The 72,089-nt window shown below is 41.6% G+C and overlaps 2 protein-coding genes and 1 pseudogene across 4 annotated transcripts; all 3 read left to right on the top strand.

Moving 5' to 3' along the window:
• The first annotated feature begins 16,483 nt into the window (after positions 1-16,483).
• Positions 16,484-33,400, top strand: LOC124041535 (annotated as a pseudogene).
• Positions 33,401-42,318: 8,918 nt separating this feature from the next.
• On the top strand, positions 42,319-64,386 carry LOC124041534 (endophilin-A2-like). 2 transcript variants are annotated; one of them, XM_046359234.1, is made up of 8 exons: positions 42,319-42,400; positions 52,357-52,425; positions 52,533-52,749; positions 52,944-53,077; positions 53,185-53,343; positions 60,681-60,784; positions 60,959-61,089; positions 61,692-64,386. In XM_046359234.1, exons 2-8 carry the CDS (start codon positions 52,357-52,359, stop codon positions 61,874-61,876), a joined length of 999 nt encoding a protein of 332 aa, XP_046215190.1. In that variant the 5' UTR covers positions 42,319-42,400; the 3' UTR covers positions 61,877-64,386. The 2 variants fall into 2 exon arrangements, with proteins under 2 accessions (XP_046215190.1, XP_046215189.1); XM_046359233.1 differs by having other exon boundaries at positions 42,371-42,578.
• Positions 64,387-64,769: 383 nt separating this feature from the next.
• On the top strand, positions 64,770-69,258 carry stap2a (signal transducing adaptor family member 2a). 2 transcript variants are annotated; one of them, XM_046359231.1, is made up of 11 exons: positions 64,770-65,014; positions 65,938-66,009; positions 66,208-66,327; positions 66,407-66,463; positions 66,560-66,714; positions 66,811-66,942; positions 67,062-67,131; positions 67,229-67,331; positions 67,472-67,567; positions 67,656-67,790; positions 67,876-69,258. In XM_046359231.1, exons 1-11 carry the CDS (start codon positions 64,916-64,918, stop codon positions 67,929-67,931), a joined length of 1,095 nt encoding a protein of 364 aa, XP_046215187.1. In that variant the 5' UTR covers positions 64,770-64,915; the 3' UTR covers positions 67,932-69,258. The 2 variants fall into 2 exon arrangements, with proteins under 2 accessions (XP_046215187.1, XP_046215188.1); XM_046359232.1 differs by lacking the exon at positions 64,770-65,014 and adding an exon at positions 65,195-65,346.
• Positions 69,259-72,089: the final 2,831 nt, after the last annotated feature.

Here is a 72,089-nt window from a genome sequence, read left to right as displayed (position 1 = left end):
GGAGTAAATAGATGAGGTAGTCAACCAAAATCTGGTCAAACACTATCATTGCTTGTTCTAATATTTCTTAATTCCTTTATTTTAATAGTTTGTAATTTGCATGTATTATTATGCGTTGTTACAGTATGTATTGTTGCACTGTTACAACTAGGAACATAAGCATGTTGCTACACCTGCTATAACATCTGCAAGATATGTGTAAGCGCCCAATAAAATTGTATTTTATACTTGGATAGAACGAGAGCTTTGCGCAAGAGTGACAAACTCTCCCTGTCCTGGGAAACTCCCTGCAAGGGGAGGCCCCTCTCTCGTCAGTGGTTATCACATTGGATTGTGGAAGCTATTATATTGGCCTATAATAGCTAGGGGTTACAGCCTCCGGAGGGCATGAGGGCTCACTCCACCAGAGGTATGGCTACCTCCTGGGCACTGTTCAAGGGCATTTCCTTACAGGCTTGCTGGGTATCCCTTCATACTTTTATGAGGTTCTACTGGCAGAAGACTTCCTGGTCATATGTCTATACAGTATGTGTTTTAAGTGTGTGTTACATGTGTGTATTGCGTGTGTGCGTTACGTGTGTGTGTAACTTACGTGTGTGTGTGTGTGCGTGTGTGTGTGCGTGCGTGTGCATGTATCAATGCCTGTCTCTAAGTGGTTCAGGATCAAATGGCAGAGCATGCTGACTCACAGCAGATAAACACCACCCTGTTTCCATGGTAACGTCAGCTCACCAAGGCCACATCTTTGCATGTCATATGTTTTTGTATTTGCATCCAGTTTCCATCCATTTCATTTACCACCCAAATACAGATATTATGTTAGAGGTTGTCTTATACATTCAGACTTGTCTTCCATCATACCAACAAGTGATTTCATGTGATTTATAACCGTGTTAGCTGGTCCATCTACTGTATTCAATATTCTTTGACACATCATAAATCCTATTCAAGCATGTGGGTGTGACTGCGAATACACTTTTCATATGAAGAGTTCATTTCCAATATGCTTTATCCACCAATTTTCACATTCGTGTTTTTCATCAGAAATGATTGCTTATGGGTACCTTTGTGTGTGTGTAAAATATTACTGTTCTCAGATTTTTCACTCATAGATCTGTCTTGTAAAACGCTATATATCCATTGTTTAATTGGAAGGAAGTGTTCATATCCTGTATATATATATATATATATATATATATATATATATATATATATATATATATATATATATATATATGACTGTGATATGTGGTTGTCTCCCCCAGCTATCTTAAGATGAATGCACTAAGTCTCTCTGGATAAGAGCATCTGCTAAATTACTGAAATGTTAAAAGCTTGTAACAATGATGCTGGGAGTCAGGCGTAGTGGGTGAGTTTAATAGTAACGAACCTAGAGCGATACAAAACAAGAGCACCGTCTGGACATGAACACAGAACCAACATTGCCTGGAGAGTAATGCTATGGAGTGCTAGATAAAGGGGAAGTAATCGGGACAGTGATGAAGTCCAAGTGAGCCTAATGATGAGGCTCCGGTGTGTATAACGAGGGTTGCCAGATGTGCGTAATGACTGGTTGCCTGGACCGGTGGTTAGTATGACGGCGACGTAGAGCACCAGAGCGGGAGTAGACGTGACAATGTTTTATATGCAGATCTCATATTACTATATTGAATCCTGATTTTATTTTTATTTTACTATTGATGAAACCATCAAGGGATAGATTTGAAGCAAATACATCTGTCATTGAACAACCCCATGCCATTATTAGATAGTGAAAAAACACACCAATCTCTTCCAATAATTTCTTTAAACAATAAAATAGGTAATTTACCAACATTTATGAAAATGCCGTTTTGGAATGAAACACTTCATATGTTCCTTTTGCGTGTACCAACCAGCTTTGTAGAGGTAGAGAGAGAGAGAGAGGTGTAGAGAGAGAGAGAGGTGTAGAGAGAGAGAGAGAGTGTAGAGAGAGAGAGAGGTGTAGAGAGAGAGAGAGGTAGAGAGAGAGAGAGTGTAGAGAGAGAGAGAGTGTAGAGAGAGAGAGAGAGAGAGAGAGAGAGGTGTAGAGAGAGAGAGAGTGTAGTAGAGAGAGAGAGAGGTAGAGAGAGAGAGGTGTAGAGAGAGAGAGAGAGAGAGAGAGAGTGTAGAGAGAGAGAGGTGTAGAGAGAGAGAGAGAGAGAGAGAGAGAGTGTAGAGAGAGAGAGAGAGAGAGAGAGAGTGAGAGAGTGTAGAGAGAGAGAGAGAGGTAGTAGAGAGAGAGAGGTGTAGAGAGAGAGAGAGAGAGAGAGAGAGAGAGAGAGGTGTAGAGAGAGAGAGAGAGAGAGAGAGGTGTAGAGAGAGAGAGAGAGAGAGAGAGGTGTAGAGAGAGAGAGAGAGAGAGAGAGAGAGAGAGAGTGTAGAGAGAGAGAGAGAGAGAGAGAGAGGTGTAGAGAGAGAGAGAGAGAGAGGTGTAGAGAGAGAGAGAGAGAGGTGTAGAGAGAGAGAGGTGTAGAGAGAGAGTGTAGAGAGAGAGAGGTGTAGAGAGAGAGAGAGAGAGAGTGTAGAGAGAGAGAGAGAGTGAGAGAGAGAGAGAGTGTAGAGAGAGAGAGGTGTAGAGAGAGAGAGGTGTAGAGAGAGAGAGAGTGTAGAGAGAGAGAGGTGTAGAGAGAGAGAGAGGTGAGAGAGAGAGAGGTGTAGAGAGAGAGAGAGAGTGTAGAGAGAGAGAGAGAGAGAGAGAGAGAGAGAGAGAGTGTAGAGAGAGAGAGAGAGAGAGAGAGGTGTAGAGAGAGAGAGAGAGGTGAGAGAGAGAGAGAGAGAGAGAGAGGTGTAGAGAGAGAGAGAGAGAGAGGTGTAGAGAGAGAGAGAGAGAGAGAGGTGTAGAGAGAGAGAGAGAGAGAGAGGTGTAGAGAGAGAGAGAGAGAGAGAGGTGAGAGAGAGAGAGAGAGAGGTAGAGAGAGAGAGAGAGAGTAGAGAGAGAGAGAGAGAGAGAGAGAGAGAGAGAGAGAGAGAGAGAGAGAGAGAGAGAGAGAGAGAGAGAGAGAGAGAGAGAGAGAGAGAGAGAGATGTTCTGTGTGTTGTTGCCTTGTTTACATCTCACTAAACAGTTATAGGCTACCTGCTTGTACGGGGTTCATTATCGTTCAATATATGTTGTTAAACTAGAATATATTGGTAAGCAGAGTCTAGGCCTGTTTCTCAATTGTACAATATACATATTGCTGTCAGATAAGATACATGAAACAGTGGTTGAATTGAATTAAACTGAACAAATTCTGTTTACGTAAAATGTGTCGTTATGGCTAGTTAATGTGTAGTTACATGGCTTTGCATAAAGACCAAGGTCATGTAGCTATTTTCACCTTACAGATTGTGGATGTTGTGGATGGCTGTTCAAGAACAGAAAAGTGTATTTGAACCCAATAATGGTTCAAAAGCTCTGACAAAGACCACGAGGCAGATATTTAAAGCTTATTAAAGGGGAGTGACACTATCAAGAGCAGTGTGCAGGTTCCTTCTTTTTCTCATCTTATTCAACTATTACCATGCACCTGTAAAAAAAATTGCTCAGATGTGCTAATGCCTTTTGAATTGAACCCAGTGATGGTTGAATTCAAGAAGTTTAAGCTGCATATCAATCATTGTTTTTGAAACCAGTGGACAGCCAGTGAAAAAATGCACTCTTGCAAAAGCTGCATAGCGCGGAACCAAGCCCATGGAGTAAATGCTCAAACTTTCACACTTTTGATAGACTTAAAGGGGCAATCTGTAGTTACTACATTCATTTTTGGACTTATAAATTATATACACTACCGTTCAAAAGTTTGGGGTCACTTAGAAATGTCCTTGTTTTTTAAAGAAAAGCACATTTTTTGCCAAGAAACTGAAGATCTCGAACAACGCTGTGTAGTACTCCCTTCACAGAACAGCGCAATCTGGCTCTAACCAGAAAAGAAAGAGGAGTGGGAGGCCCCCAGTGCACAACTGAGCAAGAGGACAAGTACATTAGAGTGTCCACTTTGAGAAACAGATGCCTCACAAGTCCTCAACTGGCAGCTTCATTAAATAGTACCCGCAAAACACCAGTCTCAACGTCAACAGTGAAGAGGCGACTTCGGGATGCTGGCCTTCTAGGCAGAGTTGTAAGGAAAAATAAACATCTCAGACTGGCAAATAAAAATAAATGATTAAGATGGGCAAAAGAACAGAACTCTGCCTAGAACAGCAACTTGTCCAAGCCCCCCCATTTCTCCTTCACCCAAATCCAGATAGTCGATGTTCTGATAGAGCAGCACAATCTGGACCCCTACATATCAGATGGGCTAGACAATCTGGACCCTCTCTTTTGTTGGCGTCAACTTGGGGTCATGATAGGGGCTGCACTAAATGTTTGATGTGTAATAATAATGTATAATAATAATTGATTATGCTTATAATGTATAAGACCCCTCCACATTTATAGGGTCTAGACTACAGATGAGCAATATATATATATTCATTATAAGGTTTAATATTGTTCCAGTGGACATTTACTGCTGAGCCTTTAGATAACACTGAAACTATTGTTTGTATAGCTGTGTATGCATGGGCTTGGTCTCATGAGTAGAAGGTAATGCCGTATGCTGGACTTCGGGCTTAATAAAATAACTTAGGCCCTTTTCTATTTTGCAGAACTCAGGAGAGACATCAGTTGCATTTGTGAAGTTTGATCTTTGACTTCTGGCCAGGCCAGTTTTATTGCAACAACAGCTTTCAGCTGTGCTAACAGAATTGCAAAATGTTTTTCTAATGATCAATTAGTCTTTTAAAATTATAAACTTGGATTAGCTAACACAACATTCCATTGGAACACAGGAGTGATGGTTGCTGATAATGGGCCTCTGTACACCTATGTAGATATTACATTTTTAAAATCTGCCGTTTCCAGCTAGAATAGTCATTTACATTAACAATGCCAAGAGTGTACAAAGCTGTCATCAAGGTAATGGGTGGCTATTTGAAGAATCTCAAATATAAAATATATTTTGATTTGTTTTTTGGTTACTGTATGTCATTTCATAGTTTTGATGTCTTCACTAGTATTCTACAATGTAGAAAATAGTACAAATAAAGAAAAACCCTTGAATAAGTAGTTGTTCTAAAACTTTTGCCCAGTAGTGTATATATATATATATCGATTGATTCTTGAAGAATATAACTTATGCCTCATGAACTGTCACAGTCCAAGAGAACCCAAAATATCAACTTGTTTTTCTCCAACGTTTGTAAATATTGTAATTGTAAGTAAACACTGTATAGCCTCATAACATGGTTAAAACAATCATTTTGAAATCATGGATGGTCAGTCCTTGCATCCATAGCTCCGTTTACATATCAGAGAGTGGTAAACATTTCTCCGTGCCCATCCCTCAGCTTTTTACAAAAACAGGTGGGTAACGGTTTTGTTATTGTCTCTGTTTCATCTGTGGATTTGCCCTTTAAACAGCTGCATATTATCAAGATGTCAAAGTATCACCAACAATAAGGTAAACAACAGGCTTAAATAAAATGCAGCATATGGCATTCATTTTCCACATGTAAATAGCACTTTTCAGTAGAGCATGCCATTCCATAAGCGGCAGCATTTATTTTTAGTCCTTCGTTTTGGGGTTATGCTTAGGTTAAAATATCTGGTTAATCTATTCTTCCATATTTGGAAATTTGGCAAATCTGGGCTGCCGAGTGGCGCAGTGGTCTAAGGCACTGCATCTCAGTGCTAGAAGTATCACTACCAGATCCTGGTTCAATTCCAGGTTGTATCACAACAAATTACTGCATTGTTCTTGTCTATATTGAATACATCATTTAAACATTCACAGTGTAGATTGGAAAGAGTATGTGAACCCCTAGGCTAATGACTTCTCCAAAAGCTAATTGGAGTCAGGAGTCAGCTAACCTGGACTCCAATCAATGAGATGAGATTGGAGATGTTGGTTAGAGCTGCTTTGCCCTATAAAAAACAACAATTGAGTTTGCTATTCACAAGAAGCATTGCCTGATGTGAACCATGCCTCGAACAAAAGAGATCTCAGAAGACCTAAGAATAAGTATTGTTGACTTGCATAAAGCTGGAAAGGGTTACAAAAGTATCTCTAAAAGCCTTCCTCAGTCCAAGACAAATTGTCTATAAATGGAGAACGTTCAGCACTGTTGCTACTCTCCCTATGAGTGGCCGTCCTGCAAAGAGGACTGCAAGAGCACAGCACAGAATGATCAATGAGGTTAAGAAGAATCCTAGAGTGTCAGCTACAGAAATCTCCAGAACATGATAACATCACTGTTGACGAGTCTAAGATACGTAAAGCACTAAACAAGAATGGTGTTCATGGGAGGACACCACGGAGGAAGCCACTGCTGTCCAAAAAAAACATTGCTGCACGTCTGAAGTTTGCAAAAGTGCACCTGGATGTTCGACAGCATAACTGACAAAATTTTCTGTGGACAGATGAAATTATAGTTGAGTTGTTTGGAAGGAACACACAAAACTATGTGTGGAGAGAAAAAGGCACATCACCAACATCGAAACCTTTTATCAAGATATTTAGCAGGAGAATGTTAGGCTATCTGTCCTCCAATTGAAGCTCAACAGAAGGTGGATGATACAACAGGGCAATGACCCAAAACACAGACGTAAATCAACAACAGAATGGCTTCAACAGAAGAAAATACGCCTTCTGGAGTGGCCCAGTCAGAGTCCTGACCTCAACCTGATTCAGATGCTGTGGCATGACCTCAAGTGAGCAGTTCACACCACACTTCCCAATAATATTGCTAAACTTAAACAGTTAAACAGTGTAAAGAGGAATGGTCAAAATTTCCTCTTGACTATGGTGCAGGTCTGATCCGCAACTACAGAACACGTTTGGTTGAGGTTATTGCTGCCAAAGGAAGATGTGAATGCACTGTGAATGTTCACACGGTGTGTTCAATAAAGACATTAAATCGTATAACAGTTTGTGTGTTATTAGTTTAAGCAGACTGTGTTTGTCTATTGTTTTGACCTAGATGAAGATCAGATCAAATTTTATGACCAATTTATGCAGAAATCAAGGAATTTCCAAAAGGGTTCACATACTTTTTCTTGCCACTGTAACCTACCCAACCCTGATAAAGACCATGCAAGTTTATGTAGCTGTATATGTGCAGCTTGGAGGGTGAAAGCGACCATAACAGTAACGATTCATGTGGAATAAGAATTAAGCAATCACTGCAAGGCCTTTGGCTTGAATGGGTTAGCACAATACCAGCTCTCCAGTCCAAGGATCAAAACATTGTCCTTTGTCATAATGTTTGCAATATAAACCATTTTCAGGAGAGTAACAATGGGGGGACACTGTGTTCTTTTCACTGACACACTGTGTGTGTGTGTGTGTGTGTGTGTGTGTGTGTGTGTGTGTGTGTGTGTGTGTGTGTGTGTGTGTGTGTGTGTGTGTGTGTGTGTGTGTGTGTGTGTGTGTGTGTGTGTGTGTGTGTGTGTGTGTGTGTGTGTGTGTGTGTGTGTGTGTGTGTGTGTGTGTGTGTGTGTGTGTGTGTGTGATTGCTGAGAGTTTGTGTTTCTATTGAGCTCAGACTGAACTCAACCCCATCCATCTGATAAATATTTATCATGGAACACTGTCTCTGAGTAAAGAGAGAGAAATTGAGGTAAGAGAAGATGGAGATAGGAAAGAGGAAGAGAGGAGAAGGATGGAAGAGGAGAGGAGAGGATGAAAGGAAAGACAGAAACGATCATGATGTCAGGGATGAATAAGAGAAGAGGATGGAATAATGAATGACGAGGAAAATGAAGAGAGGGACAGGAAGAAGGCAGAGAAGAGGTGGAAGAAGTGAAGAAGGAGATAGAGATGGGGAGGTAGAATAAGAAGCAGTAGCGGTGCATGGGGAAAATCACTGGGGAAACCAATCCAGAAAAAAAGCCATATTACAACCTGTGTTGTGATAATTATGTTGTTTGCTCTATAGCAAAAACCAGCAACTGTAATCTGTTACATTACCAGCAAAAATATTGTACTCAGATTACAGATACTTTTGAAAAACTAGATGATTTCATTGAGGTTTACTTTTACATTCAGAAAGGGTGTTTTTGCGAGAGAAAAAAACAATCTTTGACACTTCTCTATTTTCTCAATGACATTCAAATCAGCATTGGGAAAAAGGTGCAAATTTATGTTTGTTCCACCTGAACGAGTCTGACCACAGCTCAGAGACCACTATGATGACACACCAAATATGTTTGATGGATTGCGGGAACAGAGCAGAAATAGGCTTTTGTAGGCTACAGTCCAAACTATGTCTTCCAATAGTGCGACTGCTGTCGGCATCCAAAGATTATCCAACTTGAATAAACGCTTGGAGGTAAGGATGACAGCAGTGATTTAGTACAGACATCACTTATTATTGATATCTACATAGCGCATTGATGTGAATCACACTGCTGCTCTCTCATTTCACTATTTCCACCTTACAGATTGTGGTTGTTGTGGATGGCTGTTCACAAATCTAAGTGTATTTGAACCAAATAATGGTTGAATTCAAGAAATTTAAGCCGTCTATCAATCATTGTTTTTGAAACCAGTGGACAGCCAGTGAAAACTGCGCTCTTGCAACAGCTGCACATTGCAGATCCAAGCCCATGGAATAAAAGTGTGGCTTTTATTGCTCAATCTTGCTGATAAATTTTAAAAATCCATAGGCCTACTGGACACATGCTCAAACTTATACACCTTTGAAAGACTTAACGTGGCAATCTGTAGTTGCTACATCCATTTTTTTGGATACCCATTGATTCCTGAACAGTATAACTTATAAATGCCTCATGAGTTTAGTTCAACTGTCACACTTCATGAGAACCCAAAATATCAACTTGTTTTACTCCAATGTTTGTAAACATTGTAAATGTAAACAAACACTGTATAGCCTCATAACATGGTTAAAACAATAATTTTGTTATCATGGATGGTCAGTCCTTGCATACATAGCTCTCTCGCTCTATTAGTCTTGAGAGTGGTTACATTTCTCCAGGCCCATCCCTCAGCTTTTTAACCGATACAGAGGCGAGGCAACCATTTTGTTATCGTTTCATCTGTGGATTTGCCCTTTAAACAGCTGCATATTATCAAGATATCAAAGTATCACCAACAAAAAAGGTAAACAATAGGCCTATTGCAAATGCAGCATATGGCATTCATTTTCCACATGTTAATAGCACTTCTCAGTAGTGCTCAAAACATGCATTTCCATGAGTGCAGCATTTATTTTTCAACTCGATTCCATACGCCCAATCAGTCCTCCATGACAACAAAATCATAAACAGCAGAGTAAGGCTGGCTAACAAGTCCTTAGTTTTGGGGTCAGGCTCAGGTAAAACAATTTGGCTAATCTATACTTCCATATTTCCAAGTCCTATTCTTGAAGATCTCAGGGGTATAACATTTATTGAAATGACTGGAATTATGATAGACCTTGGTTATTAAAAGAGAAAATGTAATCGTATTATTATATGTAGTAGAAAGCGATGGGTTAGAAGAATTGTAACGTGCGTTGTTTGAAGGAGACCAAGGCGCAGCGTAATTTGTGGTCATCATATTTATTAAATGAGAACCAGCAACAACATAACAAAGTGAAACCCAAACGAACGGACCATTCCATAAGCTTACAAGGAGCTGTACAAAAACAAGATCCCACAACATAGTGTAACAGTCGTCGTATGAAGGAGAAGAGGAGGACCACGGTGCAGCGTGGTACATGTCCATATTTCTTAAAACGAACACGGGAATAACAAAGAGAAACAAACCGAAAAGAGTTCTGGCTGGTGCAGAACACACAACAGACAACAATCACCCACGAAACACAAACCTGAACCTATAGGGGAGGGTCCAGCCTCTGATTGGGAACCATACTCGGCCAAACACAAAGAAATACAAAACATAGAATGCCCACCCCACATCGCACCCTGACCTCACCAAATAGAGAAATAAAACGGCTCTCTAAGGTCTGGGCATGACACAAATATGGCCAGCCATGTAAACTTTAACATGGACTTATCCTGCAACAGATGTCGTTCAATTGGTAACATACATTTTTTGTCTTCTTCTTAATGCCTCTTAAGGGGAAAGTAATCTAAAAGTAAGTGAATGTAATCAGATGACGCTACTGAGTTTGGGTAATCCCAAAATTATGTTACTGAATACAATTTTGGACAGGTAACTAATAACTGTAGCGGATTACATTTAGAAAATAACCTACCCAAGCCTGCATGAAACAAACAGTTAGTTACATGACCTACAGCAGCATGGTCAAGAAATGTCAACATCTTCTAATCACCTCTGCTTAGTCTAATACAGTGACAACTAAAAGACACCAAAAAAGGTCCAATCAACTCAAGCTAAATATGACATGGCTGTCCATGGTTCTGATTTCTGTCAGTGCGTGCAAGTAGTAAAAACATGTTGACTCACCCTACTTGTAGAGAAATGCCAATGCCATCCTCTTTCATAATGCCTAAATGGTTTCTGACTCAATTTTAGCTAGCTAGCCACTGTAGGACAACAAGATGCAACAATTTTAAAAATGTTTTGTTAATAATGAGGTTTGGCTTGTGATGTGATTGGTCTGACGCCAAATCCAAACTGTCTTCCCCCGACACAATCCTGTCTCAAAGTTCAACGGACAATTCCTTCGACCTCATGGCTTGGTTTTTGCGCTGACATACACTATCAACTGTGGGACCTTGCATAGACAGGTGTGTGCCTGTCCAAATCATGTCCAATCAATTCAATTTACTACAGGTGGACTCCAGTCATGTTGTGGAAACATCTCAAGGATGATCAATGGAAACAGGATGCACCTGAGCTCAAATAATTTGAGTCTCAAAGCAAATGGCCTGAATACTTATGTAAATAAGATATTTCCTGGGATTTATTGAAAAGAAAATCAACAAATCTGTTTTTGCTTTGTCATTTTGGGGTATTGTGTGTAGATCGATGAGGGGGGGAAATCATTTAATCCACTTTAGAATAAAGCTGTAACATAACACAATTTGGAAATGCTTTTCCCGGTGAGATTTATTCAACCTCTTGCGAATTGAAGGAAATGTATGAAACGAAAGAGAAATGATTTTGTATGTCTTTTTGTTTTCTTGGTACATTTTTTGGGGAAGCCTGGCTTCCCTTGGCAGCCATGAATACAAGCCACTGACTTTTAATTATTAGTTGTCTTAGGCTACCTGGCTAAAATACTTGCTTGTTAGCCTAACTTCCTTTCATGGGCAACGATGCGCAAGGCCAGCTAGTTAACATTAGCATACTACAGAGGGTGCACTGCTTTGTTCGCTCAGATGCTTTCTCCAGTGAGATACAGTTTAAGTTGGAAGGTTACATACACTTAGATAGGAGTAATTAAAACTCGCTTTTGAATCACTCTGCAAATTTCTTGTTAGCAAACTATAGTTTTGGCAAGTTGGTTATGACATCTACTTTGTGCATGACACAAGTCATTTTTCCAACAATTGTTTACAGACAGATTATTTTACTTATAATTCACTGTATCACAATTTCAGTTGGTCTGAAGTTTACATACACTAAGTTAACTGTGCCTTTAAACAGCTTGGAAAATTCCCGAAAAGGATGTCATGGCTTTAGAAGCTTCTGATGGCTAATTGACAACGTTTGAGTCAATTGGAGGTGTACCTGTGGATGTATTTCAAGGTCTACCTTCAAACTCAGTGCCTCTTTGCTTGACATCATTGGAAAATCAAAAGAAATCAGCCAAGACCTCAGAAAATAATTGTAGACCTCTACAAGTCTGGTTCATCCTTGGGAGCAATTTCCAAACGTCTGAAGGTACCACGTTCATCTGTACAAACAATAGTACGCAACTATAAACACCATGGGACCACGCAGCTCAGGAAGGAGACGCGTTCTGTCTCCTAGAGATGAACGTACTTTGGTGCGAAACGGCAAATCAATCCCAGAACAACAGCAAAGGACATTGTGAAGATGCTGGAGGAAACAGGTACAAAAGTCCACTATAAAACGAGTCCTATATCAACATAACCTGAAAGGCCGCTCAGCAAGGAAGAAACCATTGCTCTAAAACTGCCATAAAAAGCCAGACTACGGTTTGCAACTGCACATGGGGACAAAGATTGCACTTTTTGGAGAAATGTCCTCTGGTCTGATGAAACAGAAAAAAGAACGGCTTGGCCATAATAACCTTCATTATGTTTGGAAGAAAAAGGCGAGACTTGCAAGCTGAAGAACACCATCCCAACCGTGAAGCATGGGGGTGGTAGCATCATGTTGTAGGGGTGCTTAGCTGCAGGAGGGACTGGTGCACTTCACAAAACAGATGGCATCATGAGGAAGGAAAATTATGTGGTTATATTGAAGCAACATCTCAAGACATCAGTCAGGAAGTTAAAGCGTGGTTGCAAATGGGTCTTCCAAATGGACAATGACCCCAAGCATACTTCCAAAGTTGTGGCAAAATGGCTTAAGGACAACAAAGTCAAGGTATTGGAGTGGCCATCACAAAGCCCTGACCTCAATCCTATAGAAAATGTGTGGGCAGAACTGAAAAAGCGTGTGCGGGCAAGGAGGCCTACAAACCTGACTCAGTTCCACCAGCTCTGTCAGGAGGAATGGGCCAAAATTCATCCAACGTATTGTGTGAAGCTTGTGGAAGGCTACCCAAAATGTTTGACTCAAGTTAAACCATTTAAAGGCAATGCTACCAAACACTAATTGAGTGTATGTAAACTTCTGACCCACTGGGAATGTGATGAAAGAAACAAAAGCATAAATAAATCATTCTCTCTACTAATTACTCTGGCATTGCACATTCTTAAAATTAATTTGTGATCCTAACTGACCTAAAACAGGGAATTTTTACTAGGATTAAATGTCAGGAATTGTGAAAAACTGAGTTTAAATGTATTTGGCTAAGGAGTATGTAAACTTCCGACTTCAACTGTATATTCAGCCTCTTGCAAATTGAAGGAAATATAAGAAACACAGAGGTCATTTGTTTATTTTTTTCATGGTCAATTTTTTGGGGAAGCATGGTTTCCCTTGGCATTCATGAATACATTCCACCGGGAAGAAGAGAAGTAGGAGTAGAGCAGGTTGATGAACGAGAGGAAATTGTTTTCTGTGCTAGCTGACACACTGACCTAGTGGCACAACGAGTTTTACCCGGGCCAGATTACATCCCCACAGCAGAGGGAGGGAGCGAAGGAAAGAGGGATTACAGAATGAGAGAGAAGTGGGAGAGGGATTATACCCCCATGGACGACAGGATCCTGACATATTCTCTGTGGAAATAGTAGTCACCAGTCCTAGTCCTGATAGGCCATTGTCAACGCAAGATTTCATTCCTGATTTAAACTGATCGATCTCTCTCTTTTCTTTCTCTATACAGTATCTAGCTACGCATCACTTATCCATGTATGTAATCTTTGTTTTCCCTGTGTCTGTCCGTCAGTCCGTCTGTCGTTCTGTCTGTCAGTCCGTCTGTCGCTCTGTCTGTCTGCCAAATACATCTCCATCTGTTCTGTTTGGCTTGTTTCGCAGCTGCTGACAACCTTCAAAACAACACTCCTGCCCTCTCTCTCTCTCTTTCTGTCCTTCTCTCTTTCTCTCTTTTCGCTCTCTTTGCATTTTTTCTCTGTGTATTTCAATTAAATTACATTTAAGGCACTTTATTGGCATGGGAAACATGTTTATCTTGCCAAAGCAAGTGAAATAGATAATAAACAAAGTGAAATAAACAATAAAAGATGTACAGTAAACATTCACTCACAAAAGTTCCAAAATAATAAAGATATTTCAAATGTCATATTATGTCTATATACAGTGTACATTTACATTTACATTACATTACATTTAAGTCATTTAGCAGACGCTCTTATCCAGAGCGACTTACAAATTGGTGCATTCACCTTATGACATCCAGTGGAACAGTCACTTTACAATAGTGCATCTAAATCTTAAAGGGGGGGGGGGAATACTTATCCTATCCTAGGTATTCCTTAAAGAGGTGGGGTTTCAGGTGTCTCCAGTGTAATGATGTGCAAATAATTAAAGTTCAAAAGGGTGTTTATTCTTCACTGGTTTCCCTTTTCTTGTGGCAACAGGTCACAAATCTTACTGCTGTGATTGCGCACTGTGGTATTTCACCCAATATATAGAGGAGTTTACCCAAATTTGATTTGCTTTCAAATTCTTTGTGGATCTGTGTAATTTGAGGTAAATATGTGTCTCTAAAATGGTCATACATTTGGCAGGAGGTTAGGAAGTGCAGCTCAGTTTCCACCTCATTTTATGGGCAGTGTGCACATAGCCTGTTTGTGAACAGAGCCCCAGGACCAGCTTGCATAGGGGGCTCTTTTCTAGGTTAATTTATTTGTAGGTGATGGCTTTGTTATGAAAGGTTTGGGAATCACTTCCTTTTAAGTGGTTGTAGAATTGAATGTCTCTTTTCTAGATTTTGATAATTAGCGAGTATCGGCCTAATTCTGCTCTGCATGCATTGTTTGGTGTTTTACGTTGTACACAGAGGACATTTTTGCAGAATTATGCATGCAGATTCTTAATTTGGTGTTTGTCCCGTTTTGTGAATTCTTGGTTGGTGAGCAGACCCCAGACCTCACAACCATAAAGGGCAATGGGTTCTATAACTTATTCAAGTATTTTTATCCAGATCCTAATTGGTATGTTGAATTGTATGTTCTTTTGAATGACATAGACAGCCCTTCTTGCCTTTTCTCTCTGATCGTTCACAGCTTTATGGAAGTTACCTGTGGAGCTGATGGTTTTTGTGTGCTCTAGGGCAACGGTGTCTAGATGGAATTTGTATTTGTGGTTCTGGCAACCTTTTTTGGAACATCATTATTTTTGACTTACTGAGATTGACTGTCAGGGCCCAGGTCTGACAGACTCTGCAGAAGATCTAGGTGCTGCTGTAGGCCCACTTTGGTTGAGGACAGAAGCACCAGATCGGCAAACAGTAAACATTTCACTTCAGATTCTAGTAGGGTGAGGCCGGGTGCTGCAGGCTGTTCTAGTGCCCTTGCCAATTCGTTTATAGATATGTTGAAGAGGGGTGAGGCTTTAGATGCATCCCTGTCTGCCCCTCCCTGTCTGCCCCCCCCCCCGGCCCTGTGGAAAGAAATGTGTGTGTTTTTTTTGCCAATCTTAACCACACACTTGTTGTTTGTGTACATTGATTTTATAATGCAGTATGTTTTTTCCACAAACACCACATTCCATCAATTTGTATAGAAGACCCGCATGCCAAATTGAGTCAAAAGCTTTTTTTAAATCAACAAAGCATGAGAAGACTTTGTTTTGGTCTGTTTGTTTGTCAATTAGGGTATACAGGGTTTTTTCTCTCTCGCTCTCCTTGTCAACAGACTAGAGTAACATATTTGCATGCATGTCTCCCAGCTATGTTGGAGTCCTCTCTCTTTCCCTCCCTTTCTCCCTCCACCCTCTCCCCACTAGCCTGTTCTGTAGTTATGTAAGTCTTCAGGGCAGAGTGTCACCCGGGTTGTCAAGGGAGACAGAAAACAGAGTGGCTATGGAAGAGGGACATGAGAGAGGGAGGATAGAGAGAAAGGATACAGATTAGAGAAAGAAAAGAGAGATTGATGATTATACTATAATTATGTATTAGCAGTCATTTAAATAAATTAAAAGGAGAAGGAAGACATGAGGCATAGACAGGTTGGTTGTTTAGCAACAAAACTAACCCATGCTCAACTATGGAGAAAAACAGATTGGGTTGGCTTAGATTGTTGACAACATGTAAACTATATTTCCTCTCCAAATGTTTATTGAAAACATAAATACATTTGCACAATGAGCACTTGTTGTCTCTCAAATATATCGTTACAGTTGATGGTTAGATAGCTAGTACATTTTTGCTATACTAGCATAGACATTGCAGTCAAAACACATCAAAACAAGACACGGTATCAATAACAAGATATGACGATATAGAGTGGTGTGTGGCTTCCGGCTCCACAAACCTATTGCGCAATCTGCCTTCTCCCGTTTTCATAACTAAACTGCCAGAGCCTTGCATGATAAAGCACAACCCCCAAACAGCTCTCACACAGGAGAACTTCCCTGGGAATGGCATTAATCCGAAGTAATCATTAGTAATCATTGCAACACAAAGCTCTGAGTTTTTATTATCATAATGCCCATTGTTCTTCGATATGGCCTATCCACCTCAACACAAAGTGCATTAGAAAAAGGGTGCAATAACCCATAGTGTTATGTCCATGCCTTGCAAAAAATCTTGATTTGTGAAAAACTAACCCCAAAAAAACGATATTTTCAAACCCACGTTACTCTAAATGAGAGTTAAAGCGTTAATTGTTGTTTGTTGTTGCCGGTAGATCTGATTTTCCTTAAAACTCGATCCCGCGTACGCGCGGCCGCGAAGAGGAGCTATCTGGAGTGTGAGATCATATGAGAGTCCAGTCCACGCGTCGAAAAGTAGGTTAGCAGGGTAGACAGAGTGAAAGGCAGTCCGAACGAAAAAGGGGAGGTAGAGTATTTGGGACCTTGCTTGCAAGCTAAACCACCGTGGGAGAGTTTTGTAAAAAGTTACCGAAATAGTGCATCGAGACAAACAGGACACAATTCAACTTGAACAGTCGATTTGCTTTGTATTTGAGTCACCATTGCAAGACTTTGTCGAACGATAAGGAAACACTCGCGGATTTTTGCCTTGTTTAATATATATATATAAAAAATCTAGTTCGTCAGGCTAAATACGTTTTATTTTACGAGCCAGCAAATGCTTGTCTTTCAACAGTTGGACATATATTTTTATTCTGTTACACACCACATGAAGTCCAATTCATTGATCCAGAAACGATAATATTCAACATGAGAGGTACATGTATTATTAGGCTGTCATTGATATTCAAATGGCCGTCGTATACCATACTATGTCACATATGCTATTGTTGATAAACATAGTATATATATGTGACATTGCAAAGTATTACGATGGTCATTTTCAATATGAAACCATGTATACAACTCTTTTAAAATGTAAGTTACTGTAGGCCTAACTGTGTAATTAACAGTGTAACTGCTTTCTTTTCGAAGTGCGTATGATGCTAATCTCATGCTGTTGTGCCTGACTGGTTTATCTGGCTAGTTTTGCCAGGTGCGCCACTGCCGCTGTGAATGGGCGTCCTGGCTGTTAGTGTATTTTGTCTGACAGAGAACTAGTGAAAATGCTTATATTCATCATGAAATGTTTTGGTTCAATATTTGAACAATGTTGCATTCAATTCAGGATTGAGACCAAATGGTTGTAAATAGCCTATGTGTTTTGTTTTAAAAGCCTATGATTTGACTTTTTGCATTAATGTCATAATAATCAGGTTGATTCCACCTGGGACTCTTGTCTGTTAAATGTGCCTGGGGATCCATATTGGGTGATGCAACGAGTCGATAGGAGGTGCACACTGGTAAAAATGTGCACTACAGGTTCTAAAATAGGCTACACATGTGATCAAAACAATATTCAATTTGAATAGCAGGACTAAAATTTGTTGGCTATAAATCAAAGAATTACATTTGTAAATCATACTGGCATATTTATGGCATTTTATTGTAATATCTTTGCCAGAATATTAGCCATCCTGAGCACAAACGGTGTTATAAATCCATGTTAATGAAACCAGAATTGCACTGAGTGTTCAAAACCTTAGGCACACCTGCACTTTCCATGACAGACTGACCAGGTGAATCCACTTCAATCAGTGTAGATGAAGGGGAGGAGACAGGTTCAAGAATGATTTTTAAGCCTTGAGACAATTGAGACATGGATTGTGTATTTGTGCCATTCAGAGGGTGAATGGGCAAGACAATAATTAAGTGCCTTTCTATGTGCCAAGCACACTGGTTTGAGTGTGTCAAGAACTGCAACACTGCTGGGTTTTTCACGTTCAACAGTTTTCTGTGTGTGTCAAGAATGGTCCACCACCCAAAGGACATCCAGCCAACTTGACAAAACTGTGGGAAGCAGTGGAGTTAACATGGGCCAGCATCCCTGTGGAACACTTTCGACACCTTGTAGTCCATGACCCTACGAATTAAGGCTGTTCTGAGGGCAAAAGTGGGTGCAAATCAATATTGGGAAGTGTTCCTAATATTGTGTACACCCAGTGTGTAATATTGTTCATGTGTGGTGTTCAGTGGGTTAATTAATCTAAAATGAATTGATTTCGGCATGTTGTTGTGATGGTGGTGCCAGCATGGCCGACTGTGTGGACCGAGAGAATGTTGGCTGTTCCACTGACCTAATTGGTCGCGTTCCCCTGCTCATATGTTGCATGCATCAATCAATGGTTCTGGTTGCGTGATGATGATGTGGTTTAGGGATGGGCACGGTTATTCAAATATCCGAACTGACGTTAGTATTCGAATATCTATGTGACATTGCTACACAGAAGGATATACCATGACATTAGAAAATATTAATTTAATAAAACAAACTTTTGAATGTCGTTTTTTGACGTGCGTCGCCCGAAAAGACTGTACATGTCACGCGTGTAGCCTGTTGTTGGCACTACAGTCAATGTTCCATGTGTAGCAACGTGAAGTAGGAGATCTTTATTCAATGAAAAATGGAATTCAAATTCCATAATTCAATTAGCTAAATGAGAAGGTGTAGGCTACAATGAGCAAACGACAGGTAGGCTATCATCTAGCCATCTTAGCTAGCTTCTTTACATCGATTTGATGCAGTAAAGACAGGCACTGCCAGATGGGATGATAACCTATAGCATTTACAAGTTTGTCTATCTAACTAGCGCCAGTCAGTGATTACTTTTTGTCTCTCTGCCTTCTATGTCACACACCACTGGCCCCTGCCCGCTCTGCTGTAGAGCGCACTCTTTCTCTTGAGTCGCACAGGTTGCGCAGCAAGTTTAAACCAAGTTTAAAAATAAATACAAGTTTGATCATGCAGATATCTGGAAAAATGTTATGATATTACTTGAATTGTGAAATTATGTAAAATAATCATTCCTAATGTGGTTAGTTGATACTAAAAATACCTATCTAGGTGTTGTAAGATCTGACATGTCAGAAACGGGCAAAGGAACATGTAGACGTGACACAACATTTGGTTGACGCATTCAACGTCTGAGCAGGAGAACGTGACCTATGTCACCGAGCGAATACTGCATTCGGGAGGGCGGGGGCGAGAGAGGAGGGAGTGGCTTAGACAGGGAAGGATCAGCAAAGGACGAAAACAGTTGGTTGGTTGGGTGCAAGAGCCCTGCCTGCCTGGGGCATCTCGAATGCAACGAAGTTGAACTCATGCAGCAGGCTATAGATACATTTTCTTTAGCTCCTGGAATGGATGTAGTAGTTGACATGGTTGACAAAATCAACGAACAGAAAGATTATGATAAAAAGGTTACTTACTGCAATGCTACTGCTACTTTTGTTGCTGCCTATCTTCTCACGATGTTGCCTCTAAAATTGCAACGTTACTGCAATCAAAAGGCATACAAGGCTTGTTACAATTACAAGATAGATTAGCCTACTGTCTGTTGTCACAATAATGTAACAATACATTGTAAGACTGATAAACATATTGCTATTGTAGCATATAAAGCATATATATATATATATATATATACATATACACATATATATATATATATATATATATATATATATATATATATATATATATATATATACATATACACATCTATACATATACACATCTATACATATACACATCTATACATATATACATCTATACATCTATACATCTATACATATATACATCTATACATATATACATCTATACATATATATTTATATTGTTGAATTACAGTATTTAGTGATTGTTTGGAATGAGGATTTTTGGCACAGAGGCTACTCTGTTCCTAATCTGCTTGGGGAGGGAGGGAGATTGTTTTGGCCTGTAGAGGGAGGTTCTACATCTGGTAGGATATCGAAATGTATACGCTAACTCTTTGACATGTCATTAAAAGCTTTCACTAACACATGGATTTCACACCTCAGAATACGCATATATATATATATATAGTTATATATATAGTTATATATATATAGTTATATATTTATATAGTTTGCATTCCATGTCAGACAATGAAATGAAAATACTTATTTCACAGCCAAAGTGGAAATAAGCGTTTGTTTTGTAAGTGGGAAGGTAGAGTTAGGGGTAGAGCCATTTGAGTACAAAGAAATACTCACTGTACTTTATTATTATCATCATCATGGTGATCTCGCTTCACCAGATTGACCGTAAGCAACTCTGTGAGCTACAAAGCGAAAAGTTCATAATGGGAAAATGACCTCAGTTGGGAAATGAACTTTTACATTATGTCCTTCACCTTGTCGGAAACAATCACCTAAGGGACTTGACTAGAGGGGCCTTGTATGTGGCAACAACTGCCGATATGTGCCATGTTATGTTAGCAGAGAAAAAGTGGTAGGAGTTGTGTTCCAGAAGGCTGGTTGGGTAAAGGGCATCCAATACATCTGAGTTTACTGGCCCACTGACAGCTTGACACACTGACTAACTGACACAATAAAATTACCCCCACATGTTCTATGTTAGATTCCAAGAAAGGAGAAGGCTTAGAGACCAGAGCCATATAGCTATTGAATTAGCCTCTAGTAGAGAACACAGTTACGTGCTTAGGCTGTGACTGATAAACAGACAGAGGTAGCGAGTTTTATTCCCTATTTAGTACAACAAAACCTATTCCCCCTCAGGAGACTGACAAGTTTTGGCAATGGGTCCTCAGATCCTCAAAAGGTTCTACAGCTGCACCATTGAGAGCATATTGACTGGTTGCATCACTGCCTGTTATGTCAACTGCTCGGCCTCTGACCACAAGGCACTATAGAGGGTTGTGCGAACGGCCCAGATTTGTAAGTCGCTCTGGATAAGAGCGTCTGCTAAATGACTTAAATGTAAATGTAAATCACTGGGGTCGAGCTTCCTGCCATCTAGGACCTACACCAGGCATGTCAGAGGAAAGCCCAAAAATTGTCAAAGACTCCAACCGCCCTAGTCATAGACTGTTCTCTCTGCAAACGCACGGCAAGCAGTACCGGAGCACCAAGTCTAGGTCCAAATAGCTTCTGAACAGCTTCTGCTTCTACCCCTAAGCCATAAGACTGGAGTCTTAAAAAACTGTAGACCTCCACAAGTCTGGTTCATCCTTTGGAGCAATTTCCAAATGCCTGAAGGTACCACGTTCATCTGTACAAACAATAGTACGCAACTATAAACACCATGGGACCATGCAGCCATCATACCGCTCAGGAAGGAGGCGCGTTCTGTCTCCTAGAGATGAACGAACTTTGGTGCGAAAAGTGCAAATCAATCCCAGAACAACAGCAAAGGACATTGTGAAGATGCTGGAGGAAACAGGTACAAAAGTATCTATATCAACAGTAAAATGAGTCATATATCAACATAACCTGAAAGGCCGCTCAGCAAGGAAGAAGCCACTGCTCCAAAACCTCCATAAAAAATATCCAGACTACGGTTTGCAACTGCACATGGGGACAAAGATTGTACTTTTTGGAGAAATGTCCTCTGGTCTGATGAAACAGAAATAGAATTGCTTGGCCATAATGACCATTGTTATGTTTGGAGGAAAAAGGGGAGGCTTGCAAGCCGAAGAACACCATCCCAACTGTGAAGCATGGGGTGGCAGCATCATGTTGTGGGGGTGCTTTGCTGCAGGAGGGACTGGTGCACTTCACAAAATAGATGGCATCATGAGTGAAGAAAATTATGTGGATATATTGAAGCAACATCTCAAGACATCAGTCAGGAAGTTAAAACTTGGTCGCAAATGGGTCTTCCAAATGAACAATGATCCCAAGCATATTTCCAAAGTTGTGGCAAAATGGCTTAAGGACAACAAAGTCAAGGTATTGGAGTGGCCATCACAAAGCCCAGACCTCAATCCTATAGAAAATGTGTGGGCAGAACTGAAAAAGCGTGTGCGAGCAAGGAGGCCTACAAACCTGACTCGGTTACACCAGCTCTGTCAGGAGGAAAGGGACAAAATTCACCCAACTTTTTGTGTGAAGCTTGTGGAAGGCTACCTGAAACGTTTGACCCAACAATTTAAAGGCAATACTACCGAATACTAATTGAGTGTATGTAAACTTCTGACCCACTGGGAATGTGATGAAAGAAATAAAAGCTTAAATAAATCATTCTCTCTACTATTATTCTGACATTTCACATTCTTAAAATAAAGTGTTAATCCGAACTGACCTAGACAGGGAATTTTTACTAGGATTAAATGTCAGGAATTGTGAAAAACTGAGTTTAAATGTATTTGGCTAAGGTGTATGTAGACTTCCGACTTCAACTGTACATACTACCTCAACTAACCGGTGCCCCCGCACATTGACTCTGTACCGGCCCCCCTTGTATACATTGTTATTTTTTACTGCTGCTCTTCAATTGCTTGTTACTTTTATCTCTTATTCTATCCGTATTTTTTTGAAACTGCACTGTTGGTTAGGGGCTCACTGTAAGGTCTACTACACCTGTTGTATTCGGCGCATCTGACTAATACAATTTGATTTCATTGTTTGCGAGATACCTGGTTTGGGTGCCTTGTGAGAAAATAGACCTATAATGTTACCACTTTGAAACTTTGTCTTTCTCTGAGATATCTGCGTTGAGTTTAGGGTTAGAATGAGTCATTTTGAACATGGAAACTTCTGTGCAAAAACTTGAACCTTGTGTTAGTTTGGCCTCTACGACTGAAACAAACTGGGGACGCCGATTCACATTTCTTTGTTATGTAACTAGTTCAGTTACATTTTACTATGTTGTGGTTGCTCTCCAGGAGGATAGGTCAGAGGTTAAAGGGGATTGGTGTGGAAGCCCAGGTCAGGAGTCAACTGCAGAACTGAATGATGATGTCACGAGATGGGGGTCTGTGCATAGCAAATTTGTGGGTGTTTAAATCTTGGTGTTAAGGTAAAAAAATAAGTATTGTGAGTTACATCTGAGTGTTGATTCTAGTGGGGTTAACACCAGTGGGATCTAAATTGACGCCACCTGCAGTGAATAAATTAAGTGTTAATCAGCTGGTGGTGTTACTCGACTGAAGAAGAGGGGCCTAATTATCGTGTTTCCAAGGATGTTTTGTTGCAGGTTGCTTTTTAAGATAATTTGTTTTAATATCTATGATTCTGCAGGCACATTGGTGAATTAATTGATTTTATACTACACAAAGATAAATAACATACATTTTTCCTAAACTAATCCAATCAGTAAATTATTGGATTTATTTCACCTGTTATTAAGATGGTTCTGCCAGTTTAGATGGTTTAGGTAGTCTCATTTATTGATCTTCCCTACCTTGGCAGTCATTCTAACTGCAGATTGCGGGTGATTAAAAGTTCCAATTGTTGGATATCTGGCTGGATTCCAACAGGAACTATATAACACTTTGCAAGCCAGCATTATATGACTTGTTGATATGACCTGCAAACCAGGAGGTTTTGACCAGTGTGTTAGGGTAATACTAGGCTGTCAAAATGTGTTATTGTAAAAAAAAAAAGTGTTCTATTGTCATAAATAATTACATATTTATGTTATCTTAGGCACTCAATTGGTAAAGGCTACAGAACTTAAAGTCATTGAATGCAACAACCCTTTTTGTCTGTCACTAGCAAACAGTCATGGATGGTACTGGTACCTCTAAAATTCACTCAAAAGGCACCCTGGGAAATAAATATGAAAATAAGGCACCCTACAGTGTTAAAACAACACCCCAAAACAAGTTAATGTAACATCAGCTCTAATAAAAAGTTCATTTAAGTTGGAATTTGCAACACCCAACACACTCTTGGTGTGTTAGTTTATCAAGACTTTGGGTCACATATAATTACTAAAAGTGTTCAATTTAACACTGGGAGTTAAAATTCCGATCACACATTTGCTATGTGTTATTCTGGCCGCTGACTTCCCTCAAGCTGGGGACAAGAATATCAATACTTGAAGCAGAAGCTCCATGTCAGCGAGAGTAGTCAGATAGCAGACATCGTACTGCTGGACCTAGGGCTGTGGCGGTCATGGAATTTAGGATGACAGTTATTGGTCAGCCAAATGATGCGGTCACCTTAATAACCGTTCAAGTAGCAAAGTTAGTTTAGTTTTGTACTTAAAGAAGTACATTTTCTCCTCTTTTCCTCTCCTGACTGCATGTGCTGCTGCAGGGGGGGGGGGCCTTCCCTAGGCAGCCATAGACTCATTTCCTATAATACTTTTCTTGTTTCATTAAGGAGCAACAAAGTTTAATGACGTTGTAGAGTCCATGTTACAGCAGAAACTGACTCAACCGCACGGATGCCCGGCCATCCGGTCTTCTTCAGTCAGCTGTTCTTACCAAACACAAAAAAAACGTACGACAGTTAATATATTTTCATGACGATCTTCATCCATAATTGTCCGCTACACAGAGAAAGTGTGTCAGTGGGACAGAATAGTTTGGCAGGCAACCGCGCCTAAGTGATATCCCACACAACCAACCCCAGGCAGGCCCTGCCCGCTCCTCAGCCAATGGGAGCTGTAGCGACAGAGTAGGCAGGACGGTTGCGTTTGCTAGTGACCTCCCTGAATGAGTGTGTTCGAGGAATGCTTGCAGATGAGAGTTATATAATCGAGAGGAAAGGGAGGGGGAGCGAGCGGGGGTTTGGAGAGAAAAGAGAGTGCAGGGGGGGGGAGAAGGAGCCACTTTTTTTTCATTGCATGCCTGCAGCTGCCTCAGTCGCTCTGTGTATTTGAGTTATTACTTAGAGAGGACAGCAGAATTTCCCAGTTTAAAAAAACACATTTAAATTGACATTTTCCTACATGCAATGCCACAATAATAATGCATTCAATTACAGTGTAAAGTGATTTTCCTTATGTCTGCCTCTTGGAAGTCTAAAGAGCCCAAGTTTTATGAATAACACACATTTGTTCTCTCTTTATATAGCACAAAAATAAAATAGACTGAACTGACAGATTGAGTAATGTTAGCATGTCACATTCATAAGTTAGTAGTTTTTGTCTCTGTTTAGTTCTGTGGTTGTGGTGAACTAATACAGCTGACCGGCTCGGTCTTTAAAAGGAAACTTGTTTTTCTTCTTCACGTACTGCCCTCCATTTTAGCCTCTCATATCACATGGGCCCCGTGTATGTGAAGGGAGAGAGTGGGAGCGTGTGTTTGATGGGACTGAGGTTTCTGACACATGACTCTTGTCTATTTCTGTCTCTTTCACTTCACTGGGTCCACAGTCAGAGAGACAACTTTAGAGACACTCGGCCAAGTTCAGGTGCAAAACATTTCAGTCAAATCATCCGCCCGCTCCTTTTATTGCACTGTTTACTTTGAGTTGTACTATTCTCTTTGCTGGATCAATCTGTCTGGGGTGCAACTGTATTTGTGTGAAATGTGGCACATACAGGTAACTGCCAAAATAAAGGAAACAGTGAGTCCAGTCACATGCACACAATAATACGATTGTTGCGTATAGTCAGATTAATATAATAGTTCAATTAAAAAGTTTACATGCTTTGCAAGAAGAAGGATTTCTCTAATAATCCCGTTTACATGGACACATCTGAAATCAGGCTACCTGATAAATGCAGAACATCGGCAATGAAAATGAAGGTTCTACTACAGCGACCATGTTATTTTTGGGAAGCGTATTTGATTCTGAGCGGGGACATGTTCAGTTTGTCTGTGAAAACGACCTTTAAGACGCATACGTTCAGTTCCGAACTCAGTCCATTCACGACAATGAGGGAGGCTCGCTTGGCTGGTGCTGGCACGTACGCAGATCAAATACACCGCTGGACTGCCGGTTTATGGCGTTTACATGTCCTAATAATTCAAAAGATTGCTCAGGAAACCAGGTGTTTTAATTGGTGTATGCTTACTTCGATTTTGGCCTTAAGCAGATTTAAGATAAGCAATTACTGTGCTTGTAAACTTCTTTTTTTCCAACCTTTATTTAACCAGGTAGGCTAGTTGAGAACAAGTTCTCATTTACAACTGCGACATGGCCAAGATAAAGCAAAGCAGTGTGACACAAACAACACAAATTTACACATGGAATAAACAATGGAATTGAATACAGTCAATAATACAATAGAAAAAGTATATATACAGTGTGTGCAAATGAGGTAGGATAAGGGAGGTAAGGCAATAAATAGGTCATAGTGGCAAAATAATTAGAATATAGCAATTAAACACTGGAGTGATAGATGAGCTAAATAAATTAATAGCAGTATGGGGATGAGGTAGTTGGATGGGCTATTTACAGATGGGCTATGTGCAGTGATCTGCTCTGACAGCTGAGCTGGTGCTTAAAGTTAGTGAGGGAGATATGAGTCTCCAGCTTCAGTTATTTTTGCAGTTCGTTCCAGTCATTGGCAGCAGAGAACGGGATGGAAAGGCGGCCAAAGCAGTAATTGGCTTTGGGGGTGACTGCTGGAGCACGTGCTACGGGTGGGTGCTGCTATGGTGACCGGTGAGCTGAGATAAGGCGGGGCTTTACCTAGCAAAGACTTATAGATGACCAGGAGCCTCTGGGTTTGGCGACGAATGAGAAGCGAGGTTAAACTTACTCCGTAACACCAACAATAAATGTCTTAATATGGCGTTGGGCCACCACAAACCGCCAGAACAGCTTCAAGGCGCCTTGGCATAGATTCTACAAGTTTCTGAAACTCTATTGGAGGAACGCAACACCATTTTCCCCTGAGAAATGTGATAATTTGGTGTTTTGTTGATGGTGGTAGAAAACACTGTCTCAGGCACCCCTTGGGTTCATATATGGTGATTAAGACACACATGCACCCTTTAAACCCCCTATGCCCCTTTAAAACCCTTCTTTCAAAGTCACTGAGATCTCTTCTAGCCATGGTAGCCAAAATAACGGGCAACTCTGCATTTTTATTCATGACCCTAAGCATGAAGAGATGTTAATTTCTATATTAACTCAGGAACCACACCTGCATGGAAACACCTTTCAATATACTTTGTATCCCCCATGTACTCTAGTGTTTCCTTTATTTTGGCAGTTACCTACAGTAGATGCACCATGATTTCAAGTCAATATTTTCCCATTTGAATGCCTTTGTCTGCTGTTGCTACACTGAGAGCATGCAAGGCAGAGCCAAACTGACAGCCTGCCTTACACTTTCACCAACTCTTCCTTCACACTGTGCTAACCATAGCCACATGCCAGGTGGAAACCTGTTAACCGGTTGCAAACGCCAATATTCCTCTGACTTGAAGCCAATGCTAGTCTTACAGAGTGTCTATAATGTATGTGTGAACGTTTGCAACACCTTATGCAATCACATCTGGTTTTGATACAAACTCTTCTTGGCCGTGCCCCAAGAGAGATTGGCCTCAGCAGGGGTGTTATTCAATAGTGAGAGGAGTGTGTGTGTGTAGGCTGTATCAGTCGAATTTCCTGTCCTTATTTTGAAATCTACTAGCTGTAGACTTGGCAGGAAATTATTATTTTTCTGCATTCTCATTAGGTTTTGATACAGGTTTGATAACTCACTTTTTTCAATATGTACTCTCTCTCTCTCTCTCTCTCTCTCTCTCTCTCTCTCTCTTGTGTGTCTCTGCAGCTCAAATAGAAGTAATACCCTGCAAGATCTGTGGGGACAAGTCCTCAGGAATCCACTATGGAGTTATTACCTGTGAAGGCTGCAAGGTGAGCTAGTACTAGAGTTTTTCCACTTCACCATGTCACAAAATAGGTCATGGGAGACTGACTGTCTTAACAATGTAAAACCAAGACAAGCTGCAGTATAAAATATCCTTTGTTGTCATCAGTGATGTAATACATCCATGCTATAACATCTAGGTTTATGATGCTGGAATTATATACATTATGTAATCATTTGACTCATTCCATTGTGTTTCTTTGTGTAGGGGTTCTTCCGCCGCAGCCAGCAGAACAATGCCATGTACTCGTGTTCCCGCCAGAGGAACTGTCTTATTGACCGAACCAGCCGCAACCGCTGCCAACACTGCAGACTGCAGAAGTGTCTGGTGTTAGGCATGAGCCGGGACGGTGAGTCTCTCTAACACACACACACACACACACACACACACACACACACACACACACACACACACACACACACACACACACACACACACACACACACACACACACACACACACACACACACACACACACACACACACACACACACACACACACACGTGCAAGTATTCTAACCCAGAGGATAACTCATGACAGCATTATACAACAGTTATTTCCAATCCACACAGACATGAACTTGTATTCTTCCCCATCGCTTGTCTCCGTCCAGCGGTGAAGTTTGGCCGTATGTCTAAGAAGCAGCGCGACAGCCTGTACGCTGAGGTCCAGAAGCACCAGAAGAACCAGGAGTGTCTGAACCAGGGTCTGCCACTGTCCAGGGAAGACGTGGCTGGGGGAGAAAGCAAGGGGGACAGGCACGGGGAGCTCAGTCGCTCCTACAGCAGCGGGGGCTCCAGCTCCACCCTGAGTGACCTGGATGACATCGCAGCGCTCCCCAAACTGTTTGACCTCCCCTTGACCCCACAGGAGGCCCACGAGTACTGCAGCCTGGACCTGCAAGAAGACCACGGCGGAAGCACTGGGAACACCTCCAATTCTTCATCACCATCATCATCCTCGCCCATTTCATCCAATCAGAATTCTCCCAGCAAAATCTACTGGATGTCACCGACGCCAATGGGATCAAACACGAGTACCAGATGTTGTCGCACACACACGTGCTCCTGGCACACACACACGCCACACTGCTAGAGACACTGCCTGATGACTGCACTCTTAAGGATATAGGTAAGAAATCTATTACTATTGCTATAACTAACATAACCAACAAAGTTTCCCAGTATCAAGTAAACATGTTGTCTGTAGTGGTCTTGTATTCATAAGTGTGCCTGTGTTGTTTCAGAGCGTATCACCCAGAGTGTGGTCAAGTCCCACTTGGAGACGAGTCAGTACAGCTCTGACGAACTGAAGAGGCTGACATACAATCGGATGCAGTACTCACCTGAGGAGACTCGCAACTTCCAGTGCGAGGTGAATACACACACTCACACACATTGCACTCACCATCACAATACGTAGGATAATATTGCATTATCGTCGTATTAAATTATTATTTCTCTCTTTCTCGCAGTCTGCAGAGTCTGTGTGGCAGCAATGTGCCCACCACATCACCAATTCCATCCAGTACGTGGTGGAGTTTGCCAAACGCATTACAGGCTTCATGGACCTGTGTCAGAATGACCAGATCATTCTGCTCAAAGCAGGTCAGTACCTATATACACTGCTCAAAAAAATAAAGGGAACACTAAAATAACACATCCTAGATCTGAATGAATGAGGTGAATGCACCAATTTTTAAGTCGCTCTGGATAAGAGCGTCTGCTAAATGACTTAAATGTAAATGTAAATGTTAAATGAATGAAATATTCTTATTAAAAACTTTTTTCTTCACATAGTTGAATGTGCTGACAACAAAATCACACAAAAATGATCAATGGAAATCAAATTTATCAACCCATGGAGGTCTGGATTTGGAGTCACACTCAAAATTAACGTGGAAAACCACACTACAGGCTGATCCAACTTTGATGTAATGTCCTTAAAACAAGTCAAAATGAGGCTCAGTAGTGTGTGTGGCCTCCACGTGCCTATATGACCTCCCTACAACGCCTGGGCATGCTCCTGATGAGGTGAACTCCTGGACAGTCTGTGGTGCAACGTGGCGTTGGTGGATGGAGCGAGACATGATGTCCCAGATGTGCTCAATTGGATTCAGGTCTGGGGAACGGGTGGGCCAGTCCATAGCATCAATGCCTTCCTCTTGCAGGAACTGCTGACACACTCCAGACACATGAGGTCTAGCATTGTCTTGCATTAGGAGGAACCCAGGGCCAACCGCACCAGCATATGGTCTCACAAGGGGTCTGAGCATCTCATCTCGGTACCTAATGGCAGTCAGGCTACCTGTGGCTCATCTGTGAAGAACAAAGGGCGCCAGTGGCGAACTCGCCAATCTTGGTGCTCTCCGGCAAATGCCAAACGCCCTGCACGGTGTTGGGCTGTAAGCACAACACCCACCTATGGACGTCGGGCCCTCATACCACCCTCATGGAGTCTGTTTCTGACCGTTTGAGCAGACACATGCACATTTGTGGCCTGCTGGAGGTAATTTTGCAGGGCTCTGGCAGTGCTCCTCCTTGCACAAAGGCGGAGGTAGCGGTCATGCTGCTGGGTTGTTGCCCTCCTCCACGTCTCCTGATGTACTGGCCTGTCTCCTGGTAGTGCCTCCATGTTCTGGCCACTACGCTGACAGACACAGCTAACCTTCTTGCCACAGCTCGCATTGATGTGTCATCCTGGATGAGCTGCACTACCTGAGCCACTTGTGTGGGTTGTAGACTCCGTCTCATGCTACCACTAGAGTGAAAGCACAGTCCGCATTCAAAAGTGACCAAAACATCAGCCAGGAAGCATAGGAACTGAGAAGTGGTCTGTGGTCACCACCTACAGAACCACTCCTTTTTATTGGGGGTGTCTTGCTAATTGCCTATAATTTCCACCTGTTGTCTATCCCATTTGCACAACAGCACGTGAAATGTATTGTCAATCAGTGTTGCTTCCTAAGTGGACAGTTTGATTTCACAGAAGTGTGATTGACTTGGAGTTACATTGTGTTGTTTAAGTGTTCCCTTTATTTTTTTGAGCAGTGTATATGCAAATTAGACTTGACTGCTCAAATCACTTCAGTTCCTCCAGGACATAGACACAATGATACGCAAAACCAGGTGGGCATGTTTACACAGATAAATGTTTCTGTGTGACATGCACACTCTCTTACACACACACACACTTATATATGCAAGCAGCCATTATTTCAAACCGTGTACCATAGCACTATGTGAACATTTCTGTAATGTGAGAGAAGAAATGCTTTATCTTGCTAACTTTGGCTCTTGTACTTTTTTTCTCCAACCTTCTTCCTTTTGTGCTCCTTTTATCTGTATTGGTTTGTTTTTTTACAAACCACACATGACTGCTCTGACCATTTAACCATCTCTGGAACCTACATTTCTGTATATAATTTATCATTATATCTGCAACACACAAACACATTTATTTTACAATACTCCATATTATACCATTTGTAAATGTTTGAAACCCCTTTTGACAAATCCATCCTACCCTGCTGATTTTCTAAATGTTCAAATGCCTTACATCTGCTGTCCTCCGATCTGAAATATTTACTTTTCACTGTGTGTTTTTGCATGTTTGGAGCATTTTCTGTCTTCTCTGTCTTCCCCTCCCTCCTCTTCCTCCATCTCTGTGGCTCTCTATGGTTACCATTGCAGGCTGTCTGGAGGTGCTGTTGATTAGGATGTGCAGGGCATTTAACGCCACCACCAACACCATGTTCTTTAATGGCAAATTTGCCTCTGCTCAGCTCTTCAAAGCCCTTGGTAAGTGTCTTTATTAATAGGCTACTCTTTCTGCGATACAGTATAATGTATAGGGTTTTCCTAGCCACCGTGCTTCTACATCTGCATTGCTTTCTGTTTGGGGTTTTAGGCTTGGTTTCTGTATAGCACTTTGTGACATCAGCTGATATAAAAAGGGCTTTATAAATAACATTTGATTGATACTGTTAGCTACTGCAAATTAGCCTAATCAAAGACCAGCCTGACCGCTGCTCTTTATGTAAGCTCGCGAGATTGGGATAGTAGGTGAGGCTAACTCATACAATTCAATGAAAACTCAACATGGTGTCTGGATATCTAATATTGTGATATTTCTCTGCAGGTTGCGATGACCTGGTCAGTGCCGTGTTTGACCTGGCTAAAGGGCTCTCCCGCCTGCAGCTGACCGATGAGGAGATGGCTCTGTTCAGTGCCGCTTGCTTGCTATCCCCAGACCGACCATGGTTAGCCGACAGCCAGAAGGTCCAGAAGCTACAGGCGAAGGTCTACCTGGCTCTGCAACACAGTCTGCACACGAGCGGGGCTGCAGACGAGAAGCTAGACCAGGTCAGGCCTAGCACACTCCACAGCACCATAACATACCCCACAGTCTCTAGTCATGGCCCAGTTGTCATTAGCTCAGATCCACCATATTGGAGTTACTGGTGGAGCAGATGTCTCCTCTCCAAGAACTTTATGATACGATCCTCTCCAGAATATCCCAAACAGCTGCATATGCACATTTTATAGGGCCTTATGGGCTGAACAATATTGTGCTGTAGACATGCTGGCATTCTTTAAATCTAACAAAGACAAACAGTTAACCAGTCTAGTGCTGTAGACCGGATCTATCCCATTTTAGCGTAGCTTAAGTACATACACATTTCATGCATTCTCCAGATTTTTCCCATTCCGTCACACCAAGTCCACAAATATTGATTGTGTTTTCCTGACTGATCCTGGTGTGTCCCCTCTGTAGATGGTATCCAAGCTGCCGATAATGAAGTCCATCTGTAATCTCCACATCGACAAGCTGGAGTTCTTTCGTCTGGTCCACCCCGAGACCGCATACAGCTTCCCACCACTCTACCGGGAAGTGTTCGGGAGTGAGATTTCTCTCCCCGACTCTACAAACAACTCCTAGAGAGAACGATGGAGTGAATGTGTTAGAGAGAAATAAGTATGGAGGTAGGGAAGTGAAAGGAGAGAATGAATAAGTGAGGGATATAAATAGTGACCTCAGAAATAACCAGCTGTTAACGAGACAATCCAGGACTTAAAATACTCAGTCTCCTAGCATCCTGTTGTGTTAGTCCACCACTATCCCAGCAGGCCATACATCTTACACTACAGACTTCACCTTCATGGTCCTTTTGTACCGTAGCACTTTGGACAAACTAATGGGCGATATGCATATTCTACAGTATGCACATAGATCATTTAGCATTAGAACATATTTTTTCAATGCTACCCAACCCTGTCATGAATGTACCTCACTGACAAGCACCAATGCACCAGCTAGAGCCCCACACTAAATGTAAATACTAACACCCTGCTTCAGTTCGACTGTTCAATTTAGAATCGTTGTAATTCTTTGGTTCTACTCAACATACCCAGGGTTCATTAATTTGTAGTCCCACAGACACTTCTTGGCGGTACCATATACAATTGAAGTCGGAAGTTTATATACACTTAGGTTGGAGTCATTAAAACTCGTTTTTCAACCACTCCACAAAATACTTGAAAACAAACTATAGTTTTGGCAAGTCGGTTAGGACATCTACTTTGTGCATGACACAAGTAATTTTTCCAACAATTGTTTACAGACAGATTATTTCACTGTATCACAATTCCAGTGGGTCAGAAGTTTACATACACTATACTATGTTGACTGTGCCTTTAAACAGCTTGGAAAATTCCAGAAAATGTCATGGCTTTATAAGCTTCGGATAGGCTAATTGACATCATTTGAGTCAATTGGAGGTGTACCTGTGGATGTATATAAAGGCCTACCTTCAAACTCAGTGCCTCTTTGCTTGACATCATGGGAAAATCAAAATAAATCAGCCAAGACCTCAAAACAAACTGTGGACCTCCAGAAGTCTGGTTCATTTTTGGAATCAATTTCCAAACGCCTGAAGGTACCATGTTCATCTGTACAAACAATAGTATGCAAGTATAAACACCATGGGACCATGCAGCCATCATACTGTTCAGGAAGGAGACACTGTCTGTCTCCTAGAGATGAACGTACTTTGGTGTGAAAAGTGCAAATCAATCCCAGAACAACAGCAAAAGACCTTGTGAAGATGCTGGAGGAAACGGGTACAAAAGTGTCTATATCAACAGTAAAATGAGTCCTATATCGACATAACCTGAAAGGCTGCTCAGCAAGGAAGAAGCCACTGCTCCAAAACTGCCATAAAAAAAGCCAGACTACGGTTTGTAACTGCACATTGAGACAATGGTCTGATGAAACAAAAAAAGAACGGTTTGGCCATAATGACCATCATTACGTTTGGAGGAAAAAGGGGGAGGCTTGCAAGCCGAAGAACACCATCCCAAACGTGAAGCGCTGGGGTGGCAGCATCATGTTATGGGGGTGCTTTACTGCAGGAGGGACTGGTGCACTTCACAAAATAGATGGTATCATGATGCAAGAAAAATGTGTATATATTGAAGAAACATCTCAAGACATCAGTCTTGAAGTTAAAGCTTGGTTGCAAATGGGTCTTCCAAATGGACAATGACCCCAAGCATAGTTGTGGCAAAATGGCTAAGGACAACAAAGTCAAGATATTGGAGTGGCCATCACAAAGCCCTGACTTCAATCCTATAGAAAATGTGTAGGCAGAACTGAAAGTGTGTGTGAGCAAGGAGGAATACAAACCTGACTTGGTTACATCAGCTCTGTCAGGAGGAATGGGCCAAAGTTCATCCAACTTATTGTGTGAAGCTTGTGGAAGGCTACTCAAAATGCTTGACCCAAGTTTAAATTGTTTAAGGCAATGCTACCAAATACTAATAGAGTGCATGTAAACTTCTGACCCACTGGGAATGTGATGAAAGAAATAAAAGCTGAAATAAATAATCCTCATCTATTATTCTGACATTTCACATTCTTAAAATAAAGTGGTGATCCTAACTGACCTAAGACAGGGAATTTTTACTAGGATTAAATGTCAGGAATTGTGAAAAACTGAGTAAATGTATTTGGCTAGGGTGTATATAAACTTCTGACTTCAACTGCATGTCGGCTACATATACAGTACCAGTCAAAAGTTTGGACACACCTACTCATTCAAGGTTCTTTATTTGTACTATTTTCTACATTGTAAAATAATAGTGGGAATAACACATGGAATCCATGTAGTAACCAAAAAGGGGTTAAACAAATCAAAATATATTTTAGATTCTTCAAAGTAGATGACAGCTTTGTACACTCTTGGAATTATCTCAACCAGCTTCATGAGGTAGTCACCTGGAATGCATTTCAACTAACAGTTGTGCCTTCTTAAGTTAATTTGTGGAATTTCTTTCCTTAATGCGTTTGAGCCAATCAGTTGTGTTGTGAGAAGGTAGGGTTGGTATATAGAAGATAGCCCAGTTTGGTAAAAGACCAAGTCCATATTATGGCAAGAACTGCTCAAATAAGCAAAGAGAAATGACAGTCTATCATTACTTTAAGACATAATGGTCACTCAATATGGAACATTTCAAGAACTTTGAATGTTTCTTCAAGTGCTGTTGCAAAAACCATCAAGCGTTATGATGAAACTGGCCCTCAGGCTACGTGAATCAGGCCTTCATGGTGGAATTGCTGCAAAGAAACCACCACTAAAGGACATGAATAAGAAGAGTCTTGCTTGGACCAAGAAACATGAGCAATGGACATTGGACTGGTGGAAATCTGTCCTTTGGTATGATGAGTACAAATGAGATTTTTTGTTCCAACCATTGTGTCTTTGACGCAGAGTAGGTGAATGGATGATTTCTGCATGCGTGGTTCTCACTGTGAAGCATGGAGGAGGACGTGTGATGGTGTCGGGGTGCTTTGCTGGTGACACTGTCAGGGATTTATTTAGATTTCAAGGCACTCTTAACCAGCATGGCTACCAAAGCATTCTGCAGCGATACGCCATCCAATCTGGGTTGCGCTTAGTGGGACTATCATTTATTTTTCAAGAGGACAATTACCCAACACACCTCTAGGCTGTGTAAGGGCTATTTGACGAAGGAGAGTAATGGAGTGCTGCATCAGATGACCTGGCCTCCACAATCACCGACCTCAACCAAATTGAGATGGTTTGGGATAAGTTGGACCGCAGAGTGAAGGAAAAGCAGCCAACAAGTTCAGCATATGTGGGAAGTCCTTCAAGACTGTTGGAAAAGCATTCCTCATGAAGCTGGTGGAGAGAATGCCAATAGTGTGCAAAGCTGTCATCAAGGCAAAGGGTGGCGACTTTGAAGAATCTAAAATATATTTTGATTTGTTTAACACTTATTTGGTTACTACATGATTCCATATGTGTTATTTCATAGTTTTGATGTCTTCACTATTATTCTACAATGTAGAAAATAGTAAAAAATAAAGAACCCTTAAATGAGTAGGTGTCCAAACTTTTGACTGGTACTGTATCTTGTGCAGGTATGTACTCACCAATTTTCACCAAGGGACCAATTTTATGATTCAGTTATTTATCTGTTAAATATAAGAAGATATAAACCAGTATGACATGCCACACTACTTGGTGCTGATCATTGTCTGCCAGTAGGTTAATAACAAACTCACAGAATGGTTACACACACATAGACATAGGCACTTGTTCTGACAGTGTTTGGTGCTGCCCTTTGTAGGCTTTTAAAATGCAATGAGAAACCTCAGTCCCACACCCCCTTCCCTTGTTAATGCCACTTAGAGACAAGAAAATAAATGATCTTTTAATTTATATACAAATTTATAATTGAATATTTTAATTAAGAATGTATATAGATAAGTGTGTGTGTGTGTGTGTGTGTGTGTGTGTGTGTGTGTGTGTGTGTGTGTGTGTGTGTGTGTGTGTGTGTGTGTGTGTGTGTGTGTGTGTGTGTGTGTGTGTGTGTGTGTGTGTGTATTTAGAGAGCATGGGGGTATGAGAGGGAGATGAGAAAGAGAAAGAAATGGACTTGAGTGATCTCAAAAAAAGCACTCTTAGAAAATTATTTTTTTCCTGGACTGTTTTCCTCTCACTGGTTTCCACGGCAACACCCACCCCCATTGCAACCCAATGGGGTTATGTACTGTATGTCATGTGACCAATGGGGAGGAGGCAGAACACTCTTTGCCTAGTGGATACTCCCGGGGTAGGCAGTCCAATCACACAAAGGCAAAGGAGGAGACACGTTCTTGGGCCAGTATCTGAACTGTACAGACTATGGCCCAACATTGTCAATGACACAATATTGACGGAAACATTGGACCCTTGCCTTAGGAGACCGCTGAAATAAGTTGAGGAGAAGAGTTTCTCTGTGAGAGTACCTAACCAGTAACAGTCAGCCAATAGGAATAGGCTCCCCTTCACTCATTGCTTTTCTTTGGGCTACAATTAAGTTTGTATGTATCATAAGCTTTCTTTGCTGGTTGGATCAACTGTATTATTTTTGTACATTGATGTTCCTGTGTCCTCCACTCACTGTATGTCAAAGATATTTCCTATCCACTGTCCCACTGGGTGGGCACAAGTCTAATGATGGACTGAGCTACCAGCTACCCCTGAGTTAGGCTTTGATGTTAATTACGTTTATGATTCAGACAGAGCATCGCTCACCCCTTTTGAAGAGTATGGACAGACCGCGTATCCTGATTCTAATTCAGTCCTTATTGAACTGTAATGTTCCGGAACAGAATATTGAGAATAAGGTTCTAAGAACTCACTCCAGAAAGGGTTCAGAGTGACTATTTTGAGTGACTCAGGGAGCTAGCTGAGTTCAGTCTGGGTCCTCTCACTAGTGTTTTCTACTAGCCTTGTATTCTTCTCACCTTGCACCTAAGACAAGACCCATAACCTTGATCATTGTGTACGTAAGCTCTATTTTGGTGAATGGTACTCAGTGTCAAATATCTTAAAACAATCTGAATTTTAAAAGACAGAATCAAGAAAATACAAATAGAATTTTAAAAATATTTTGTTCTTGTGATTTAATGTTACCTTGGTTGTGATTTTTATTTCTCTGTTGATCTTTGATTTTTTTTTATGTCATAGCTGACAAAAAGTGATCTATTTTTTTAAGAACCCAGGGAAATTAAATTTTAAAAAAAATCAATAACATTTCTGTCTTCCCCCCAAAATGTACAAGAGGTATTTTGTTAGTTAAAGAATAAACGAGTCAGTCAGCTCAATATATATTGTACATTGGGTTACATTACATGTGCTTTAAAGAATGTAATAAAAGTATTTCTTTTGAATCAGTGAAGTCTGTCTTTTAAAAATGTCAATTCTTGGTTTATTCACATTTAAAAAAAATAATAATACCACTTACATCATGTAATAAAGTGGCAATAGTATGGCAACAAGTTCTCAATGAAAACATTATTTGCCTAGATATCCCTTAAATTTCAGTATAATCATATTCTTGTTTTCATGGTAATACACAATATACTTGTATGTGCTACAGTATAGATGGGGGTAACAAAAATAATATTTCTGAAATGACGAGATAGGTGTGAATATTATCGTGATGGCTCCCCCTAGTCTTCCAACAAGCTAAGTGGAGCGTCTGCCATATTGCTCTCGCTGATCCTGATCTGTGAACACTGAAGTTGTAAGAACTTAAAGGGCTAGGGACCAAAATGGGCCTATGTATAACACATTAGCCTGGTCCCAGATGTGTGCTTTTGCCTACTCCGTTGTCATTGTTTGGCATGACAATTCCTTAAGAAGTTGGCAAGAGAGCAGAAACAACACCACATCGCATTCCAAACTGCAGAGTGGGACCTGGGCCCTGTTTCAGAATCATAAAACACGGGACGAGATGTTAAAAACTGTCCATCGTGCCAATAGATGGAATGCACTCGCATGAGATTTGCCGTGATGTTGACAGAGTGGCATGGGAGGTTTATTTCTTAGACTGGGGTAAGATGTCAATTTTTGGGACACATCCTCAGTAGTGTGCCTTCGAATCAGTGGGTGTTTCGGCCTTTGATCACTAAACACCCTCATCAAAGGTGGCCAGCTTTAGAGCACTTGTACTCCTCCGTTAGACTTGTAAGAGGTAGTTCAAGGACCCCTTTGCCATAGAGGCTGATGTTACTCAGGCATCGTGGGACACCCAGCCATTTCTTCACGTATGAGGTAATGGTTCGCTCCATCTTCTCCACTGTTGTTATTGGGACCTCATAGACGGTGAGTGGCCACATTACCCGGGGGAGAAGTCCAAACTGTAGGCACCAGAGCTTGAGCCTCCCAGGCAGTAGGGTCTTGTTGATGTTCTCAAGACCGTCGGCGATGTCCTGCCTTACTTGCTGCACTTGATCTTTATCCCGGAGGCTTTCGTTGTACCATCTACCCAGGCTCTTGATGGGTTGCTCAGACACCGTTGGTATCGGGTCATCTCCAATGCAGAACCTCACATCTTTAAGCTGTCCCTTGACTATGGAGATGCTTCGAGATTTGCTTGGCTTGATTTTCATCCGTGCCCACTTGATGTTATCCTGCAGTTTTGCAAGTAGCCGCCTGGTGCATGCTGCAGTGGTGGCCAGTGTAGTCATGTCATCCATGTATGCTCGGATAGGTGGGAGACGGAGCCCTTCCTTAGTTCTCTCACCGCCGACCACCCATCTCGATGCCCTGATGATGACTTCCATGGCCATAGTGAAGGCCAGAGGAGAAATTGTACAGCCTGCCATTATGCCTACTTCCAAGCGCTGCCATGTTGTTGTGAAGTCAGGTGTTGTGAAACACAATTGCAGGTCTTGGAAATAGGCCTTTACCAGTGTAGTGATGGGTTCTGGTACTTGGAAAATGTTGAAGGATTCCCAGAGGAGTTCATGGGGAACTGAGCTAAAGGCATTGGCCAAGTCGAGGAAGATGACATAGAGGTCTCTCTTGTCCTTCTTAGCTGTTTGGATCTGGTGCCAAATCATACTAGTATGTTCCAGGCAACCAGAGAAACCAGGAATGCCTGCTTTCTGTACAGATGTATCAATGTACTTGTTCCTTTCCAGATAAGTGGACAGCCTCTGTGCTATTATACTGAAAAAGATCTTCCCTTCGACGTTGAGAAGGGAGATTGGTCGGAATTGACTGATGTCTGTCGCATCCTTCTCTTTCGGGATTAGCACACCACCAGCCCTTCGCCATGCCTTTGGTATTATTTCCTTCTGCCACACTATCCTCATGAGCCTCCAAAGAAAGCGTAGAACATCCGGGGTGTTCTTGTAGAGCTTGTATGGTACTCCATTAGGCCCAGGAGCCGAGGCCGCTCTTGCTCTTCGGACAACGTTCTCTACTTCCCTCCATTTTGGAGGGTCAGTGTCCAGATTGAATTCTGGTGGTTGAATAGGTGGGATGTCATGTGGGATGATTATCTGCTCATGCCTTTTCATGTCCTGGTGGACCTTTTCCAGATGTTCTTCCAGTTCAGGCTTTGTAGTTTTTAGGATTCCGCACTTTTCCTTTGCGAAGAGATCTTTGACAAACTTAAAGGGGTTTTTATAGAACCGTGTTCTTGAGTGTTCCTTCTTCCTACGAAGTTTCCTTAAGTTTTCCGCTGTTCGCAAGGTTGCCAGCCGACATTTAATGTCTGCTTGGAGTAGCATGAGACCTTCTCTCTCTGCATCAGAGGCCTTCTTCCACTGCTTCCTCAGCTGCCTTCTCTCTCTGACAAGTATCTCGATCTCCTGCTGTCTCCTAGATTTGGCTGGCGCGGGAGGTGTCTTGCCACTTCTCCTTTCGTTTACGCCAAAGCGCTCTTCTCCATAGTGGTAGATAATGTCTCCCATCCTTTCAAGCTTTTTCTCTGCTGTTCCTACCTGTTGTTCCAAGATTTTTGTCAGGTCGTTGTTGATTGTTTCCCACTCTCTCTTTTCAACGGCTTTGGGCCACTTCACACTCGGTCTGTGCCCTTTGATCTTTTCCTCTTTTAGAGGTCTCTGTGGTTGGGTGAGTTCATCCACCGGCATTTCTGTGCTTGTGTTATCCTCCTCAGTTACAGGGGTGCTGATGCTCTGCAAACTTTGGTTTGCGTCCCGTCGCTGTGCTTCATTCGACAAAAAGCATGTTTAACAAACTGAGTTTAAACCTGAACTCTGGGTTGACTATCTCTGAGCTGTCAAACTCAGAGGGTTTTCGGTTTCAGAACAGGTGATAACAATTAGTTCACTAAACCCGATTTCTGAAATAGAGTCCTGGATCATTCAGGATGGAATTGTAAAATGTTCAGATACAAATAGGTTGCACTGAACAGACATGATTGCCTGCATGTAGAAAGGTATTGGCCAACTGAACTCAGAAACCATTTTTAAAATATAATATGCAGCAGTGTGAATATTGCACCCTTCTGAATAAGGCACAAATGTTGCCAAAAACATTCACCCCTTGACACTGGGAAAGGAAAGTGAGCAGACTTAGATGCATCCATTGTCCTCAGTAGAGCTGTCACATCTACGGCCCACAGCTAGTCCCTTCACCAATATCTCATTTCCTTTACCTGTATGGAGGATTGGGTAAAGGTGAAAGAAGATTCCAAGTAGCATCCACCTTTCATTGTAGCAACCACCTGTCCTCTCACAGTTCAGCAGATAAAGAAGATGGCTAACTCTTCTTGACATCAGTCTTTAATGGGTATTTGATGTTGTTGGCACAACCTCGGTCTTTCTCACTCAAAATCCCACACGCATCCCCTTATCTTTACAACGGTTAGATTTTCAAAATGCAAACAATGAGGTATCAACCCCGAGATTTTTTAAAACATTTTCTGACAACCAATTAAACCCCTTGCACAATTTCTAAACTAATATTGCATTAACACAGATTAGGCCTAGTCCTGAACTAAAAATACAATTTCGGTAGAGATTTTCCATTGTCCGCCACAGTGAATGCTCATAACACCCATAAACACATAAATAGTTCCAATGGATTTTCCACCATTCATTTTTCACATCGTGAATATTACAAAAAAAGCTTACCTTAACGTGACATTTTTGATAGCCATGTAATTCTCTCTTGGTCAAGGTGAGTTTTCTCAACATTATTCACCTCAATTTACTTGCAAAAATGTGCAATGCTAATTATTGCTAAAAATGACCTTGTCCAGAGAGATTTGCGAATTAAAACATCACACCAGGGTAAACCGAGATGAAACACAAACCGACATGAAACAAAATCCCAGATGGAAAAATGAATGGTGGAAAAAACGATTGGAACCATTTCCGGGGTTTATGACTCATACATGCTCTACAAATTCAGAACTAGGTTTTAGCTTAATCCGTGTCTGGAAAACTGGTTAGATGTGTTCAAAAAGAGAAGGGCTGTCATCATTGTGCCATGTAGTGGCACTGGGTTTACACCAATCCAACACAGAAAGGTTATTTGTAACATACTTAATTAAAAACATTTTGGAAGGAAAACTATTTAACTCATATTGTAAGTAACTATAGGTCATATTTCATATACATCTGGGAACACTGGACAGTTACTTTAATCCCCTTGGGCAATAGTGGGAGTTGCAAAATCGTCATCTAGCCACAGATTTTACTACTCCTTACAGGAAGTATGGTTGCCAGGCAAGTTCCACTCACCAAGGCATAAGGTAAACCATCTGGAAGACGTGTATGGTCAAAGCAGCAGAGAAACTTCAGCGAGCTATTCCTAAAATCCAACTTTCAGCATTTGTTTTGAAGCCGCTTGCACGTAAATAAATAAACTAATATCCTGCTGCAAAAATGTCTGTCGCAGGCTTCAAGAAACAATTTTATAAAGCCAGCCAGGTCAGTGAACAACAACTATTTTACTTCGGCTAACGTTAGCTTGCTAGCGGTAGCTTTACTTATGCAAAAGCTATTAATGTTATTTTTTTACGAGGAAATATGTGACCCAAATGTTTATCTAAATTATTCAACTTTTAATTTAGTCTAATGGATAACTTCGGTGGACGGGTAAAGTCCTCGCAAAGTTAAATCGGCATAGCGCCGGTTAGTTGAGTATGTTAGTTAGCTACTGTTAGCAGCTAACTAGATGTCAGTTCAGCACGGTTTAGAAACTCTTGACTGTGCAGTTACTTTGTCGCGTCGTTATGCGATTGACACAATGTTTAAATTTGCTACGGCTAGCTTACTACAATGTTTCAATTTGCCATTTTAAAAAAACGCGTTTGAAAACAGCGCCATTGCAGCGATGTCATTATATGTTTGCATAGCTAGCTAGTGAGTTTCGTATCAGAATGTTGACTCGACTCAATTTAAATACCCCCCCCCATTCTCTGCTAAATATTCAGCCACTCTCTCCTGACATACATCTTGGCCTGGGTTTACGGACAGATTTCCATTGGAGGGATGGGTAAAGCAGGGTAGACTAGAGGCGAATTAAACTAGCTGTGTGAGTGAACGAGACATTAAACCTTTTTATCTGAGCTCAACCAACAAGTGTGTGTCGGGATGATGTCTTGGACATTTTATTATAATAGCTAAATATATTGGTAAAACTACAGATGCTTATCTGTACAGCCTGCATTGCTATATCAATTGTCATGACTACAGAGAATGCACCTCTGACTGAAGTTACCATCATGTGTCCGTTTGTTGGGAGGGATGGAGGGAAGTAGTGTTTCTGGATGGAGAGGGACATTCCATTCCTTCTAGACTAGAGGTCGACAAATTATGATTTTTCAACGCCAATACCGATAAGGATTATTGGAGGACCAAAAAAGCTGATACCGATTATTATTATTAATAATAAAATAAAAATCACAGGTATTTGTAATAATGACAAATGCAACAATATGAACACTTATTTTAACTTAATATAATACGTCAAAATCAATTTAGCCTCAAATCAATAATGAAACATGTTCAATTTGGTTTAAATCATGCAAAAATAAAGTGTTGGAGAAGAAAGTAAAAGTGAAATATGTGCCATGTAAGAAAGCTAACGTTTAAGTTCCTTGCTCAGAACATGAGAATATATGAAAGCTGGTGGTTCCTTTTAACATGAGTCTTCAATATTCCCAGGTAAGAAGTTTTAGGTTGTAGTTTATTATAGGAATTATAAGACTATTTACCTCTATACCATTTGTATTTCATTAACCTTTGACTATTGGATGTTCTTATAGGCACTTTAGTATTGCTAGTGTAACAGTATAGCTTCCGTCCCTCTCCTCGCTCCTCCCTGGGCTCGAACCAGAAACACAGCGACAACATTCACCCTCGAAGCGTCGCTACCCATGCATAGCAAGGGAAACAACCACAGACTCAGAGCGAGTGACGTTTGAAACGCTATTAGCGTGCGCTAACTAGCCAGCCATTTAACTTCGGTTACACCAGCCTCATTTTGGGAGTTGATAGGTCATAAAGTCATAAAATTCAAGTGGCCGAAAGTGCTGTTTGAATTCATGTTTATGCGCCTGCTTCTGCCTACCACTGCTCAGTCAGATACTTAGATACTTGTATGCTTGTATGATCAGTCAGATTATACGCAGCGCAGGACACGCTAGATAATATCTAGTAATATCATCAACCATGTGTAGTTATGATTGATTGATTGTTTTTTATAAGATAAGTTTAATGCTAGGTAGTAACTTACCTTGGCTTACTGCATTCGCATAACAGGCAGTCTCCTTGTGGAGTGCAACAAGAGGCAGGTCGTTATTGCGTTGGACTAGTTAACTGTAAGGTTGCAAGATTGGATCCCCCGAGCTGACAAGGGGAAAATCTGTCATTCTGCCCCTGAACGAGGCAGTTAACTCACCGCTCCTAGGCCGTCATTGAAAATAAGAATGTGTTCTTAACTGACTTGCCTAGTTAAATAAAGGTGTTTAAAAAAAAGGGCAAAATCAGTGTCTAAAAATACCCTAATTTTTTCGCCATTCCGATTAATCGGTCAACCTCTATTCCAGACCCACCACACTGTTGTTCTCTCTACAAACTATTCCCTTCCCCCTCTACCATTCCCTTCATCTGTCCATCTCCATGACAAATGATCTTGTAGTTGGAGTGATAGTGCTAATTTGCATATGGATGGGGATGATTGGTAACCATGATTGACTCCATGGGTCTACCAGCCATAACACGTGAATTCCTCACTCACGCGCTATGAGTAGCACGGTCTCTACTTGCCAGATACAACATGCCCTTTTGTGGAATTTAGTGTGTGATGTAGTTGTCACACTAAAAATAGCACTTATCTAATAATACGTTTGTTATTGAACGGATATGAAACGCATTGTAGCCCTTGCCGATACGAACAGAATCTGCATTTGGCATCAAGGGAAATAACTACAGAACAGTTTGTATAGTCCTAAGGAAGTAATCTGACAGCTTTGAGAGAGAGAAACTGTTGAAATGGGCCTATTAGGTTTTTGTAAATACACTTTTGAGGCCCTCCATAAATACTGCTGTAACACAATGTGTTTGTGTGTATGTGTGTGAACTGGAATGGCCTCTGACTGTACCACTCACCTCTACAGCATATCCTAGTCTCAGACAGGTCATTTTGCATAGACACCAATTAGGCTGGGCCTAGTCACCCTCAAGCCCCTGTCATTTAAATGTCCCATGAGTGTGCAGAGACTCAGGCGTACCCTTATTATGAGGCCATCTGCTATGTTATAGGGGCCTGTTTTGGAAATACGAGTGCAGTCTGTTGTAGTGTTGTCACGATTAAGGTTGGGTGATATTTGGGATACCTCTTCTATGATATTCTGCTCCAAATATCACAATATCCAATATAACTGTTTAGCCACGTTAATGACAATGTTTCCGGACTGCAATTGTTGTGCTTATTTACAATATTATAGTCCTATTCACATGGTGAAAAAATAGGGCTTTGTTGTGATGTGGCTATCATTAATGTGATGAATGCTATTCATCGAATAATTATCTACTACGTTTAATTATTACTCAATTACATTTACCATGTAACAGTTAACTCATTAGGATTTTGGGGCACCACGGGAAAAGTTTAACTCAGGAATATATCGATATCATACCAGTCATTAATCAATAATTTCCTCATATCACTCATTCTGAATGTTGTTGACTTTGTAAATATGGACGAACCCTAAACTAAGTGATGAATCAGCGTAACACAAATTTGCTTAATTATGTATTTACTAACTAAATAATACATACATAAACACACACGGTATAGGTTATTGATTACTAACATAATGCAATGAAAACAGTCCCTAGTGGACTAACCCGATATGACGGCTTGTTACACAATTGAAAGGGGGTGGGGAAAGAAAGAACGGGAGATAGAGTGGACTTATCGTACATACATTTGGAAACTACGCTCACTGTAAGTATGAATATTTAGCACCCTAACAACCGCTCATTCGGATTAGAAATGCAACATATACTTACTCGTAGATGTCGTTCTCTGCCGTCTCTCTGAAACCACTCGGTCTGTTTATGGCAAGTAATTTGATGTAAGTCTCTTGTTGTCCACCAGAGGTCACAATGGTCTTAGTTGTAGGCTTATTTTGTTCTGGAGTGTTATTAGAATGGATACATCAGAGGTGTACCACACGGTGGTGAAAGGGATCTGTGTTCCCTCCCGTCTTTGGTCAATTGTCCTAGACTACTTTATATACCAGCTGCAGACTGGGAATGTTTGGTCTTTTATTTATTTATTTATTTTTTATTTCACCTTTATTTAACCAGGTAGGCAAGTTGAGAACAAGTTCTCATTTACAATTGCGACCTGGCCAAGATAAAGCAAAGCAGTTCAACACATACAACGACACAGAGTTACACATGGAGTAAAACATGGGCTCGAACCAGGAACACATCGATAACAGCCACACTCGAAGCGTCGTTACCCATCGCTCCACAAAAGCCGCGGCCCTTGCAGAGCAAGGGGAATAACTACTCCAAATCTAAAAGCGAGTGACGTTTGAAACAGTATTAGCGCACACCCAGCTAACTAGCTAGCCATTTCACATTGGTTACACCAGCCATAAGGCTGATAGGCTTGAAGTCATAAACAGCGCTGTGCTTGCGAAGAGTTGCTGGCAAAACGCACAAAAGTGCTGTTTCAATGAATGCTTACGAGTCTGCTGCTGCCTACCGCTCAGTCAGACTGCTCTATCAATCAGACTTAATTATAACATAATAACACACAGAAATACGAGCCTTTGGTCATTAATATGATCAAATCATTTTGAAAACAAAACATTTTTCAGTGAAATACGGAAAGGTTCAGTATTTTATCTAACGGGTGGCATTTCTAAGTCTAAATATTCTTGTTACATTGCACAACCATCAACTATGTCATAATTACGTAAATTTCTGGCAAATTAGTTCGCAAAGAGCCAGGCAGCCCAAACTGTTGCATATACCCTGACTCTGCGTGCAATGAACGCTAGAGAAATTATACAATTTCACCTGGTTAATATTGCCTGCTAAACTGGATTAGTAGTTATAACTAGTGATTATGATTGTTTTTTATAAGATAAGTTTAATACTAGCTAGCAATTTACCTTGGCTTCTACTGCATTCACGTAACAGGCAGGCTACTCGTGGAGTGCAATGGTTAGAGCGTTGGACTAGTTAACTGTGTGGTTGCAAGATTGTGAAACCCCTGAGCTGACAAGGTGAAAATGTGTCATTCTGCCCCTGAACAAGGCAGTTAACCCACAGTTCCTAGGCAGTCATTGAAAATAAGAATGAGTTCTTAACTGACTTGCCTAGTTAAATAAAAGGTATTAAAACCTTTTTTTTTATAATCGTAAATCGGGGCCCAAAAATACCGATTTCCGATTGTTATGAAAACATGAAATCGACCCTAATTAATCGGACATTCCGATTAATCGGTCGACCTCTAGTGTGGACCAAGTCCTCACATTCTCTGGTCTGTATTTAAATTCTCAGCAAACTCTGGCCTTGGAGGGTGTTCTGTCCTGTTGACACAATGTCTGTGCTCACATGAGCGTGGTTACTGACTGGGCCCAGGTTTAAAGGAAAAGCCATTATCTAATTTAAAGGCTAAAATCACGCTTCTATCATTTCAAAAGTGTTCTTATACGTAATTTATTTTATACAACATTTAGATGCAAACCTGATAACTAGGACGTGTACACTTTCAGAGTTACAGTTATCTTGTTATACAGTCTTTCTGATCATTTTAATGACATCACAAAATAGACATTTTCCTTATTCCATCCCCAATGTTTGAATGTGGAAATATAATGTCCCGGTGTCTGATGTTGAAGTTTTGGCAACAGTCTCTCTCTATACACAGCACATTCCTTTGTTCAATACTGCAGGGCAAGAGAGAGAAAGTTTACGACCTGCGTTAAGTCATAAAACCTGCCCAACTCCCCCCTTCCTCTCTGGTGGGAGGGGGGTCTGGCTATCTGTCAGCCTTGTGCCGAGCTGATCTGGCGCCTTTGATCCTTACTAAGGAGAGAGTCATGACAGCTTAGTTCATCAATTTAGATGTCATTTTCAACATATTGATACAGCATAACTGATAAAACTGCCTCATTTTGGTGAGTACATTTCAAATAGAGTATAGTTTTACACTTCACGATATATCGTCAATGTCAAATATCACGATATTCTATTGAATCACATATCGGCCCAACCCTAGTCACGATACCCAAATTTTAGTATCACTACTTTATACCAGGGGTATTCAACTCTGACCCTACGAGTGCTGGAGCCTGCTGATTGTATGTTCAACATTGATAATTAATTGCACCCACCTGGTGTCCCAGGTCTAAATCAGTCCCTGATTTAGAAGGCAGCACTGGGGGGGAAAACACAGTGGAACAGGCTTTGAGGTCCAGAGTTGAGTTTGAGGGCTCTATACTATCACGATACTGCAGAAGGAGAAAAAAACTAAGTGGGGAGATGGACTGATTTTTCTTTTTTTTGTGGGGGGAGATTTGCTTTCAAAATTTCACTTTTTAAAAATTTATAGAGCATCCAATGCTTCTGTTTTTTAAAGTCCACAACCATGCTGAAATCACATAGGATACCATTTTTGAGGTTTGGTAAAACTCTAAATATTGATTTGATTGTAGTTAGCCATTATTTCAAGTGCTCCTGTACCTAGGGCTGTTTTTGTTTAGCTGTGTTTCTTTACCTCACATGGAGTTTGCAAAAAAAAAAGGCCCACTTGATTGATGCAAATTATCCTGATTCTGCCAGGTAGATGTATGCTAGTTTGTACTTAACTTGAGAAGGTTTTTGGATAGCCTTTCCATCTACCAGAAAACGGTTATCATTAGCATTCCTAATGGCTACACAAGCTGGTAGACATACTCACACCGCTAACACACACAGACTTCGGGGGAATACGAATCACTGATGCGTTCTGTTCATGTCTTATGATAACTTTGGGAAAATGTGTTGCTTTTCTAATTAGTTCAGTATATTTAGTTAGCTTTTTTACATTGCACATATTGCACTTTTACTTGTCCAACACTTTTTTTTTGCATTATTTACACAATTGAACATGTTTCATTATTTATTTGAGGCTAAATGGATTTATTGATGTATTATATTAAGTTAAAATAAGTGTTAATTCAGTATTGTTGTAATTCGGGGATACGAATCACTGATGCATTCTGTTCATGAGAAAATGTGTTGCTTTTCTAATTAGTTCAGTATATTTAGTTGATTTCCGAACGTGAGACACGTTTGATAGACATTCTGATACCGGATCGTTCTTAATGTTGTAGTATTCGAAAAAGCTCTGAAGTATTGGTACTAGAGGTCGACCAATTAATCGGAATGGCCGATTTAATTATGGCCGATTTCAAGTTTTCATAACAATCAGAAATCGGTATTTTTGGACGCTGATTTTGCCGATTTTAATATATATAGATTTTTTTTTAAAGATATATATATATATAGTCCGTTTGTCTGTTGGTGTTTTACTTACCCTGTATCTGGTGGGGTGACTTGTTCGCTTGTGGGTGTGGGCCATGGTGTGTTTCGTAAATCTCGCTACGCAGCAGTAGTGCCCAAATCGGATTCCTGGGTCGTTATTTTTACCAGGAGAACCGATCAGGTCAACAGCCTGCCGATTAAACAGACACACACACACACACAGTCACTTCCACACACACACTCACATGCAAAGTGTTATGCACGTACAATACAACGTCAGTAACAGTCTGTTGGAAAACACGCATATACAGACACTCTTGCGCTTCCTCTTCTCTCTCTGACACAGTTCAAGCTCATTTGTTAGTCACGGTCAACATGAACTTGAAATTATGTAATGTCAAATTTCAATGCCTGTGACATTGAAAACCAATACATAATTGCTTCATTTTGTGTCACTGAACTCCATACATTAGTCTGTTCCATTTCATAATATTGACTCTACTGTCATATGAGGAATTATTTTGAGTTGGCTCTTGGCAACATATGTTGATCATTTTGCTGCTGGGGTTTTAATATTAGCAGCCTACTTGTTGCTACATCTTGAACCGCAGATCATGGAATTGGCTATGGCAGCATTAATGCACGGAGGGAGAACCTGCAAAATGGCTGGTGCTCATCATGTGATCGTACACCAGAGAGATGTGTTGATAACATGAACAAAAGCACCAGAAATATGTTCCCACTCCCAGGCAGGCCCACCCCCAGTCCGACATGTTATGTCATATAGCATCATGTGGATTACAGCTATCAGTAGCTGAAACCTGGCCACTGAGCATGTAATGTGACAGCATTGAACACGCCAGGTTATGCGACTATGGTAACTGCAACAGTTATTGCACTTCAGGTGCAACTTGTTTCACGATTTATGGCAACAGCTGAAGCAGGAATGAAGCAGGCGTACGGTCTTTGAGAGTGTATTGCACACTGATGGGCAGGTTATTTAGGTTGGTGAGTAGTTACTAGTTGATATGTTTTAATCAGTGGTGTAAAACTTTTGGAATGGAGCGAAAGCCTGCATACACTGGGTCTCCATGACTTAGATGAAAGAACACTGCTAATGTAAAGACTGGTTGACTAACCCATCTGCTGTGTGCATGTAGTGAGATAAATGCCCTGGAGACAGCTGCACTGAGTCACATGGTGGAGGAATATTCAAAAAAAGTGATTTTTACCTGCCAATCAACCAAAAGCTTCTGGTGATTGTGTGCACATGGGTGTGTCTGTGTGTGTGAGAACGTCTCTGTCTGAAAGTGTTCCTGTCTGTCGGTGACTTGTGGGGCCTGTTCTGGTGACTTTTTAAAAGGACATTCTACCCCAAAATGAATTCAAATAAAATTATGCTGACAGCAAATTTTATTTTTTATTAAACCACGTTTTTTATGTATTTTTTTGTTTTGTTGGGGGTGGAGTTACAGGTACATTATCCCTTTAAATGTTAACGTTTATAAAACATGTACCCATAGGCTGCCACTCAAAAGAAAGAACAAAAAAACTGGCAAGAAATAAATATAGTAAGAAAAATACTAAAAACAAAGTGGTCATCAGTGTGCTCATCGTCCTTACCAGGGTCTTGACCTGACTGCAGTTCGGAGTCGTAACTGACTTCAGTGGGCCAATGCTCACCTTCGATGGCCACTGGCACACTGGACAAGTGTGCTCTTCACTGATCAATCCTGGTTTCAACTGTACCGGGCAAATGGCAGACGGCGTGTATGGCTCGTGTGAGCGAGCGGTTTGCTGATGTCAACATTGTAAACAGAGTGCCCCATGGTGGAGTTATGGTATGGGCAGGAATATGCTACAGAAAACGAACACAATTGCATTTTATCAATGGCAATTTGAATGTACAGAGATACCATGATGAGATCCCATTGTCGTGCCGTTCATCTACCACCATTACCTCATGTTACAGCATAATAATGCACCGCCCCATGTCGCAAGGATCTGTACACAATTCCTGGAAACTGAAAATGGCCCAGTTCTTCCATGACCTGGATACTCACCAGACATGTCACCCATTTGAGCATGTTTGGGATGCTCTGGATCAACGTGTACGACAGCGTGTTCCAGTTTCTGCCAATATCCAGCAACTTTGCACAGCGATTTGAAGAGGAGTGGGACAACATTCCACAGGCCACAATCAACAGCCTGATCAACTCTAAGCAAAGGAGATGTTACGCTGCATGAGACAAATGGTGGTCACACCACATAAAGACTGGTTTTCTGATCCATGCCTCTACCTTTTTTTCTAAGGTATTGCTGACTAATAGATGCATAACTGTATTCCCGGGCTTGTGAAAATCCATAGATTAGGGCTTAATCAAATTATTTCAATTGACTGATTTCCTTTTTATATGAACTGTAATTCAGTAAAATCTTTGAAATAGTAGCATATAGAGGTGAAATGTTGCATTGACCATGTTCAGTGTAGACTTTCACTGCTAGGAGTAGACATGTCCTGTAATGAACCAGCAGAGACTGGAGAAGAGCAAACTTTCTCCATCACATGGGCAATACCACGTTTCACTTCTGTATGCTACTATTCTGTCTGAATTAGGCCTGCTTTGTTGTGATTGAAAATTCCCGTGCAGAATGGATGTGAAAGAGACTTGTAGTCAACTTATTATTCTCCTCCCTTGTCCTTTTGTAGATGGTGAGTGAGAAGGTGGGGGGTGCAGAAGGAACCAAGCTGGATGAAGACTTCAAAGATTTGGAGAAGGTAAGGGCTCTTTCTCCTTAACAAAACGACCCTCCTGTACTACAAACAACCGTTTTTGTTAAAGGAAGTTGTACATAATTGTCTTACCCTTTCTCTCCTCCCCACAGAGGGCAGATGTTACCAGCAAAGCGGTGGTGGATCTAATCTCTAAAACCTCTGAGTACCTGCAGCCCAACCCAGCGTCCAGGGCCAAGCTGACCATGCTGAACACAGTGTCTAAGATCCGGGGCCAGGTGAAGAGCCCTGGCTACCCCCAGGCTGAGGGGCTGCTGGGGGAGAGCATGGCCAAGTTCGGACGAGAGATGGGAGAGGACACCAACTTTGGTAAGAAAGAAATTGGTTTCATAAATCGCCATAAGTTTTTTTATTTTAGCCTTTGCCCCTCAAAATACAGAATTCCAGGTGTGTGTGTATGTATGAAGTAATGACCACTCAAAACAGTACTCAATAGAAGAACATTGTCCTTTGTGGCAGTTGAGTGGATTGTGTACCCACTCATGTAAATGTTTGTCCTGTAGGTGGGGCCCTGGTGGACGTGGGCGAGTCCATGAAGAGGCTGGCCGAAGTCAAGGACTCTCTGGATATCGACGTCAAGCAAAACTTTATCGACCCACTGCAGGCCGTCGTCGACAAGGACATCAAAGATATCCAGGTACAGATCTAGAATGAGTGATTCTCAACTCTACCCCAATGTTACACATTTTTGTTCTAATCCTGCAAAATCAACTAAGGGAGGGCTCTCTGCTTCTCCCTGCCCAGCATCATCTGAAGAAGCTGGAGGGCAGGCGTCTGGACTACGACTATAAGAAGAAGCGGCAGGGGAAGATTCCAGACGAGGAGCTGAGATCGGCCCTGGAGAAGTTCCACGAGTCCAAAGAGCTGGCTGAGAGCTCCATGCACAACCTGCTGGAGACTGACGTGAGTCATCAAATTGTATTAGTCACATGCGCCGAATACTACAGGTGTAGTAGACCTTAGAGTGAAACGCTTACTTACAAACCACTAACCAACAATGCAGTTAAAGAAAATATGCATAAGAAATAAAAAGAAACAAGTAAAGGGCAGCAGTAAAATATATATACATATACAGGGGGGTACCGGTACAGAGTCAATGTGCGGGGGCACTGGTTAGTCGAGGTAATTAAGGTAATCTGTACATGTAGATAGAGTGATTATGCATAGATAATAACAGAGTAGCAGTGGCGTAAAAATGCACGCATGACTGTAAGTCGCTTTGGATAAATGTCTGCTAAATTATATACAGGTAACTGCCAAAATAATGGAAACACTTTTGTAAATTAGGGATACAAAATATATTGAAAACAGGTGCCTCCACACAGGTTTGGTTCCAGAGTTAATTAACCAATTAACTTCCCATCATGCTTAGGGTCATGTATAAAAATGCTCGATAGGCCATTATTTTGGCTATATTTTGGCTTCCACATAGGATGACAAAGCCCCCATCCACAGGGCACGAGTTGTCACGTAATGGTTTGATGAGCATGAAAACGATATAAACCATATGCCATGACCATCTCAGTCACCGGATCTCAACCCAATTGAACACTTATGGGACAACCAAATTATTGAATTTCTAGTGGAAGAATGGTTTCGCATCTCTCCGATAGTTCAAGACACTTGTAGAATCTATGCCCAGGTGCATTGAAGCTGTGCTGTTTTTTTTATGCATGCCAGTAAGGTCACAACACTAAACATTGCATTATAACGGTGACAAACTATGCCCACGAACTGTTAGGGCCTACATAAACCTGTCCCAACAGCAGAGCTTTATTTTAAGCACCATGTAGTGAATCCTTACCAGCGAAACAGTTCATTCTGCCTCATTTACTGCCTTTTTTTCAAACATAGCTGATATGGCTGACTTGCTTAAACAAATGTGGTTTCTACTGACAATTGAGATGTACAAACTATGGCATAAGGGAACGATGAGCGGAAAAGAGGCCATCCGTAATTTCGATTTAAGACTATGAGAGAGCTAGGACTGACGTAATCAATATAACTGTTTGTTTAGCACTTTTGAAATGTACAGTGACAGAATTCAGAACATGGGCTGTCCTTAGTATTCTCCCTGTACACCAAGTCAGAACTGTGGGATAAATAAAGGGAGCATATAAGCAGACAATAAATGCTCTTACAATATTCAACAATATTTCTGTAAAACAGGCAATAGGCTACATGTGCACCACCAAGTCAAAACAGTAAGGGGAAAGGGACCAAATTATTAGGGTGAGGCACATGGGCTACTAACGGCTTACTACACAACATACACTTCGTATTACTTCCTTAGCTATGGGGGGAGTTCCCAGTTGTCTTGAACTCACTGAAGTCAGAAGGATTGAAACGTTGGACCACCACACACCCTCTCCATCGAATAGCAGGCAGGGGAAGGAAAATAGTCATTGCCATGCAATGCTTGCAGTTAGCCACGGATTCCTTCATAACCATTCATTGTTGAATTTGCAATTTCCAACTGGTTGTATAATGTTTATAGCCGAATAGCACGGATAGATAAAACCTATCAATTCACTTCATATGACAAGGATTGAAGAGGATTTGCCGGTAGATTGTCGATGTGATTCATGACTGCTTGTCTGGCTTGATAGCTAATATTTTGAAAGTATGATGTCGACATGAGTCCAATCAAAGCTACGGTAGACATAACATGATTTGACATCATTTTATTTGTGGTCAATGACCTTCAGCATTCTTGGATGGACACTTCTAATGTAAATCTATCGCAGCACCCAAGGGGCTTGGAACTTTCTAGCTCTCCCTGTAGATTTTGCGGTGACGTAGTGTCCCCATAAGTAAAGAAGATTACCAACCCCTACGCTCTGTATTTTCCACTGGCTGCCCCACCACCACACTGAGCTAGGCTGAAACGCCTGCATTTTGGAGCTTCCTTACTCAAGAAAGCAAAAAATAGATAATGTTTGTATGCGGCTTTATTATCTCAATTATTATATTTTTTTACATAGTTTGCAAAATGATAAGTGACACGTAGTAATGCCAAAATAACATGCAAAACACACGTGTGTGTGTGTATGTATGTATGTATGTATGTATGTATGTATGTATGTATGTATGTATGTATGTATGTATGTATGTATGTATGTATGTATGTATGTATGTATGTATGTATGTATGTATGTATGTATGTATGTATGTATGTATGTATGTATGTATGTATGTATGTATGTATGTATGTATGTATGTATGTATATATGTATATATTAGCTAAACAGGTGGCTGTCTGCCCCACCTGACCTGAATGATGGGTCGCCACTGCCTGTATACTATATATAGTGCTCCTTACAAATGAATTGGTCGTAAAGTGCTCCCTTAACAGAAACATACAGTATGTGCCTAAACTTCTCAATAGCAAGTATAAACAGTGACAAGGAATAAAGGGAGCCTATTTTCCATTGGTTGTCTGGGTAGAAGGTCAGAGCTAGTATGATCGTCATGCCATATGAGGTTTCATACTCCCAAGCCATAATACCCTATCGCTAGCATTAGCACTAGATTTGGCATCAAGGTTAGCAATTAGCCTTGATGAGTATTTCAGGACCAGAATGCAGTCCGCTTGCCACGACTACATAGCTGGCAAGTGGAACAGTTAAGTCATGTCACAGCAATGTTGGTACTAGCAACTGAGAACATGTCTAACCTGTCTGATGGCCTGGGGCCTCATTTATAAATGTTGCGTATGTATAAAATATACCCCAAAACATGCATGCACCAGTTTTCCCACAAAAGTTTACATTTATTAAAACTGAACTTGGCGTAAGAATGTGCTTCACTCCACGCAAACTTTAGACCATGTTTACACACATTTTCTAGTGGTTGAAGTTTTGTATTGCGTGCAAATGGGGGATGAATAAAAAACAAGATGCAGCCATTGGCAGTTAGTAGGCCTAAGAGTGAAAATCTGTGTATAAAAATAACCTACCTAAAATAATTAGACATAGGAAGTAGTTTCCTACTTATTTTATTTTCATTGCAGAATAAATTCCTCACATTCTGCCCGTGATGGATCCCCGAAGTAGCCATACAACATGACCATGCACATCTCTGATTTAATTGGGCCAAGTAGCTTAGTAAATAGAGGCTATTTCAAGCTTTGCTGTTGCCTATGCCATCCCATTGGCAGCACGGTTTATAACAGAATCAAGTTGAATTTAACAGGTGAACAGACAGTTGATGTCACGACTTCTGCCGAAGTCGTTGCCTCTCCTTGTTCGGGCGGTGCTCGGCGTTCGACGTCACCGGTCTTCTAGCCATCATTGATCCATTTTTCATTTTCCATTGGTTTTGTCTTGTCTTCCCACACACCTGTTTTCAATCCCATTCATTACCTGTTGTGTATTTAACCCTCTATTTCCGCTCATGTCTTTGTCAGAGATTGTTTATTTGTCAGTGTAGAGTTTTTGTTGTATAGGTGCGCGACGGGTCTTCGTACCCATATTTGTTTGTTCTTTTCCTGTTTAGTGTTATGGAGCATGTTACTATGACATTATTAAAAGACTCCATTTTACACTCCGTTTGACTCTCCTGCGCCTGACTTCCCTGCCACCTATACACATTTCCCTCAAGTTGATCTTTTACATTGAAGTACAGTGCCTTCGGAAAGTATTCAGACCCCTTGACCTTTTCTATGTTTTGTTATGTTACAGCCTTATTCTAAAATGGATTAAATAAAAATACATTTACATAAGTATTCAGTCCCTTTACTCTGTACTTTGTTGAAGCACCTTTGGCAGCGGTTACGACATCGAGTCTTCTTGGGTATGACGCTACAAGCTTTGCACACCTCTATTTGGGGAGTTTCTCCCATTCTTCTGGGCTCAAGCTCTGTCAGTTTGGATGGGGAGCGTTGCTGCACAGCTATTTTCAGGTCTCTCCAGAGATGTTCGATCGGGTTCAAGTCTGGGCTCTGGCTGGGCCACTCAAGGATGTTCAGAGACTTGTCCCGAAGCCACTCCTGCGTTGTCTTGACTGTGTGCTTAGGGTCGTTTTCCTATTGGAAGGTGAACGTTCGCCCCAGTCTGAGGTCCTGAGTGCTCTGGAACAGGTTTTCATCAAGGATCTCGCTGTACTTTGCGCCGTAAATCGATCCTGACTGGTCTCCCAGTCCCTGCCACTGAAAAACATCCCCACAGCATGCTGCTGCCGCAACCATGGTTCACCATAGGGATGGTGCCAGGTTTTGTTTTTTCTCAAGGTGACGCTTGTCATTCAGGCCAACGAGTTCAATCTTGGTTTCATCAGACCAGATAATCTTGTTTCTCATGTTCTGAGAGTCCTTTAGGTGCCTTTTGGCAAACTCCAAGTGGGCTGTCATGTGCCTTTTTACTGAGGAGTGGCTCCACAGAGGAACTCTGGAGCCCTGTCAGTGACCTTCGGTTTTTGGCCTGACCAAGGCCTTTCTCCCCCAACTGCTCAGTTTGTCTGGGCGGCTAGTTCCAAACTTCTTCAATTTAAGAATGATGGAGGCCACTGTGTTCTTGGGGACCTTCAATGCTGCAGACATTTTTTGGTACCCTTCCCCATATCTGTGCCTCGTAACAATCCTGTCTCTGAGCACTACAGACAATTACTTCGACCTCATGGCTTGGTTTTTGCTCTGACATGCACTATCAACTATGGGACCTTTTTATATAGACCGGTGTGTGCCTTTACAAATAATGTCCAATCAATTGAATTTGCCACAGGTGGACTCCAATCAAGTTGTAAAAGCATCTGAAGGATGATCAATGGAAACTGGATGCACCTGTGCTCAATTTAGTGTGTCACAGAAAAGGGTCTGAATTACTTACCACCCCTAATGCCAAGAGCAAAGCGGTCATCAAGGCAAAGGGTGGCTACTTTGAAGAATCTAAAATATATTTAGATTTGTTTAACACTTTTTTGTTTTGTTTTTTTGGTTACTACCGTAATTGCTGGACTATTAAGCGCACCTGAATATAACCTCACCCACTGAATTATAAAAAATATGTATTTTGTAAATAAATAAGCCGCACATGTCTGTAAGCCGCAGGTGCCTACCGGTACATTGAAACAAATGAACTTGGTCACTATCTTCCTCCTCCTGTGCACTGAAACCACCTGAAGTCATCTCCTTCGGTGTCGGAGTTGAATAGCCTCAGAATTGCTTCATCCGATGTTGGATCGTTTTCATTGTCGCTCTCATCACTTTCATCCGGAGGCAAATACCCCGCTGAGCTCATGCTGCCCCTTCAACACGCAGCAGTTCAGCCTTTCGAAACCTGTTGATGATAGTGGATTTTTTGACAATGCTCCACGCTGTCAGGACCCACTGGCAGACTTGACCATAAGTTGCTCTTCGCATGCGGCCCGTTTTAGTGAAGGATTTCTCCCCACTTGTCATCCAAGCCTCCCACTGAACAAGGAGCGCCACCTTAAATGCACGATTTACACTGATGTCGAGTGGCTGCAAATACTTTGGGCCATCTGCTTTCGTTGTCTTTTTGCACTGAGTCAGTTCCTCGCGCTGCTGTTTCCAACGTCTTATCATCGACTCATTAAGGCCAAGCTCCCGTGCAGCAGCTCTATTTCCTTTTCCAACAGCCAGATCGATCGCCTTCGACTTGAAAGCTGCATCATATGCATTTCTCCGTGTCTTTGCCATGATGAGGGTGACAAAATTACTACCGTAATCAGAATGATGGGAAGTTTGAGCGCGCTCGATTTACGTCACATTATGTGACGGTGCTCAGTTTTCTGACGGCATTAATCTTGTGAAAGCGGGAAAAATCCATAAATTAGCCGCGTCATTGTATAAACCGCGAGGTTCAAAGCGTGGGAATAAAGTAGCGGCTTATAGTCTGGAAATTACGGTACATGATTCCATATGTGTTATTTCATAGTTTTGATGTCTTCACTATTATTCTACAATGTAGAAAATAGTAAAAATAGTACAAATAAAGAAACCCTGGAATGAGTACTGGTACTGTGTTATTTTTTATTTAGTGCAGTCTGACATTGAGATTCTTGATAAACATGAGCAATAAGGACGATGAAGTAAATCATTGAAATACTGAGCTTTATTGTATATTCAAAACAATTACCATTGTGGATTACCACAGTGGAGGGTAGCATGTCTTGGGGGGTATGATCTTTCAGTAACTGCCAAAATAAAGGAAAAACCCACCGTGTTTCAATGCCACTTTTGGTTACTGTATGACTCCATGTCTTATTTCATTGTTTTCATGTCTTCACTATTATTCTACAATTTAGAAAAAAGTCCAAATAAAGAAACTCTGGAATGAGTAGGTGTGTCCAAACTTTAGACTGTTTTATATATATATATATGAGTCAGTTCCTCGCACTGCTGTTTCCAACGTATAGAAATATGCAAAAATATCTAAACCTGTTTTCGCTCTGTAATTATGGGGTATTGTGTGTAGATTGAGGATAAAAAATTTAAAAATCCATATTAGAATGGGGCTGTAACAAAATGTGGAAACAGTAAAGGGGTCTAAATACTTTCCGAAGGCACTATGTATGCAACTACTGTAAGTAGCCTACTGTTATGTCAATGTTTTTGAGAAGTTTCAGAACTTGCGGGCAGTCCAGCATATTTAGGATTGGGGTAAAAATCGATCTAAAACATTATTGAATTCAAACGTTCTGCTGACTGATCCACAACAATTAGCGGCAGATTTTATTTTAGAATCTGTCAGTCCCTTTGCCAAATACTGCATAAATGACTGTAAAAGATTAAAGGATTCTGCCAACACCTTCAATGACATTTTGATCAAATTTGCCATTGCTCTTTCTTTTAGAAACTGACGTGGCCTAATTCCAATAGTTCCAGATTATGCAGCAAATAAAGGGTGTTTTCACAATAAAAGGTGAATGGGGGGCGTTTTCCAGGCCGAGTTATAATGCTTGTTCACGTGCGCACGGTTTTAAGACGTGTCTGATTTATTTTTAGACATACGTATTCATTTCAGAAATTGTGCACGCAGAAATTGTGTGAAATTTACGCAACTGTTATAAACGAGGCCCATGTTAGGTATTTACCTTTTGTTCCATCAAGGTATGGAGTGAGTACAACACGTGTTAGAGAGTCAGAAAATAGGCCTTGTGAGGGGAGAGAATGAAGAACAATGAAGCAAACGTGCCTAAGTGTTCCATGGTAATGGCATTTCTTGTCCCGTCCCCCTGTATTATTTCTACATCTGACTGATTTCTGTGCTTGTGTGTAGGTGGAGCAGGTGAGTCAGATGGCTTCTCTGGTGGAGTCCCAGCTGCAGTATCACAAACAGGCCGTGCAGGTTCTGGAGGAGCTGACTGACAAACTCCGAGACCGGTATTTAAGCTCTGTGTGTGTGGACATCTACAATTCAGTTCAAGATGTTTGTGTTGATTGTCACTGTGTGTGTGTGTGTGTGTGTGTGTGTGTGTGTGTGTGTGTGTGTGTGTGTGTATTTCCCTGTTTGCGTGTGTGTGACCGGAGTCATCCCCTCTCCTGTGTGTGTATCAGGGTGAACGAGGCCCAGTCTCGCCCCAGGCGTGAGTACACTCCTAAACCCCAACCCTCCTTTGACTACGGAGAGCCGGAGCACTCAAACGGAGGATACTCCCCCACTGCCAACTCCCCTTCCTACTCATCAGGTAAGATTGGCCCTTAGCTGCGTGTTGTGTGCGTGCTTTTGTCCCTGTCTGTGTGTATCTATTGTCTTACCAGCCCAGAACTGATCTTTCTCTGCATGTATAGCCCCCCTTGTAGAAGTTCCATCCTTCCACAGAACACCGTCCATGAAGAAAAATCTACACTGTCAGTGTGTGTGTGAGTCTGTGAAAGAGTGACACTTAAATGGTATTTTATTGACTCCCTTCGGGAGTTTTTTTTTTTAAATAACATGGAATGGTGTGTGTTGGATGCTTTAACCCTCCCATCCCCTGCATGTCACCACAAAGAGTATATGGTTGGTCACTAACACACACTCCCACGTGCCCCAGCCTCTACAACCACTAAACTAACCCTGTGCACTGGATCTGGTAGCTGGTAACTGTTCCCTTCAGCCCTCTGAACCCAGAGGTTTGGAGGTTTCTGAAGTGTTCTGGTTCCAGAAGTGTTCTTCTCCTGCATCTCCCTCATTTAAACTCTGGAAGTGGTCCTGGTTTGAAAATGCGAACCGTGTTTCAGAAGAATGCAACATTTTTAAGTTTCCTTTTTCTCTTTCCAACACATTCCTCTCCTTCCCTGTCCCCAGGCTCTGAGCCGTGCGCTAAGGCATTATATGACTTCGAGCCGGAGAACGAGGGTGAGCTGGGCTTCCACGAGGGCGACATCATCACGCTGACCAACCGCATCGACGAAAACTGGTTCGAGGGCACACTCCACGGCCAATCAGGATTCTTCCCCAACAACTACGTAGAAGTGGTAGTGCCCCTGTAATGCTCAGAGAGGAGAAGAGGGAGGGAGAGGGAGACGAGAGGGCATCTCAATTGTCTGAAGTGGGTCACTGGTCTAAATAGAAGGAGATCTCGGCATGAGGAAAGTAGCTGAGGAGAGAGGTCACTTTAGATTGAGATTCACCCAAATATGGATGCACAGAAAAAGTGAGGGAGACAGGATAAGGATGCTGATGGAGGCAAAAGTTAGTACAACATTGGGGTTGGGTGTATCTTTGTTTTCATTCTCTATGCACCTGTGCACTTTCTACCCTTTACCTCCCTTACCGGGAGATATGAAGAAGGGGTTCCTAGAGGAGATGTTTGTGTTATTATGCGTGACCTGTACCTATGAACACTACCAGGCTATGCTGTAAGCAGACCTAGGGGGGGGAAACGGCAGTAAAATTGCCTTGATATTGTTGCCTTTAATCACTCATTTACTTTACGTTGTCCTCATTTCTAGGCAGAATTGTTTAAATCTGTTTAATTTTCATGCACACACACCCTTTTCTTTTCTATACAAACACAAGATGTGGAGCGTTAGAGCTCCGTTTTGGCACTTATATGCTGCCCTCTGCTGGTCTGAGTGTTGTACCGTCAGCAGTAGGATGGAGTTGCAATAGATACTGATCCTGTTGCGTGTTTCCTCCCCTAATGGTTTATTTCATGGTCCTTTTTTCAAACTCATAATCTGTCCCATACTTGTAAAATGTGATTGTTCAGCTTGTATGTGGAATAACTAGCCTGATTGCCAGCCTGTTTCTACTGAAGCCAACGTGGCTATTGTCTTGGTAAGGCAACAATATGGGGTTGGGCACCTAGGCTAGTGAATAACTAGTGAATGGTCCTTGGTCCTTTTCTGTTGGCATACACACAGCTCTGCTGGTCAGAGTTGTACTACGTCTCTGAACACTATCTCTGTTTAGTACTGTTACTGCCTCTAGGCTGCCTTTCATAGACTCCGTCTGCAATACCTCTCTGCCTTCCTCTCCTCTGTATCTCTGCCTTACACTAACTTTTACATGGTCTAATTATCAAAAAGGGGACATTTTGCATTTCTCACCCAATGTCCTTAGTTCTGAATGTGTTTTTGTGTTCTGAAACAAATTTGTAGTAATCTGCACCCTGTGACAATAACCCTAGTCTCTGTGCCTGAGGGCTGAAACCAAAGTTTAAAAAATATATATATATTAAATTGCGTGGAGATTGATACCTCAGTGGCCTATAATTGACTTGCTACAGTTAGTCTATGTACAGTCAGTATGGTGTATGTCTGTCAGTATGCATCGCTTGTTGACACGGCTGACAGTGTCTTGGAGAATTATCAGGTTTTCTAGAGTATTTACGTGTCACCCCCAGTGTGTGTGTGTGTGGGAGAGAAAGAGTGGACAGAGTACTGGATATGACCAAACACTAGTGTTTTTCTGGGTGTTACAAACTGTTCCAGTTTCAGTTCCACCTTTAACCCAGAGCCTCATAACTGTAAAGATATGAACTCTACACACAGACAATAACTGGTTCTCCTTGTTATCTCGTTGTTTCACTCATTCATGGCATCCGTGGAACTGGAGCATAATCTTTTATATAGAAATAGCACAGTTTATCCCCTACCCCCACTCTCTGGCTCTCTGCCCCCATTCCTATGCCCCCTTGCCTCCCCTCTCTCACACCTGCCCCTGGTCCCTCCCTATTGTCATCCCTAACCCCCACCCCACTCATCTCCTAATCCTCCCCCTCGAGCCCTGCCTCTCTCCCATCACTACAGAACTCTCCCTCTCTCTCCACTCCTTCCCTAGAACATTTTGGTATGTTCCTGTTATTGTAATGTTTACATGTTTCTCTTGTCTATTATATTTGTTGAGTTGACATGGTTTTGGGTTTAGGGCCTCTGTCAGTGAGTAATGTTTAGGTGCAGGTGCCATGGTCCTTTAGCCTAAGTGAAAATAACTAGGCAGGGGGAAGAGAGGATTATGTTGTGCCAAGTACCTCGTTATACCTGTGTCGATTTAATAATATAACAAAGGGTTCAGTCCACAAAAACTGACAAAAGGTGGTCGTGTGTCGTTGTCAACTATTCTAATGCCACTGGTGAATTATATGTGTATGTTTTTCACACTACATTCGGAGCTGGGGTAAGATCTACCAACCCCCCCCTGCTGGAGTACCATATTATTTAGATATTATGAAAATAAGTATTGTCTTAACTTTATTTTAATATACAGAATCATATTGGAAGGTGTCCTGTGTAAATTGCTAGTAGCCTGCATGTGTCTATAGGTAATGCCTTGGCTTAACGATTTAATGCCTCATTATGAGGCTCTTTTTTTGTTGTTGTAACTGTGACACTAGGGATCGAGGCTTGAACCAATTCAGGGTGATCTTTTTGTATGGATTCTCTCTATATTATCTTTGTATTGTCATAATCTCCTGCGTATTGTATATTTTTGTTATGATGTAAAGGGGAAAGGATGCTGTCCTTTCACTTGTTAAATAAATATAAAGGAAAGTGAAGTGGCCCTCCGTGTGCTGGTTGTGTCTTCAGGGTTACAATGCATGATTGGATGGATTGTTTTGTTTTTGGGGATGCACATTATGCATATCATTTACATATTAATTACACTATTTTCAGTCTTTCATTAATACAGTGTAGTTTCAATATTATACACATATGTTGAATGAAATTATGACGTTAACTGTAGCCTAAATTCATAGAATAATTTAATCAGTGGTTTCAAAAAAAAATAATAGGTCAGTCAGGCTCTGGAATAAGTGTCCAAGCAGGTGGTGTGAGACAAGCAATCTATTTGAGATGTCACAACCAATCTCTCACCCTACTGAAGAAGCCTAATCAAAGCAAACTTCACAATAAACCACACAATGACATATCATATACTGACTGACACATAAGGACGTGCACGACAGCCAGCTGTTGGCGGATATCCATGGTGATATCTCTTCGGAGGAAGGCGTGTCATCTCTCCCAATTACTAAGCGCCCCTTTGTCCTCTGTCTATGCCCAGCCAGCCAGCCAGCGATACTCATGGCGGCTGCACCAGTCAAACAGCGCTCGGGAACGAGAGCTCAACTCCCTCCCTGCTACTATGAAGGATACCTGGAAAAACGGGGACCGAAAGAAAAGGTAGGTGCAGCCATACCGCCAATGTGCAAATGTCGGTGCATTGCATTGCATGCTGTGTGAGTGGCTGCATAGTGTCGCCTAAATAGCGCGCACCGGGCGGGGGCGAATTCCTTGGAAATCCCAGTCTGCGAAAGCTGTCAACTTCCTTATTATGTGCGAATGGGCGAGTCTTGAAAAAGCTGGCAGTGATTTTCATCTAGCGGTACACTTGCTTATTGCGTACGATTACTAGCAGACGGCTGGAGTGCGAGTTAATTAAGCGCGTATACTAAACGTCCTCCTATTAACCTCGGGTTAGAGTGGCCACTGAATTTAAAAGGATAACACTACAGGTATTTCCCGGTGACTGTAGCCTAGTCAAGACATTATTTGTCATTATGTCAGTAACACAAATTATTCAATGTATTGGCCTATTCAACCGAAAAGGAAGGCTCGGGCTGGCACAGTGATTTTTGACGACTGTAAACGTTTGACAGCTGCTTGTACTATGGCCATGCCTATCGCCGAGTGGTAGTGCCGCTGTGCTATGGAGTATGGGAGAGGAGAGAAGTATGGGGTTGTGTCAGTGGTCAGCCCAGCTGAGCTTGAGGTTGTGGTGCTGCATGATAATGGCACAGCTGGGAGGGAGGTGATGGGGGAATGTGGAACAAAGACACACACACAGACCAGATATTTGGGCTGGGGTTCAGGTGCACTCTGTTGAAGGGAGGATCACATGGCCACAGATTGACAACAGCTGTAGTGCAGATTCATCCCCTGAGACCTGGGATCACTATTGGGCCAAAGTGTGTGTGAGGGAGATAAACTGTGTGGGAATATATGTAATACAATTCATGTTATAACCATGATAAATGTAGAAATGTTCAATGAAAATATTAAACCGCTCTAATTCCCTCTGTGTAACTGTCTATATGTGTTCCCAGATCTCTCGGCGGCTGTGGACCTGTCTGTGTGGGAACACCCTCTTCTTCTTTAATAATGCCAAGGACACTCACGTAAATGCTCTGTGTGTGTGTGTGTGTGTGTGTGTGTGTGTGTGTGTGTGTGTGTGTGTGTGTGTGTGTGTGTGTGTGTGTGTGTGTGTGTGTGTGTGTGTGTGTGTGTGTGTGTGTGTGTGTGTGTGTGTGCATTAAACACTTTGTACATTTTCAGGGATGAGTTATTGTATATGTTAATTTGTCTATCTGTTGCAGTATGTGGAGAAGATGGATCTCAGTGGCTTTGTCTCACTCAAAGACGACTGCAGCCGAGACAGAAACCTGGAGGCAGCTAGACTCATACTGCGCATGAAGGATGGCGAGACAAAACTCACAGTAATAAAACAGAGATACACACCCCCACACACACACAGCCAGAGAGAAACAACCTCTTCTCTGTTCTCCTCTTATCCAGGTTGCCAATCTAGAGGCTCGAGAGCTATGGAAGGGCTTCCTCCAATCTGTCGTAGATGTAAGTATCATACACCCTACTTCACAGTATAATCCTGTCTGATTGGTGGTTGATCCCTGAACTGTCAGTAACCCCGTGTGTGATTGGTTGTTGTAGCTGAGTGTGCCTAGCTGTCTGACGTTGCTGCCGGGGCAGGTGCAGATGCTGAGAGAGGTGGTGGACCGAGAAAGGAACAGACGCAGAGCAGCACGCACACCCACCCGCGCTCCCCCCTCACCCCTATCAGTACCTCTACTAGGGGAGATCCCATCGTGAGTCACACACACTGCTGACAATGAAGTGAGTGCAGGTGTGTTACACTTAGGTGTCTATGTGAAACTGTGGTATATGTTTTTGTGTGTCTATAGGTGTTTCCGGCCTGTGTCAAGGACTGAGGCAGAAGTTCTGTTAGAGAGACATCCAGACTGTGGCAACATGCTGCTGAGGCCCGGCAGAGACGGATCTTCGTTGGCTGTCACCACCCGCCAGGATCTCAACGGGTAACGGCCAATCAGCATAGATATAGATATACAGATCTGCAAGCATTTTCTTGATTGATTTGATCCATCAATTTAGCTTTTTCTCTCTCCCTCTCCTCTCTTTCTCTTCTCTCTCTCAGGTCAGTGTTCAGACACTATCGTGTGACTCAGAGAGAGCAGGGAGGATATGTGATAGACGTTGAGAACCCAGTAAGTCCAACACACGCATATAAACACATGCTACATTGTTGTCTTGCCTCATATCTTGCTATTCCATGGGTCCTAACTCTGTGTTTTCCCACTCTAGATTCCCTGTGCTACGCTTCATGATGTCATCGATGCGCTGGTGGAGAAGACAGCAGGAACCCTTCAGCCCTTTCTTCTGGAGGAACCTTATGAGGAGAACATCAGTGAGACACACACGGGCACACTTTAATCCTCAACACATTTCCACTTACACTGTGTTGATTGAAATCCTAAGAGATACAGTATCTGAGGTTCTGTCCAACGTTCATATAGTTAATTGATGTTTTGTTTTTGTTGCCTTCAGCGTTTGTTTCGTCCAATGAAGAGAATGGAGAGCGAATATTACACTGTGCCCCTTCCAGCCCACTACCCAAAGCCCCCGCCCTACCCCCCAAACAAGGTACCCAGAAATCCTACACTCCACACACACACACACACACACACACACACACACACACATACTAACCGCTCTGTTTGTCCTGGTGTAGAGCGATGGAAACCCCTACCCAGGTCTCCCGCTCCCGACCGCCGTATTCTGTCAGCTGTGACATCACCAGTACCGTCATCACCCAGCAGCCCAATGAGACGGCTTGTTCTCTCCCCTTCCCCCCTCCTCGCACAAAGTGAGTGGCATGTGTCCTGATCAATGTATCCACTCATTCCCACACACACGCTCATACTACAGAGGTCTCACTCCTCTCTCCCTAGGCCTCACAGAGGAGCTCAAAATGAAACTGGAGAAGAGACGGACCAGTCAGGATTGACTTCCTGTAATTTCTCAGCCAACTAGCGGTCAAAACTCTTCCACCACCAGCAGCAGCAGCTTTCTTCTCTTCCTGTGCCTTCTGATTGGTGGACTACAGAATAGGTGGTCCTCGTGGATCACAGTCCTACAGTACCTTTCAAAGTGTTTCCCACCATGTTTGGGTAACGCATCTTATCCACCTGAGTTGTGTTCAGCAGCCTAAAATTGCAGCCTCAAAACAGTTTTCAAGAAGGGATAACCAGTGTGGTTGAGCATTAGATGAGCACACAAATACAAAGGACCAATGACTGAGCCTGTCACTCCATTGTTCCGATTGAGCCAACGTGTCTGTTGTCCTGCTGCTGATGTAACTGACGCCACACTGGAGACTAGAAAGAGTAACACCAAAAGCTTGAGAAACCAGACTAGAAAGAGAGAGAGACTAGAGCGGTAGTCACCAACCCTGGTCCCGGAGTGCTACTGGGTGTGCGTGCAGGCTTTTGTTCAAACCCAACACTAACACCTGGATCAACTAATTAAAGTCTTGATAAATTAAATCATGTGTGTTATTGCTGGGCTGGAACAAAAGCATGCACACCTTGAACCTGTACATCACTGCAGACCTTCCAGGTCCTGGGTTAATGACTACTGGATTAGAGATAAACATGTCTAGTTGTTTTTGTGCATCTAGAATGCCAATGCTCTAATCTATTGTATTATGTTGGTGCAATGACGGCATGGTGCTCCACTTGACTAAACCTTCTCTACTGTGTGTGTCGTTGCTACAACTCACTTAAAACCTTATTTTCTAGTGTGTGTGTGTGTGTGTGTGTGCGTGCTAGGCCTAGGCTATTGTTAGCCGACTATACTCAACTAAACTCCATGATTCACAATGGAGTTGAGCGCAAATTAGTGTAGGCGGACTGGAGCTCCAACATCACGAAAATGTAGTTTAAAAAAAAAAAAAAACAATTGATTTTAGCACCCAATGAATAGCCGCAATTACACAGAACAATGTTGTGTGTAATTGCGGGTGATTCTTTGGGTGCTGAAATCAGTAGATCTGGATAAAAACGTAATTTTATGTGATGTCGGAGCTCCAGTCCGCCTAAACTAGTCACCACTCAACTCCATTTTAAATCATGGAGTTGAGTTTAATCGGCTAGGCTACTGTGTGATGCTATGACCTACTGGTGCTAGGACACTTTTTACTCCTCAAAGGTTCTTTGTCCTGTTGCAACAAATAACAAAGTATGAAAGTATTTTAATTTAGGCTTACTGTACACCATTGATTGCATTTGCTCCTCTTGTTCTTTGGTGTTGTGGGCTGGTACACAAGCACAATCCAGTGGAACTCAAACCCTGTGATCATTGGCTGATTTGTTCAGAGGGAGTGCATCCTCTATTGGACTCTCAGAACTACATTGTACATTGTCTTGTACAATACTCTCTATGTCCTGGGTGTTGGTCAGTGTTTAAGAAAAACATCAGTGGTATTTATAAGATGTCCTATTCAAGGATATTAAATAAATGGTTTGCATGAAACAAATACTTATTTGGTATTTTATTAGGATCCCCATTTAGCTGTTGCAAAAGCAGCAGCTACTCTTCCTGGGGTTCACACAACATGAAACATGACAATATAGAACATTAATAGACAAGAACAGCTCAAGGACAGAACTACATAAAAAAGAAATTTAAAGCACATGTAGCCTACATTTCAATGCATACACACAAAATATCTACGTCAAATAGGGGAGAGGCATTGTGCTGTGAGGTGTTGCTTTTTCTTTTTTTGAAACCAGGTTTGCTATTTATTTAAGCAATATAAGATGGAACGGAGATCCATGCAATAATGGCTCTATATAAAACTGTACGCTTTCTTGAATTTGGGGACTGAAAGACCCCTGGAGGCATGTCTGTTGGGGTAAGTGTGTGTGTCAGAGCTGTGTGTAAGTTGACAATGCAAAGAATTTGGGATAATAATGTTTCTTATAAAAAAGAAGTGATGCAGTCAGTCTCTTCTCAACCTTGAGCCAAGAGAGACTGGCATGTATATTATTTATATCAGCCCACTGATCCCAATGAAGAGCAAGACATGCCGCCTTGTTCTGGGCCAGCTGCAACTTAACTTGGTCTTTTCTTGCAGCACTGGACCACATGACTGAACAATAATCAAGATTAGACAAAACTAGAGCCTACAATGCCCTTGCTTTGTGGGGTGTGGTGTCAAAAACCAGAGCATCTCTTTATTGCGGACAGCACTCTCCCCATCTTTACAACCATTGAATCTTATGTTTTGACCATGACGGTTTACAGTCTTAGGTAACGGCAAGTAAATTTAGTCTCTCAACTTGTTCAACAGCCACACCATTCATTACCAGATTCAGCTGAGGTCTAGAGCTTAGGGAATGATTTGTACCAAATACAATGCTCTTAGTTTTACAGATGTTCAGGACCAGTTTATTACTGACCACCCATTCCAAATCAGACTGCAACTCTTTAAGGGTTTCAGTGACTTCATTAGCTGTGGTTGCTGATGCGCATATGGTTAAATAATCAACATACATGGACACGTATGTTTTGTTTAATACCAGTGGCAGGTCATTGATAAAAAAAAAAGAAAACAGTAGTTTGTGTTTTGTTACACCAACAGAATCGACTCTTGCAGACTTTACTCTTCTTTCATCGGAGTCTTGCACACCAGCAGGTGGAAGCAAATTTGAATGAGAGCAATATCCTCTTCAGTATTTTTATTTTTTTATTTTACCTTTATTTAAGGCAAGTCAGTTAAGAACAAATTCTTATTTTCAATGACTGCCTAGGAACAGTGGGTTAACTGCCTGTTCCGGGGCAGAACGACAGATTTGTACCTTGTCAGCTCAGGGATTTGAACTTGCAACCTTTCGGTTACTAGTCCAATGCTCTAACCACTAGGCTACCCTGCCCACCCAGCATAACTTCCATAATTGTTTCAAAAATGTTTTGTAACATTTTGCTCATTATCTTTATTTTTTTAGTCAGTCTCAGTCAGATATCATATTAAAAAACTGCAAACATTTCTCTCGACCCTATGGAGAAAAAAAATTGAATCGCAGGAAATTAGCTGTAAAATAGCTCAATTTCCTCTCTGCCCCATGGCAAAATGAGTAGAATTGCACTAAATTAACTCTAAAATGTTTTAAAAAAGATATATCTCAGCTGTCAAGAGAGAGGCCACTAAAATGTTTCGCTCGTAATGTGGTGGTGGTGAGGGGGCAGGGGTATGGATGTGGGTACACAGACCAGCGAGCAACTGTAGCCCCTCATGAGTTCCGTTTTTTTTCCCGGCCCATCCCTGCTGTAAAATACTATACTACACACCCTTGATCGTACAGTGCTTACTATATAATATTGTAGTCTACTGTAGAACAGTGTTTCTTAATCCTGGTCCTGGGGACTCAAAAGGGTGCACATTTGCGTTTTTGCCCTACCACTAAAAAGCTGATTCAAATTATCAACTCATCAAGCTTCGATGAAACGAATCAGGTTTGTTTTGCTAAGGCAAAAACGAAAATGTGCAATGGTTTGGGTCCCCAGGACCATGAATAAGAATATGCTGCTGTAGAATTCTATACTCCACATTGTAGTATCCCTTGATCGTGTGTGGTACTTACTATAGAATTTTGTAGTATACTGTAGAATACTATACTACACGCTGTAGTATCCCTCAATCATAATATATATATATATATATATATATATATATATATATATATATATATATATATATATATATATATATATATACAGGTAACTGCCTAAATAAGGAAACACTTGAATTCCATGCCTCCTTTGAATTCCATGCTGTCACAGTTACCAGCCCTTTCAAGCTTAACATCCTTATCATTTATCGCCCTCCAGGTTCCCTCGGAGAGTTCATCAATGAGCTTGATGCCTTGATAAGCTCCTTTCCTGAGGACGGCTCACCTCTCACAGTTCTGGGCGACTTTAACCTCCCCACGTCTACCTTTGACTCATTCCTCTCTGCCTCCTTCTTTCCACTCCTCTCCTCGTTTGACCTCACCCTCTCACCTTCCCCCCCTACTCACAAGGCAGGCAATACGCTCGACCTCATCTTTACTAGAAGCTGTTCTTCCACTAACCTCACTGCAACTCCCCTCCAAGTCTCCGACCA

Source organism: Oncorhynchus gorbuscha, linkage group LG08 (assembly GCF_021184085.1).
Source record: "Oncorhynchus gorbuscha isolate QuinsamMale2020 ecotype Even-year linkage group LG08, OgorEven_v1.0, whole genome shotgun sequence".
NCBI lineage: Eukaryota > Metazoa > Chordata > Actinopteri > Salmoniformes > Salmonidae > Oncorhynchus > Oncorhynchus gorbuscha.
The sequence above is the reverse complement of the archived record's forward strand: the minus strand, read 5'-3'. Positions and strand labels throughout refer to the sequence as shown.

Bases quoted from the DNA above. Each gene is read 5' to 3' on its own strand.
- LOC124041534 (XM_046359233.1), top strand. From the start codon at position 42,534: ATGTCTGTCGCAGGCTTCAAGAAACAATTTTATAAAGCCAGCCAG. The intron at 42,579-52,356 runs GTCAGTGAACAA...GTCCTTTTGTAG, and splicing joins AATTTTATAAAGCCAGCCAG to ATGGTGAGTGAGAAGGTGGG. The intron at 53,078-53,184 runs GTACAGATCTAG...CTCCCTGCCCAG, and splicing joins AGGACATCAAAGATATCCAG to CATCATCTGAAGAAGCTGGA.
- stap2a (XM_046359231.1), top strand. From the start codon at position 64,916: ATGGCGGCTGCACCAGTCAAACAGCGCTCGGGAACGAGAGCTCAACTC. The intron at 66,328-66,406 runs GTAATAAAACAG...CCTCTTATCCAG, and splicing joins ATGGCGAGACAAAACTCACA to GTTGCCAATCTAGAGGCTCG. The intron at 67,568-67,655 runs GTACCCAGAAAT...GTCCTGGTGTAG, and splicing joins CGCCCTACCCCCCAAACAAG to AGCGATGGAAACCCCTACCC.